Genomic DNA, 72,089 nt, shown 5'->3' with positions numbered 1-72,089 from the left:
TATCACACCCCAAATTACTTGCTTGCATTTTGAACCAGAGCATTACAGAGCAAATGCGTGACTTATGCTGTACCTTCATGTTGTCTCTAGGAAACCTTTCATAAAGTTAATGCATACAGCTGTCACCCTTTAAGATGAAATGATTCTCTGAGGAAGGAAGGTAGTGGCTGTTGAGTTCACTTTGGTTTTGGATTTTTAGAACAATTCAAACATCTTTTTACCAAATCTGTTTTACTGGACAGAAACAGAATCATAAAATGAGAAATTGCTTCTAGAGCTGATATCCAGATATGTACTATAATATTGTTAAAATCATGAAGAAATATAGGTGCCAAATCCTAATACATCAGGGATGAGCCAGGAGAGATCTGTGGTATGCATAAGTGTTTTTTGCTTATGGAACAAGAACTATAAATTCATGCTCTGAATGCAGATATATTTATCACAAATAATAACACAACCCCTTGAATAAATCCTGGTCATTATGAATTCCATTTCCTCTAGTGAGTTATCAACTCTCACTTTCTCTAGCAACAAAAATCCACTTGCAGAAAATGTAGTTAATCATGAAACAGGATTTGTGTGAATAGATATTTTATCTCATCAGATATTCACAGCTGTAGTAAGATTACTAATAGTTTCTAATTTCGATGGTGCTTTTAATAGAGAGGAGAAACTTCAGTCACCTGGACCTGATATGTTTAGAGGTACAACTGGGAATGGAGAAAAAGAGAAAGACTTACTCTATGGCCATCCCCATCCCCAGCATACATAGATATATAAGTCCTGAATGGAGCAGTAAAACTCATTGTCAGTAATGATGCAGTGGAATACACACATCACCTTGTCTTACAAATCAATATAAGACATGTATTTTTCTGACTGATTAAACCCCAAAGGTCTTCATTTAAAGCCAACTAATTCGTGCTTCATTTATTAGTTATTACTTAATGTTAAAGCTAATTTAATATTATTCACCTGAAGTATATCAGAGAAGAATGAAGAAACAGGGGGAAAATGGTTACCATTCCCTGGACTGATCCTGTATAGTGAAAGGAGTAGGATGAAAAGTGCAGTAGCTGAAGTGACAGCTAAATGATACTGATGTACAATTTAACCTGAAAATCCTCTCTCTGACACCTTTCAGTACTGTGCTGTGTTTTACAAATAAAACAGGATTGCACAGTTAGAGACTCCCTATCTGATCTAATACATCCATCAACAAAGTAACACCAAACCAAGCAAACTGACAGCTGTCATTTTGGTTGCTGAAACTTACGAGTTATTTCCTTTCGTGAGGTAAGGTATTTTCATAGTACATAATGTGAGATTACACACAAAAATTAAAACTGATATTTAGAGTTCTGAGGAAATATGAGAGTATAATTTGGTTTTAAATATGTATTTGTGGTCGGTTAATCAGCATTATCACTACAGTTCTACCTGTACAAATTTAGAATATTTTCTCAAATAGCATAAGCATTTAAAATCCATCTCTGACAGTGGTGGATTGTAACACAACAGCTGAATTCAAGATCACTCTGCTGAAATGAATGCAATTCCATACAGTGTGTCCCACCACAAACTTAAAAAGCATCACTGACTTCTCCTCTTCTAAAACTTTGAATCTGCATTCTTATCATAGATTTCATGTCCTCTCATTTTTTTATTCTTTTTTTTTTAAAAATTATTTCTGTATTTTTTTCGCTTTTGGTCCTTTCGCTTTTGGTTTCTTATCCTTTCGAATTCTGTCCCTCCTTCAGCATGTGAAATCTAAAGACACTGGGTATTCCTCCCTAAAGCCAGCAACAGATGAAGGCAGCTGTAGATAGAATGAACTGTTGAAACTTCAGCTGTAGCCAGCAGTTCCAGCTTGTTGGAACGCCACCATCTATACACTTGGGAGAATTTTCGAAGCCATATAGCACAATAGATAACTGTTAGGAGAATCATAACATAAGACATGCAGATGTTTCTGATTGCTCCATCTAGTCCCGGTTTACTTAATACACTGAATTTTCTTAGCTTCTTAAGGAAGCGAGAAATGATAATAAGCACTAAAATGTCATGCACCACGGGTTCTTGGCATGTACTTCTTTGGACCAAAGAACACGTATGGCAGGAGAGCAAAAGAACCACTCAGGTCCTGCTTCAATGTAACATCACAGAGCAGGAATGAACCCGGGACTTTCTGCCCCTCGGAAACCTTTTATAATACAGGAGAGTTAAAAAGAAAAATGAAAACAACAATGAATCAGAAGTAAAAAAAAATGTTGACTGATGTAATGCCCATGGAAAGTTTCAATTACAGAAGCCCTTTTTTTCTGGTCTATTACTGAAGCTTAACTGGAACTTACTGGGGTAAAATCTTTTAAGGCAGATGCATAGTGATGCAACATTTTAAATATTAAATATTAAAAGAGGAATGCTGGAGCCCTCTGTCCTGCACTCTAAACACTTATGTTCTCAGAGCTGCAGCCTGGGAAGAACAGATAGAAGCCAAACAAGAAAAATATGGAAAAAATTATCTCCTGTGGGCTTTTTATAAAGGACATAGTGTTTGAATGGACAGGAAATCCCATATTATAATAAGGGAAGTCTGGAAAGCTTGCATCTGTGTGAAGTTTGTCTTTTTGCAGTTCCCCAAATTGGATGATAAACAAAGCTTTAGACCAGCAATTCCCAACTTCACCAAAGTGGGTGGAATGTAAAGCTGCCAGGCTCCTTGACCTGACATTATACATTGGTTATAGGGAGGGGTAAAAATCTAGTCTAATCTATTGCTGCCTATCTAATCTAGTGTTACCTCATCTACCTTAACTCCATGGACGTCATACTGTGACCTTAAGTGCCTGAGGAGCCCGGAGTGAGGCACCAGTACAGCATCCCAAGAGCTCTCAGCGGCAGGAACACCTTCTCTGCAGTACCTCGGTCTCCTAAAAGCTGCTCAGGAGACACCCAGGGCCTCTGTAGACGTGGCTGCCTTTCTATAGGAGTCCATGGGGATTTATTCTCCTCCTCCCTTTCTCACAAAATAGATGAGTGGCAATTAGGAAGCTGAAGTGCAATATGCTCCTGTCTTTCAGGCAAACAAAACCACATCTCTCAGGAAACACTTTAACCACAAGACTATAAACAATCAGCTATAAACAATGCAGAGGATGGTGTGGGAGGGGAACCATTGCCACTTTGAAGATTAGCCATTGTTCAGGCGTCAGTTCTGCATTCATCATGCTGAAGAGGAAAGGTGGCAGGCAGCAGAGCCGGGTGCCCATGTTCAGCATCGGCTTCTGTTTGCTGAGGGACATACCTGCGAGCAGCCCGCATCTCATGCCTCATGGAGAGAACTGTGAACACCAAACTAGAGCCAGGTTAGAGTTTTACATGACAAAAAAGAGAAGGACAGTCCATATATACTATAGAATAGCTCTGCTTGATCTTTTCAGAAAGTGGTTACACATACATTGAGGACAAGGGTTCAGTGAAAGATATAGTGTGCCTACAAAGTACTGCTTTACAGAAAAGGTAAACGTGTGAAACACCTCCCCTTCGAGGACAGGCTGAAAGAGGTGGGGTTCAGCCTCTAGAAGAGAAGGCTCCAAGGGAGACCTGAGAGCAGCATTTCAGTATCCGAAGAGGGGCTGTAAGAAAGAAGGGGACAGACTCTTTAGCAAGGTCTGTGGTAATAGGACAAGGGGGAGGGGTTTCAAACTAAAAGAGGGGACATTTAGATTGGATATTAGAAAAAAAAGTTTTTACAGTATGGGTGGTGAGGCGCTGGAACAAGTTGCCCAGAGAGGTGGTGGATGCCTCATCCCTGTAGACATTCAAGGTCAGGCTGGACAGGGCTCTGAGCAACCTGATCTGGGTGTAAGTGTCCCTGTTCATTGCAGGGGAGTTGGACTAGAAACCCCTTAAGGGTCCCTTCCAACTCAAACGATTTTATGATTCTATGAAATATAGACCTGGCCCAAGCACAACACCTTATCCAGCAAAACATGTCTAGCATTACACAGTTAATTTATGCAATAATAGCATGCAGGATTCCTCTCCTTTCTGCCGTACTTACCTCCTACATTAAATCTGCTTTGTTGTTTACTGTGTTCATAAGTTCAAGTACCCATAAGCAGACCTATTATAAAATGCTGAATACAGTGCAGATAACAAATTAGCTGTCTAACCTACTGTCCTTCATATTGCAACAATATTGAAATTCACCCAGATACTTCTTAGCTGTCCTGTAATTAGAACATTATCTGGTATGAAGAATGTGGGAACATTAGCAACCAAGACTTCTGGTCTGAATTGTCTGCATTCTTCTGTATGAAGTAAGCTTTCTTATGACTGCTCCCACAAAAAGAAGAAAAAAAAGAGAGAGAGGGTTATGCCATTGACTTCCAAGTGAGGAGATCCAGGCTTAGATGTTTAGTGTAGCAACTGAATCAATTGCTTGACTTGCCAAAAGATCACAGAGGACAAAAGTATTTGTCAGACGTACTTGGTTAAAAAAAGACTAGTCTTAATCAAAATGTTCACACTGACAGGGCCAAAGTCTACCCACAAAATCACCTGTTCAACCTCACTAAATTCAGAAAAGCTAAAGACATGAAAATTAAAATAGCAACAAAGCTTACCCTGCTATGATTATCATTTTAGATAAATAAAAAGAGTCAAAGCTGAAAAAAAAAACCACTAAAAAAGTCTATCTACAAGTTCAGTTGTATGTATTAGCCAAGTGAAATAATATACATCAAAAGCATGCTTCCAGGGTGGTTTATAGTAATTAGAACAAATGATGTTTTTGATTGCTGACACACATATTGTCCTTACACAACACAGGCAGTAAATAAATAGTTCAGACATGCGCAGTGTGCAAGATTGATCCCAGTACAAGAGCATGGATATAATATATATCCATGCTAATATTATACATATAGATATGTATATAATACATATGTATATATGTATAGATCCTTAGACACATCAGTGTGTGTCTAAGGACTTATACCAGATGTGTAATGGTTGTCTCATGATAACCTTGCATCTCTGCCTCTCAATTTGTTATTAGCAATAAGTTAATTATATAATTAATAATAAGAGGTACAAGAAACAGACTGATTTCTCTTTCAGGAACAGCTAACTGCATACAGGTGTGTGTGTCTTCCTTTCACAAAAAAATATGTCTTATCCATTCCTAGCATGGGAAAATTTTCACCATTTCTAGTCTTGAATTTTTTTTCCATTTTCCATTTCTTTTTTTTTTTTTTTTTTTTTTGTTATTTTTCACCTACTGCCATCCACAGTAGTATTCATGCCTCTCTGACCCTTTCAATCAATACCCTGACTATGTCCATTCCAGCTCAAGGGGGTTTAAAAATAGTAATTCTTAGGCAAATTGACTTTTATCATAGATCTCTTCAAGCAGTAAGAAAGTGTTTCTCAGATTCTGGCTTAGCTTTCAGTTCAGCCAACAATTTGACAGTCTTGAATCTAAGTACAAATTTCACTTACTGCTCTATTCAGGTTTTGGTAACAGCGTATCAAAACCTGAAAGTCTTGGGTTTCTTTACTTGGCTTAACTGCTATAAAGTTCAGAGCAAAAGTGACCTCAGTCATTAATAGGAACCAGATGACATTCCCCTTTCACTGATCTCTTATTGGCTTACTCTTTTTCAGCATGGTCTCCATAAAACCTATATAAATATGTAATGTGTAGTCCGTAGATGCAGGCTACCACAGCACTGGGTGGCTTTGCAGGCTCTGATCTGGCAAAATTCACATCATTTTGCAAGACTCATTCATCTTGAATAAACTTTCCTTGGGAGGTGGATTTTTTTTCTTGTGGTTTGGAAGGAATAAATATTCAGCTCCACTTGGCTATGGTTGTTTTTTTTCATCTTCTCATCTGGATTTTTTTTACAGTCCAGGACATTGTGGTAGTTACTTCTTACAATTTTGCAATGTAATGCACAAGCACGTGAATTTCTTGGTCTTGCAACTATTTTCCCTTCCACTAGCTCACATTTACCTGCATACTCAGTAATGAGACTGTGTTTCCACAGTCAGAATATGAACACATTCTCAAAAGTGTAGCTGAATACATCGGAAAACTCTCTTCTGAGCAAAGCTGTAATTTCTGTATATGAAATTTCAAACATAATATTCCTTTTCCCTGTTGTTTTTCTCCTGATGCCTTGTAACTTTGGGTCTTATATTCTGGTGTCAAACACTTGGGCTCCAAAAACAACTGAATGGTTTCAGAGCTTCAGTCAGAAAGAAAGAAAGAAAAAGAAAGAAAGAAAGAAAGAAAGAAAGAAAGAAAGAAAGAAAGAAAGAAAGAAAGAAAGAAAGAAAGAAAGAAAGAAAGAAAGAAAGAAAGAAAGAAATGTCAAATGTCAACCCAGTGTTTGTTAGAACAACAAATGCAATGATGATGTAGAAATACAGTGTTTACACATTGTTTGCTGTATTGTGTCACTAGTCTTAAACATAGCCTTTAATGCAGAAATGTCATTTTAATGCGGAATCAGGAACCACTGAGGGATCAAAATGATGCACACAGTCTTAACATGGTTGAACCCTCCTTTTGAAAAGCAGCCAGATTTTCCCAGGAGCTTAAATCTTTTAACCTTTCTCTTCAGTAGCCATCACCATTTCAATAAGGAGTCTATGGAACTAGCCATACAGCCACTGCACTGGAAAGACTGAAAACTGAAAGAAGAATTCAGTCCATGTGATGGGTTAGGGAGATGTCATGGGTTTCTATGCCATATTTTTATTTGCATAAAAAATAACGTAAAAGGAGAAGATATTCTTGAGTTCATCCTCAGGTATATGTAATTGCTAAAATACTCTGGAAACTTTATTAATGGAAAATAATTAGGAGCAACCAAGAAGTATAGAGACATATTTCAGTAGAAGCTTTAAATAAACATATTCTATCAATTCAAATGACCTTGGAAGAAACAATATCACAACATTGTGGTTAAAAATCAGAGTGAAGAAGGCTACCGCAAGAGCCATCCTGTAGAAATGGAACTCATGTCCAATTAAAATAAAAAGAAATTGGCCTAAGAGGTGGCAAGTTAGGTCTAAAACCATAACAATGAAGAAGAATTTAAAAGGAGAAAAGCATGGGCACTGGTTAAAAAAATTTCTGTCTTCATTCTCCTTTGATCTTACATCCTTTACAGTGAGTTTTTACTTTCTAGCACATTTTAAGGTAAAACATAAGTTATATATTATATATATAAGTATAACATGAAACTAAAGTATATAATTTCTTTTGTATTTCACTCTAATGAAGCTTTCTGATGATACAGAACTATTCAGAGCAGCTCAAAACTATACTGACTGAAAGTACTGTAGGAGAAGGATATTGGATAGATGAGAAACGGAGTTAATATACACAAAGAAATACACACAGGCAAATCTAAATTTAATCATAATTACCAAATGAGGGGGTCTAAATTTACTGAAACTATTGGACAAGTCTTCACCCACATACAGCTTTTGTATTATTGTATATATCCTTTGAAAATATCAAATCCAAAGTGAAGTGCCATCTATAAGGCAAACAGACTGGGAAGAAATTACTGTTGAAGGACTAAGGAACAAAGCATTAAATATCACTAAGCACAGCATTAATTTGCAGTGCATGCTCTCTTAGAAACCTTGTGCAACCTATTGCCCTGTATCAGAAAGGGCACAATAAAACATGGAAGTGCAACTAAAATGATCAAAGGTATGCAACCCTTTCTGTGTAGGGAAGGACTTATCTCTCTGGAAAAGAGAAAACTAACACGGGATATAGTATGGTATAGTAGGTGATCATAAGAAAATTCAGTTCAGAAGAGACCTCATGAACTCCAATGTTCTATTCTAATTAGGTGAACTCTGGGGTTTATAATCCAGATGGCTTTTGAAAAACTTTCAAAGATGGAAACCTTACATCCTCACTGGGCAGCCTCTTCCTCTGTTCCACTGTCCTTATGATGAAAAAGCTTTTCTTCACATCTCATTTGACAATTTATTGTTTCAGTACATACATTGTGTTCAGCACAAAGTGCAACAAACAAAATTTTTTTAGCAAAAAGCAAAAAAAAACCCCAATTTTTCAGGAAATATATCATTATAGATTATGTATAATTGCAGACATCTTCAGACTTTCAGAATACAATGCCATATTTTTCTCCTAGGATTATTTCTCCCAGGAATAAGCTTTTGAACACACGGTTTGTGAAGAAAGCCTATAGGAGTTTTAAACATGGCAAAGTCTATACAACATACGCTTTCCTGAAGTAGCTGCTATTTATCATTGTTAAAAACACTGAACAACAGAACTCATGATATTATGACATTATGCCTAGCAGACAAAGCTGACAGACTTAAGAAAAATTGGCTGCATACTTGCTCTGCTGCACACTGAATCCCTGTCAATGCTTGTGGGCTGCCCACTCTTCTTTCTACTACAACAATTTCTGCCTACTGCTGGATTTTTCCTCAAATGTACACCCTTGACCAGTTTAATAGGAAAAAATGGTCAACAAAAACATCTTGTCTGAATAAATAGAAACACAAATGTTTAAAAAACACATCATTGCTTCAGATCACCCACACTGAAACTACAGGGGTAAGTAAGAAATGCACTCATTTTATGAGCTTTTTTTGTTGTTATGGATGCAGGGAAATACTCAAGTGTTCAGAGACAGAGTTCTTCTCTGAAGAGTGCTGTATTCCCATATATAGTTGTATTTATTCGTTTGTCCTTAAGCCACCCACAGTAGCTTTCCAAAGCAGAGATCTGTTTCCATTCATGTTTCAGAGTTGTCTGCTGACAGCAGTGAAGTTAGACTTTGTGAGAGACAAACTTCAAAAGGTTTAGAGGTTCAAAGCTTGTATGGGCTTATCTGAATTTTTTAGGTCTGCAAATCTCTTGCTATCAGCCTACAGCTTGGTAGTTCAAGCACTTCCTGGTTAAATCCCAGATGCAAACAGAGACACGGTTTGACTTCAGAAGGCCCAGGCCAAGATACGCATTCAAGCTCCAGATAGACTTAAAAGGGGGCTGGAAAAAGAGAATATGTTAGCAAAAGTCAAAACCAGACAAGCACAGAGCTTTTTGATTCTTCATGAGGATCCCACAGTAGAAAAATACCAAAACTCTTATTTACCCACATCAAAAACAAGACTTTTTATGTTTTATATGATTTTACTCCACTCCAAAATACAACAGTTTCCACACATAGCATCTGTTGTAGTTATATTGGTTTGGTTGCTTAGTTGTTTTTTTGTTTGTTTGCTTGTTTTAACAAAAAGAGTAACAGAAATGTCACAAACCTGAGTGCACTGTGTCTCCCTCATCCCTTGTGACTAGTTCTTCTGATCTTTCCATATGTCATGAGCTGTTTTGGAGAAAATATTTTTGCTTTCTAATGGTCTGCTTATATAATGTTCATTGATACCGTGGTTGTTCTCCTATCCACAATATGCACATACCTGTAATCTCCTAAACAACATATCATTACAGCAGTGACCTGTTGAAATGCCACTACTTTGACTCCTTAGTACCTCTCTACAGCAGTAGGAAATTTGCTGAATAATAAAACCAATAACAGTGATTATTTTGTTATATGTAATCATTTCCATACTGAGAGCTCAGTGATGGAATACGAATATCTTCACCTCTTCTTTGCTGAATAGCAGCATAGAGTTAAAAGTTAGTGGCTTTTCTGTTTTAAAATTTTAGCTTGCAATAATAATTTCACATTACAACCAAGAATCTAGTTTATGTCTGTACTGAAATGTCACATAACATTAATGGCAAGGTATCATCTAACATACCAGCTATGATAAGTGGGTCTGATATTGTAAATGACACATGGCATTTTGATGAAGATAATGTCAAACTTCATTATTCTCTCTTTTACTTCAGATTTTTACAGTGGTGGTGCCATGGTATGGCTTGGCCAGTTAGCAATTTCAGAAAGTGTATGTGCATGTCATTGTAACTCCCACAACACTGTTGTTTTGTATCACTTTCGTACCACTTTGACTATGTTGGAGATCATGTTGAAGATTTTGTTAGCAATTAAAATAATTTTGTGGTGATGCAGATGTAACAGATAATTTTCTAGTTATTAATAATTTCTCCTAGTGTTTTTCTGTAGGTGCAATTTTGTTACCACTAATCATTGTTCTCATTAAAGCTGTATTTTCTATCATAGAGTAAGTATAACATGAATTTCTTCCTGATATAACATTTATACCAACTCACTGGACATTTGGTGGCAAAAGATGAATTAAGCATACTACAAGAATATTTTTCTGACGGCAATGTGAAGAGGCACTTTTTCTGAAACAAGTTTAGTATTTAGGTACATGGAGAAATGCAGACATTTGGAATACTTAGCTACAGCAATATAATAAAAAACCTTTGGTAAGACATTCTTGAATGAAAATGAATGAGTACACTGGCAATAAAAACAATGTTAGCTCTTCTGTTATCAATACAAATTGAATTACCAATAAATGGAACAATCAGAATTGTGGAAAAGAGTAAGAAGGTGTCACTGATATCATAGACATCAAGAACTTTAAGGAGGCCTACAAGAAAACTGGAGTGGGATTCTTTACAAGGCTGTGCAGTGATAGAAGAGTAATGGCTTTAAACTAAAGGAGTGTTGATTTATATTGGACATTAGGAAGAAATTCACTATAATGGCGGTGAGGCACTGGAACGGGTTGCCCAGATAAGCTGTGGATGCCCTCTCCCTGGAGGTATTCAAGGCCAGGCTGGATGGGGCTTTGGGAAACCTTGTTTGGTGGAAGGTGTGCCTATCCTTGGCATAGGGATTGGAACTAGATGACCTGTAAAGTCCCTCCCAATCAAAACAATTCTATGATTCTCTGAATGAGCCAGCCTGTGTTAACAATCCGAGCATGCCCAGGTGACTCAGTGTGTTCTACATTCTTCCAGGAGTCCAGCTTTTAGTTTTCAACTTTCTTTGGAGTCGTCTAAGCTATGACTGCTTACCAGCAAATACAAAAAAATCACAGCAGATCCAGTACGTATTTCCTCTCAAATTCAATGACTCCAGCAGAGAATGAATTAACCTAGCTCATTTTCCAAAATAGTACATAATATACAGTTCATTGGAACCTCAATAAAGCATGATTTTGAGAGATCATCAGCTTCACAATGTTCCTGGGAATAGTTAATCACTGGTGTTCTCCATTTCCTTTCTTGATTCTCTACTTGAGAGTCAGCCAAGCAATTGTTGGATAAATATATCTGATAGTTTTTAAAATGTCTCAGCAAATAATCAGAAATTACTAGACCAGCTCTTGAAGAAATAAATCCCAGTGTCTGGCTCTTAATGTGTGGCTCTTAAACCCAGAATTTTATGCTTAATAAATAGGCCAGGTGAGTGTCAATTAGAATACTTCCATTGTTTTTATAAATGCATATGCAATTGAGATACACTACATTAGAAGGCCTTATTTTTTTAATCTCCTGTGTTAAATACCAATCTCCTTATTCCACATAGGAAGAACAGACTCTAACTTGTAATTTTCCAAGTTTTGGACAGCCTTAGGATGCCTTTTCTTTCAAATAATAATAGCAGTAGTAGGAAGAATAATAAACAAAAAGAAAAGAACTAGTACATATTTAATGTCTTAATAAATCCCAGATTTTGATGATTAAGATGATGAGGCAGAATTATTTCTTTTTATTAAAAATCACCTTAAAATCCAAATCCAACTTTTTTTTTTTAAAGTATTATCATTGTTACTAATGTAAGCAGCATTCCATAAACTGTCAGGACCCTGCACATGCAAATGAACTATTGTGAGCTGCAGTGGCTATCCTGACAAGTTAAGTGTGCTATTTCTCCTATAAACCATTAACAATAGCATTGCGGACATCTACATTCTGTCACAGACAGTGTTCTACTCTCAAGACAATCAAGAACAGAGGAAGAAATAAAAGGTGCTTTCTAAAGTTATAATTCATCTATTAAGCTGTTACAGAGGACTGAAATTTCTGACTCCTTCCAGAGTTAACATCCTGCACTAAAGACTTATTTGTTTAAAATCAGTGACAAGATATTAAAACATTACTTCTTCAGATCCCAACTCTGTTTTGGAAATTATGTAATTAACAGTCCCTGATGTCTTTCCTCCCCAGATAAAGCAGCATACTCCCTACTTTTCCTTCAGGGATGTTCTCCTTCTGGCACTTGACTTCTAGAGAAAAGAGGAACAAACAGTCCTTTATGGTATTCTTTAAAAAAAAGCTCGTCTGACTGAATTCCATTTTCCCTCTCTATTTACATGTTAATAACATGAAAGTGTAGCAGATTAATTATCCTTTATTCTTTGTCTCTCTAGAAGTCAACTCACAGAAAAACTGACAAGTCTGTTACCAATTTAACTATCTTCTTCCTTTTTTGGTACTGGTAATTTCATGTACTACTTGAAACATCTTAAAGTAAAACAATCCTATAGAAACTGGACAAGTTTGCATTTCTATTGCTTCCAGCTAGATTCTGCCTGGCAGTCACTCCCTGAGTAGCTAAGAGGTTGTGAGGTATGCAGTCACTGATTCTTCAAGATCTCAAGGTCAGTGCTGGTGGCTAACACAGTTGGTGGCAAAAACATGCAGTGTTCTTGGACTTTCTTTGTTCTGCTCCATTGTTAAAAGCTCTTCTTCCCACCCCATTCCCTAACCTCTGTGTTATGCTATTGTTAAATAACCAGATATCTAAATTTTTTATTCTTGCACTGAAATTTGTTTACTAAAGCATAAAATGAACTCAACCTGCTTTTCAAATACATTTAGAAAAAAAAAAACAACCCAAAACCATAAACAGCAACAAACCAACATGCTCACATATGCACACTAAAAATAACCATACAAAACAGCCCAAAACCTCACTGCATGCCTCTGTGGGTTTCATTGTGGTTACAATGTACTCAGAGCCCTAGTAGAATTGTGGGTACTGTAGTAAAATGGAAATTTACTGAAAATGACAAATAAAGTGGGTAAACGCCACTCTTTCAGCAACTACTGGAATGTGATTTCTAAATATTTCATTACCCCGTGTCATTTACAGAAGATTTCATGGATCTATCATAGGCCAGTGCAGAAGGGCTTGTAAAATCGGTAATATTAACATTGACTGTCTAGTTTTTCTTTCAGTGGGCATTTTCTGTATATAAGTCAGTTAGACTGAGTTTCCTCTATTTGGGCTTGACTAGAAAAAGTGACATAAAAAAAGTGAAGTTGCAATGGTTTAATTTGAACAGACAGTAAGTTAAAAGAAAAACTGAGCTAATCTCAAGCACAACAGTATATCATATTACATACTTCTTTGACCATCCAGTGAAGCCACAAATCATGGACAATATTTCACAGATTTCCATTGCCCAGATTAATTTTATCCTCAGATGTATTCAGAGGGTATTCTTCTTTTCTATATAGCACGTCCATGCTCGCAGGGCCTATACTACCAGCCCTAAACATGGGATTAACATCCTTAAGAAAGCTTAATGTATGTATGGAAAACAGTATCTCTCACAAATGCTGTTGCAAGCTTTTAAGATTCTACAGCAAGTTTCAGAATACTCTTTTGTTTACCTGAAGTCCTTGCTCTGAGATTCTTAGGATTGTAGAATAATCTTGACCTTTTTTTCAAATGAAGTTTTTAGTCTCTAGTAATTACACAGAAAAGCTTCAAAATGTGACCTGCTCCTAATAAAGACAAAAAAATAAAACAATTATATATATATTTAAATATAGCACACATTTCTTAAAGATATCATGATAAAGTCAAATTTAAATCACTTATTCTGAGCACTTGACTATGGCAATGCTGCAAATATTTCAGGAGTAAAGGCAATATTTTAAACCAAACTTGATCTTTTATTGTATCATTCCATTGGCTTTATGATTCATAATATGCTGGTCTCATGAAATATCAGTAGGTTTATCTCAGTTAATATATGTTTATTATAAACTCACTGCAATGACATTCTGAATACCAATGCACCCTGTTCAAGCTTGCCATACTTCAGACATCCTTGCTTAGTTTTTCTGGCCCCATGCATTCCACTTCATGAAAACATTTCAGTAACCACATTAAGCTCTGGTATAAGCTAAACCAAAATTATTCTGGTATCAACAAAGCAGAGGAGTAGTATCCTATTCCACCAAGAGTTAACATGTTCTAATCTGATCATTCTACAGTGAAAGCAATATTAATGATGCTAAGAAAGAATATCAAAACCTTTGTCTTTCAAACTGCTGTAGTAGCACTAGCTAATGAAATTAAAATTTGGTTTTTCATTAAAAAAATGCAATTTGGGATACATTACCTGCAACTGAAAATACTATTACATCCGTTCTAAATATATTCCACCACGTAATATCTCCGAGCATTTGAAACCTCTTAGAATTTGAAACTCACTTGTCCTTTACCACCGTGCCATATATAACTTTTTATTTCCACTAGAGTATCTAACCTACTCCAAGTTTACTTTTCTCATAAATTTATCTTCCCACCTTATTATTGCCTCTAGTCAATATATTTCAGTCATTATATTCCAATAATTAATTCCCTGAGACGATTAGAAAAATCTTAATTTCCAATTGTGTGACCCTGTTGTGATCCATCAGAAAGAAGGCAAGGTTATTGCTTCTGCCTTCCATGATCATGAATGTGAATAATAATTCCTAGTTCTAATAATTGTACCCACTACTTTAAATATCTGCAATGCCCACTAATTTCTTGCAAAATGATGAAAGTAAATGATCATTTTTATACTAGATTTAATCTGTCCACGTCTAATAAAACTACAACAACACAAAACTCTTTTGTTGAATGATTTGCTAAGATTTTGAGAGAAAATACTGCCATACTACATTTGAAAGACAAAAATGTTATATTAATATAGAGAATGTTGAACAGATGTGAACAGTATCTCAGCACAGCTTTTAATTTCTCACATAGGAATCGACTGTTGCTAATATTTGGCAGTATTATCTTGCCTCATAGTGTTCTGTCATGATGCAACATAAGCCAGAATTTGGCACTATGTTCCAGTGGTTTGCAGCTCTACATTTATCAAAAGAGTTGTGTTTTGCTGTTACTTCAGGTTTGCCTGTCTCCTCTGTGTGGAGCATTCAGACATGAATAGGTTTGTATATTGAAAACATTTTTTAATGACATACCACCATGCTCTAACTTGGCTTTGTCAGAAAATGTTTGAGATATCCAGATGCACGTTAAAATGACACATGGGATATCATTTCAGTTACTAACAAACAGCAAAATACAAGAGAGGTTATCTGTTTTTAAGGAAACAATAATTTGTTGATGGTGAATATTTGTTACGGATCTACACAAACTTAAGTACCATGGTCCTATTTTGTAGACATGGACAAACTATAGGTGTCCAATAAGTTCACAGCTGTAGAAGTCATTACTTTTTCTAATCAGTACCATTCTTCAGAAATATTTTGGGGTCATAATTAAGCAAGGGAAATAAAAGAATCAGTCATGACATACATTTCATTGCAGGAGCTGTCTGTCTTCAGTCAAGAAAAAAGCAATGCAAAATGGACACAAAGAAGATAGTGCTTAAACTGCAAAAAAACTGCTAGGATGCAACAAATGTATAACTCACCATTGCATGATGGGATTCAAGTATATTGTTAAAACTCCTTCCATTTGGTTAAACATGTGTAGCCATGCCAGCTGATTTATTGGATCCCTTTCTTACTGAAGTAGACGTTGCTTCAAATAGCTCTCATCTTTGTAAATAAAATACGAGAACCATATCTTTGAGAGACTTACCAGCCAAAGATCCACTTTATTGAACTAGAGGAATTTGAACTGACTGCTGAAAGACAAGCCTAGAATCCATAAAAATAACATTGCCTATCACTTCTGAAAGTTACTCTTGCTCCTTAGAACTAATGGAGTCAGGAAAAGAATATCTAAATGATTGACATTTAACATTGTGTCCTTCAAAATCAGAGAACTTCCAGCCTGTCAGAAACATTCCACAGTGACATCTATCCACCTTCATAGCTATCACGTAGTTTTTTGCCTTCCTTTGCTATTGAAGGAGAAATGCTAAAAGATTCTTTTTCAGCTTGAAGAGTTTGGATCACTGAAGATCAGTTTCCAGACAAGATACAGTCCTGATGGAGAATATAGGCATCTTTTTTCTTGGTTTTGATCAAAAATCGGTTTGTAGTCTGATACTGTAAGATATTTTTTCAGGCTTTTTTCCAGTGAGTTTTCCATGCTGTTGTCACACATGTTAAATCTTATCAGCAAAATGGATTTTCACTCATCTGGATCAACTCACTTAGTAGCAAAGTCTGTATTCTATCAACCCATCCAGCATTTCTTGCTCCCCATACTGTCTGTCAGCCCAGCTGATTCCCTGTGATCACAGACTCAAACACGCCTACTTTCCATAGCGCATTTTAACTTTCAGAGTGAACTTTGATAGCCTGCTCTGCTTACAACCTCCCCTCTACCATCAACTGCTGAATTTTGCTAGCATGTTTTTAATAATGGTGCAATATTCTATGTTTTGGAACAGAAATACCACAAGAGTATGATACAAGTCAAAATCAAATGGTTTGTCAAAAGGCAATTTTGAGTTAAGAGGAGAGTCTTGGCCTTTTCCTCTCAGCCTACTTGGGTGGCATCATGCAAAGCCAACGAGGCAGCCTGATTTCCATTCAGGTAAAGTAATTCTCCTGCCTGCTTAAAAATTAAGAGATTCTTTGCAGCCTGGGCACCCAAGTGCATGACAGGATTACAACATACCCAGCCACCCACAGTGCCACAGAGTGGTTTCATTTTTTAGAAAACAAAACCTCTAGGATCAGTTTTAAGGTGGAGAATGCCCTTAAAGCTCTATGCTTAAGTGGAAATTCATAACGGGTATATCATACCCAGCACCATACCCCCTGAAAAAGGCAACAGTATTACAGCAGAGGTGGTTCTTTTTGGTCTTTGATAGTGCAAAACAAAACAAGTAATCCATAATTTGTGCTCTACACTTCGCATCTGAAGTATACTCTCCAGTATAGATAAGAGTATAGTTAGAATATCTCAGTAAGAATTTACTTAGAGGTTGGGCATGGGACCTTAATCTGGCAAGATTTCATGTTTTCTTCTTTTGGTTATTTTGCAAACTGACCTCTCAGGGCTCCTCACCCTCTCTTAAACACTAGTCAGAAATTGTGATGAAGTTACACTCACATTTCAATTTAAAGATTTCTCAGTTGCTGAAGTGTTTAAAGGTTTGTCCTTATTGGGACCCGGCCCTTCACAACAGTTGGGAGGAGTGTAGAAACTTGCTTGGAAACCTTGGTAGTTGCTCTAAGACCTAAGCCTTTTACTTTTCCCAAGAGCCTGGTGTTGCCCCATGGGCTTGTTGATGCTATTTCTCAACTGTTTGTATTTTTAAATGAAAATATAATTAAATCATAGCCTGGGAAAAGCCTGAGGTATGTCCCATTGTGTCATGCAGTCAGGGCAGAAGGGAAGATGCTAGAGCAGGCAAAACTCTCCCTTCTCTTCCCTCTGTCATCTTTGCTTCTTCTCAGAGGATGCTGGAGCTTGCTGAAGATAGGAAAACTGAAAAAACTACCTTCAGTATGGTAAAGAAACAGAAGAGATGTTCTGGTCCTCAAGCACGACACCTAACAGGTTAAACAAACTCCAGGAGCAGGTACTATGCAGGCACCATTTCAATTTGCCTTCAAAATTAATGGAACAATTTTCTTATTTAAATAATTAAAGTGCAACCAAATATATCCCCATTCTGTAAATTCTGTAAAGTTAGCTATTTCTTTGTACATGTTATTTACTCTGACAGCTTTAAAATCAAGTTAAAAATAAAGGGATCAGTAATGTTTAAATCATTACATTTTATAATGGAAAATACATATACTTGTGAAGTTTTATTACTTTATGTTAACCAAAGCATTAACACAGTTTCTTGAAAAATCAAAGACAGATTTTAAGAAGCAATTAATGTTGAATCTCATTACTTAGAGAACAATTAATAATTTCCTTGCATCAAATTAAATATTTAAATAAATAATTATTGGAAATCTCTTGGCTTAATTGAAATTTTACCATATGGCTTTCATTCTCTCTGTACCATTTCTCAGTGAATATATATATATTTTTACAACAGAACATTACAATGATAAGCTGCTGGTGTTTATGCTTATCTGCTCTCATGCAGGAATGTACTAACTCAAAACATGGCATCTTCTCATCAGTCTTCAACCATCTATTGTAATCTTGGCACTTAAAAAACAATTTAAGGTAACAGAGCTGAAAGAAAGTATTCCACATCCTGCACTATCACTGGCTCTATAAAACAAATAGAGACATTTTAACCATTGAATATCACCACATCTTGGAACATGTATACACAGAGAAAGGAGGGATTTTGTACAGGAAGATGTTTTTGATAAGTTGTCAGAAATCTCATGATTTGTGCAAAGAGAAGGCAGTTCTGCCATTCTGAGGATCAAATGCACACAATATAAACACGCACTCCCTCAATAAAGAACACTGGTAAATATATCCAGAACTACCACATTGTTTATATTTAAAAATCTGGTTTTGTATTGTCTTAAAGACAGAGGGCAAAGCATAAAGCTATATTTTACTTCAACTATTTCCTTGTTTCATAGAACTCTGTTTTAAATCTAAAGAAGCTGAACTTGGGTGGTAGTCCTACTCTATTAGTTATGGTCACCAAGTGAGATTGGCAGCTCATTTCAGTGAGATAACTGCAATGCAAGCGAGGTGGACAAGACCACAACTAATTGCATACAAAGGATGATAGCTGAGTTTTGAAACTCTGTCTAAAATGCACTAAGGAAGAAGAGTTGCATAGAAAATTATTCTTGATTAAGGACATCAAAAAGTCATGTGAGTCTTCACAAGGTACTACTGGACCTGTGTCTTCTCTGAGGAAAGTGCACTGTGTTTGTTTCAATTAATTTTCCATAAGCTTTTATCTAAAAGCAAGCTTTTCTCCATGGGCTCTGACTTTCCACCTGTCATTTTACACAGTCCTTTCAGACTTCTCTCTTCTTCCCCCTTCATCTTCCTTTCACATCCACACCCCTGGAAGATACTGTTGATTCATCTCAGAATACTGAGCTATGTGGCCATAAAGCTCTTTGCTGTTTTTCTGTGTCCCAGCGGTCTCTCACAGCTACCAGCAAAAAAGATGCAGTATGCTATGGCCGTAGTCCGGTCTTACACCATACAGTTATATGTCCTCATTCAATCTCCAAGGCAAAGATCCACTGGCTCCAAATACCTGATTCAGAGCCGAAGTTGGGGTACAGCATTGTGCAACATCAAAGGACAGTGCACATATCTCTTGTACCATGGCTCCTCCCCAGCTTGCAGTTCCACTCTGTGTTCCACCTGAGATGAGATAAAGGAACATTTCAATCACTGATGTTATAGGTAGGCAGCATCACTTTATCACATAAATCAGTGCAGGGCACCTCATATATTCAGTAAAAAAAAAAAAAAAAAAAAAAAAAATGTATTACAGACTGTCAGGTCAGCCACTGCACTGGAAAGAAACACTGAAATGTAATATAGTCTGTTTTCCTGACCATACATTCAGGGAGATATTGACTTCTCCAGGAACAGAGAATCTTGTCTTTGGAAGTGACATCAAACCTGCTGCCAAACCTGTAATCATTTCTGGGTTCCATAGAGGCAAATGAAGAAAAAAAAAATGGAGAGTAGAATATTGGGTCCCAATGAGATGCATCCCAGAGTCCGAAGGGAATTGTCTGATGTAATCACCAAGCCACTCTCTATGATATTTGAGAAGTCGTGGAAATTAGGTGAAGTTCCTGGTGACTGGAAAAAAGGTAATATCACACCAATTTTTAAAAAGGGTAAAAAGGATGACCCCAGGAACTACCAGCCTCTCAGTCTCAGCTCTGTGCCAGTGAAGATCATGGAATAGATCCTCCTGGAAGCTAAGCTAAGGCACATGGAAGGCCGGGAGGTAATACAGGAGAACCAGCATGACTTCACCAAGGGCAAATCCTGCTTGACCAACCTAGTGGCCTTCTATGATGGTGTCACTGCATCAATGGACAAGGGAAGAGCCACTCATGTCATCTATCTCTACTTCATTAAGGCCTTAGACAGAGTACCCCACAACTTCCTTCCAAAGTGGAAAGACATGGATTTGATACTTGGACTTCTTGGTGGATGAAGAACTGGCTGCAGGATCGAGTCCAGAGAGCGGTGGCCAGTGGCTCAATGTCTGGATGGAGATCGGTGACGAGTGGTGTCCGCCAGGGGTTGGTGCTCGGGCTGATACTCTTTCATATCTTCGTCAATTACATTGATGGTGGGGTTGAGCGCACCTTCAGCAAGTTTGCCGAAGTTTGTCAAAGCTGTGAGGTGTGGTCGACACACCAGAGGGACTGGGTGCTATGCAGAGAGACCTAGACAGGCTTGAGCAGTGAGCCCAGGGGAACCTCATGAGGTTCAACAAATCCAAATGCGAGATCTTACACTCGGGTTGAGGCAACTCCCATTACCAATACAAGCTGGGGGATGAAAGGAATGGCCCTATCAAAAAACACCTGGGGGTACTGGTGGATGGCAAGCTGGACATGAGCCAGAAATGTGCCCTCACAGCCCAGAAGGCTAACTGTATCCTGGTCTGCATCAAAACAAGCATGGCGAACAGGTCAAGGGAGGTGATCCTGCCCCTCTACTCTGTGCTGGTGAGGCCTCACCTGGAGTACTGCATTCAGATGTGGAGTCCTCAGTACAGGAGGGACATAGACCTGTTGGAGCGCATACAGAGAAGGGCCAAAAAAGGATCCATGGAATGGAACACCTCCCCTGTGAGGACAGGCTGAACGAGCTGGGGCTATTCAGCCTGGAGAAGAGAAGGCTCAAATATGACCTGGTAGTGGTCTTTCAGTATCTAAAGGGGAGCTACAAGAAAAGAAGGGGACCGACCCTTTTGCAGGGTCTGTGTTGATAGAAGGGGAAATGGTTTCAAGCTCAAAGAGGGTAGATTTAGGTTAGATGGAAGGAAAGAATCCTTTACAGTGAGGATGGTGAGGCACTGGAACAGGTTGCCCAGTGATGTGGTTGATGCCCTGTCCCTGGAGACTTTCAAGGTGAGGCTGGATAAGGCCCTGGGCAACCTGATCTAGCTGTGGTTATCTCTGGTCATTGCAGGGGAGTTGGACTAGATGGCCTTCAGAAGTCACTTCCAGCTCTAAGGATTCTATGATTCTATGATTCTATATTAGCTGGTATAGCTTGAGGTAAATGACAAAGAATCTGCAATCAAGACCTATAATGACTAAAATCTTCTGATGAAAATAGGAAAACTTACCACATACACAGTCCCTACTCCAAGCATTAAATCTAACTGGAAAAGTTTCTTTCCACAAAGAAGGAAATGAGCTCCTGTGTGTGAATTGAAGGTAACTCCAGGTTCATCAGTCATCTGTCACGTAAGAACAAAGGGCAATTGTAATATAGTGAAATGCATCAGATGTCATCTTTAGACTCACTGTTCTGTCTCGTGACTCACTGTTCTGTCTTGTGAATTTTCTGTCTTCCTTGTTTTACTACATATAAAATGACCATATGCATCTTTGTGTGTGTTTGTAGACTAAATGTGCTTCATTAAATTTATAGGTAGAGTGTACTTTTCAGTTTCTGTTCTTTATGTAGTCTGGTCATTAAAGGTAATAACAGTAAAACACTGCCTCCAAAATTGTGTTATAGGGCATTATTGCAAAGTCTGTAACTGTTCTGTTATTTATAGGTTCTAATTTACTGCTTTTTGTCTAAGCAGTCATGAACTAACTGTACTCCAAAGTCTTGCTCTTTTGATGAGATGTTTAGACTACCATTTTATTGTTACATGCTTTTATTCTTCAGTTCATACTATACTGATTTGTTTCCTGCCTATGTGCACCAACAGTTCAGACACTGAGAACAGGATTAGTTGGAAATAATTTGTGAGTTGGCCTTATGACTTAGAGTCTCATAAATAAGATAGCACATATAATTAATGCTTCCACACAGAGGAGTAGCTTTACCTGTGATCTGAGACCCAGGACTAAATGCTCATAATGTCTAACTAAATTGTCACAATACTTTTTTATTTCCAGCTTCTTACATTTTGTTGTGACAAGAATGCTGAATTTGGGAAACCTTCTCTAGAAGGGATGAATTTCCAAAAGAAAATGAGCAAATACAACTGGAAGGCATAAAACCGAGCCACAAATTCTCCTGTCATCCTCAAATATGCATGCAAATGGATGGAGTAATTCTGAGGCTACAGAAAAAAAAGAGTAAATCACAGCTACCATATAATTCTCTGAGTGACTCTTTGAAATTTTCAAATGGTTATGTTTTTTCAAAATGATGCAAACAGTTTGCACCTCCAGAGAAGTGGCACCATTAATAATTTTTCTTGCCAATACTGGTTGATTAAAAACAGGCGCAAATTATTTCTCTCTTAGTCTGCAATAAAAGAAAAACAAACTTAGTAATTAAATATGAGGAAATCCTGCTATTTCACCTTAAATGTCAGCCAAAATTTGCTTTGTTCCCCTGTCATGATTTTAAAGGTCAATTATGGAAAAAATGTTCAGGGGAAATTGTAAGCACTGAGGTTTTCCTAACAAGAATATGATATCTGGAACTTGTGGCATTCCTATTTACAAATTTCTGCTGAATTGCTCATTCACTAGTTAACTTCCAGAGTTAGCAGTGGAAACCTCATTTAAGTGTAACCTAAAACCCATTTGTGGACTGCAAAATGTCAATACAAAGGTTAATTCCTTGCAGAAGCTCCTTTTAGAAGTGGAAATAAAAGTATTATAGCCTATAATCTGAAATGAAGCCTTTCTCTTATTTATTATTTCTGTGCACCATTTTCTCACTAATTAATCCTTCAGATCACTTAGGAATGTCAATAAATAGTTTTTTGTTCAGACTCAATTCACCAAGATTCTCAATATAATTTCTTCCTTTTTGCACAGAATGAATCAAACTGTGTCATTGTTCTCGCTTATTGGTGTGGGAATAAACTCAGCAAGCAGCTGTTCCATAAAAGGCATATTAGTAGAGTTGGTGAATGACATACTTCAGGGCAGTTTTTCAAAAACACTTCAGAAGAACATGAACAGTCATGAGACAGATTGTCAACACTAGAAATGGTAACTTGGGTGGAGTGCCACTGAACACCTAACAAAAGTGATGCTTGCAAGAAGGGACTTCCCTTCTTTATAGTTTCTTGTTTCTGATTCTTTTCTTAATTATCTCCATGTGAGTCAGAAAGGATATCTAACCAAAACTGGTTGGTATTTGCTTGGTTATGAAAGTCATCATTCAAGAACAGTCAAGAAAAATACAAGGTAGGTTGACATGGTATTTATGTCATTTAATTTTCCAAAACAGCATTGAATGCAAAAAAAAAAAAAAAAAAAAAAAAAGATATGATAAACAATTTCATGACACTGCAAATGAAATTAAGGATGACTTTCTTAAGAAGCAGAGACAAGAGTCCAAGGAGCAAAATCATTTAGATGATTAACTGCCTTACACAAAAATTCAACTCAACTTTAGAGAAGTTGATTAGAGACAGGAACAAAGGACAACAATGGACCAGAGAGAGGAAATAAATATGGAAACACTGGCCTATCCTAGAATATGCTTCCTTGTACGTCTTACATGTATTTTTATTTCCTATATATCGTAAGTACAAAATAGAAGCACACAATAGATTTGTCTATTTCAGTGGACATCCACATTGATGTTACTGATGATAAAATCAAACAAAGAATAGATGTAGTTATATAAGAAAAAAAACCAAACCTGATGTAACATTCCACTAATCAGAATAATTATATATTCATTTTTGGATAATTACAAACTATATTATGATTATAATATGAGGATATTATGAATATTATATGAGGATTGCCTGAAGGAAAAATGTGGAACTTAACACTGAAAGTGGTTAGATTTCATAAACAGGGCATTGGCCTGTTCATGATTAATGATTAATATAGGTCTTAATATAGATTACTATAGGTCTACGTGGAAATCCACTCAGTTTATTAGATAGTTATGAAATAACCTGCCTATAAGATTTTTTTTTTCCTGAATGCTACTAACTAGAGGTTGGGTAATTCCTTGAAACATAAGGTTTCATATCCCTTCCAACAATCTTAGCATTAAAACCGTTAATTATTTTACATGACTTAATTGTATCTCCTCATATTTTTCAGTTGTATACCCCCAGTCAGAGTCTAAAGCTAGGACACACCTTTAATAGTGTACATTGCCTTAGAATATATTTTCTTTTAAAGCTAAACAAATGAAAAGCAGATTCATGATAATGACTGAGTGTTAAAAAAATTGTTTCTCATTATAATTAATAAAGAACATTTAAACCCCACCCTTAAGGACACTCATCTAGCACTAAACAAAAAAAAAATCTGGAGTCTAAAATAACATTGTCAGAAACTTCTACTCAGCATCTAAACTGTTCTGCTGGCTCTCTGCAATTCACTTATTTTAGAAGCAAAACTTAAATGATTTAATTTTGGATGGATATATAATTTACTTCAAAAAGAATCATACTTAGAGGACATATTTTCCATGTATTTAATTTCTTATCATTTAGATGTTCTTTTTGATAAGTATTGTTTTTTCTGATTATGAATTAAATAGATGTAATTTTCTTGTTCTCTAATGTAAAATAATATCATCTCATCACAAAGAACAGCAAACTAAGTGGGTGGAGTTGTCACAAGATTTCTGCTGTACTGAATGAAATAGATAAAAAAAACAACTGCTTTGTACATGAAGAATTCCACATATACCTCTGTTCAGTATTCTGTGACTAATGCAGTTAACAGGAAACTCTCAGAAAACAAGAAGAGTCTTGCAAGGGAAGCTCCTATGGGAAAAAGAAACCTCATTTCTTTACAGAGAAAGAGTATAAGAAATGAAAAGATAAGAGGTATAGGTTGATTCACTATATCATACTTCTTCAAGTGAGTATGATCTAAATTATATATAGTGAGCATACATTTTTCCTGAAATAAGGAATTCTTTCAAAGGTTAATCTTCCTTTTTCAGTCACAGACAGTAGAACAATGAAATATTACTTAATATCAAGCTAAGAAAAGTATTTCAAACAAAAATTGATTTGTAGTTGTACATAGATTCCACCATGACCAACTAGCTTATCTAAGTGAGTAATTGCAAAATCATTTGGAATACTTAATGGTGCGTAGGAACTCTAATGTACTCTGGTGAACTCATTCTTTTCCGTATTTATGTTCTATGGTAAGCCTGGTACATTTTCCAGGAGAATGTTTCTTGTCATCTGATGAAGAACATACAATTTCAAGGCTAAAGCCAGACACTGCTTGCAGGAGCATGCTGGTTGTTTCACAGGTTAAGCCATCCTTCCTTGGAAAGAGCCTTACTGTGAGGACCATGGACAGATCTTACTCTTCTCATATACTACCACAAGCTCTGCATTAGAAAGCTGTTTTCAGCTCAGATGTCATGTGAAGTTCTTCTGTATTGTGAGGATGTATTTAGGAACAAGACTGAGAGAATGAAGCAATCTACTAAAGTTCAGCGTATAACATCATTATACAAATGTACAAGAGTTCTCACCAGTCTGTGATTCCCTTGTCTCAGCTGATAGTGAAAGCTTAATTAATAAAACTGTTTCTTCAGTTAACAGTACCTTACCTCAGACTCTACCTGTGCAAGAGCAAAGTTGGTTGTAGTGAATTTTGCCAATGATTCCCCTCACTGTATACCCCCCCAAATCTTCAACAGTGCTTTTCAAATGTTCTAGAAAACCTCATGTAGCACTGGAACAAGTGAGAGTAGTGCCTCCAAGCTGGCATCCACGTTAGGAAAAAGAACAAGTAAATTTTTCCAAGAAAGAAAACTCTAAGAGTTCTTGAGGAAATTGAACAAGGTTGTTTTTTTAAACAAAAAAAAAAAAACAAAAACAAAACATGGCTACTAATTTCTTTCAGAATTTCCTACAGCTTTCCAAAGAATACCTAAATTACCTCAGAATAAACTCAGGAAAATCTCTTCAAAGGCACTGATGAAGAAGACTGCAGTATGAGCTGTGGCAGAGATATTTAAAAGCCAGACATCACAATATGGAAAGGCACAAGAAGGGTAAACCAGCTGCAAGCTACAGTGAACAAAGTGCATTCATTCCTGGTCCTTACTGGAGCACAGGAGTTTCACTAAAGGAACTCCTGTGCCTCAGTAAAAGCAGACCTTTATGCTAGAAAAAAAAAAATAATTGTAACATAAACAAATGACTGCAGTCCCCTGTTTGGCTGGCATCATAAGACACACATTCTTCTTGTTTCTTCTTTAAGCAGATTGAAATACACCTTTGGCATGGCTACATGTCTAATGCACCACATTCCCTTATGGTCCTAACTATTCTGAACTACACTGCTCTATTTATTATGGAGGACGCCTTTTACATGCAAATCCTGCACAAGAATGGCTGTAAAGAGAACTGGCAGAACTATCCTACTACAGTCTCTCTTTCTACAAAATGACATCATCCAACCTGACTGGTTTGGCTCCCACATTAGTTACAGTTTTCACAGCTCAAGCCAGGAGAGCAAGGTGATGGCATTTTTAATGCTTGCATTTTGCTGGTTTATGAGTTAAGGTAGGTGGCCAGGTGCTATTTCGTAGGCTCATCTGTCAGTCTAGTGCTGTATTTGCAGTACTGTGAGACTAAATGAAAATGTTGTGAGCAGTTCTTTATGCTGGAAATATAAATGTTTTCTTTTCTGGAAAAGGCTGCTGCCTAGTGTAACAGGAAGTGATCTAATATTTCATGTAATAGCCTTATTATCGCTAAAAGATCTGAATTTAACTTAGGTAGTCAGCATCTCATGACATTCACTCTTTCATAGGTAATATTTGACAATGTGGTAAAAAAAAAAAAAGAAGAGGAAGGGAATAATAATTCATTTCAATCACATTTCATTATGTTAAAGGACAAGTTGGCAACAGAGCAGCAAAGATCTTTGAATGATGGGGTAAGGACTAAGGAGATATTTGGCATGAAGTTCTTCCATTTTGAATAACTAGGATCAAATGCCATTTTATTGCTGTATAATCCTCCATCATATGATGATAGACAGCAAAATGGAGAGCTAGACCACAAGCACCATGCAGTGAAGATATTAGAATCCTATTCTTGACACTTGAAAATTCAAAAAAAATGCAAAACAGAAACAAAAATCCATATTCTTTGCTACTTAGAAGAGTCATACTTTCCAATTGTTTGCAAGGGCTAAGTGCTAGCCTCAGAAGTTAAGTGGTTGCTTATATAGGATGAAGTTTGCCAGTTTTACTAAAACTGTGTGGAAAAAGTAACCCCAATAAGAAAAAAAATGTAGTAAACAATTCTTTGTCCTTAAAATTGTCCTATTTAAAGTGTTTTAATTCAGGCTTCCACAAAAGCAGTGCTGGTTTTATTTCTTTAGTTGTTTGGCAGTTTTTATATTTCACAGCACTTTGGATATCATGGAGATATGATCAGATAGGAACAAAATGTCACCTCTTAGCTTTTGTTGTCAACCTATTGTAATTTGAGTTTTCACACACTAAGCTTTACATTATGGGCAGTTCACAGAGTGCCTAGTTGTTTAAGAATTTCACAACTTTTCTCCAAACTAGATATCAGCAAAAATAACCATTCATAGTTTGTTCAGTTTCATAAATCAGTCTGAAACAGAGGTGTTGTCGTCACATGCAAGAATGTGATTAACTCTTAAAACAGATTAATTACAAGATTTGAACCTTAATGTGTTTTTTCCCCTTGTTCAGGAGAGCATTTTGAATATATTATTTTGCTCAATACATGCCTTCTTCTCTATCCTGATGAAAGAGATCAGCCCAGGAAAGTGCATTAAGATAGTAATGCAGAATTCCAAATCTTTCCAGTGATGTTGCAGTACCTAGTCATAACCAAATTGAAACTGCAGCATTTGTTGAATTCGTATACGGGCAAACTGGAGTTCTGCTTGATATAATGACTGGGCTTTTGCAAATCAAGATAGATGTTTAAAAGTGAAATACAGAAAGAAACACCTAAATGACCAGTCAGTCAAAATTCTCTGAGGTGGCCTTACAGTATCAAGCAAGTTGTGCAAAGATATTATCAGCCTTGGTTCATCATACTGGTAGGCACATTAGAATCTGCTGAGCTGCTTTAGACATTGTAGGACTTCACTGCCATATGATCACAATATTTTTACTGCAGACCCGATGGTCTGCTTATCAACAACAAAACATATGACAGAATGCTGGTATAACTTTCTGGCAGACTCTAACCCCTGTAACCAGCAATAAATGGATCCTATATGGTCCTCCTCTGCAACGAATATCATATTTACTTCACTTGACTGTATTTAGGTGGAGAGGTAAGAGTGAGCTAGATAGGCTGACAAGAACCTCATGAAATTCAAAAGTAGTATTAGCGCTGCCAGCAGAGGGTTTCCTCCCTCTGTTCAGACCTTGAGAGACTGCTTTTGGGGCACTATGTCCAGTTTTGAGTTCCTTGATACAAAACTGGAGCGAGTCCAGTGGAGGGCCTCCAGACGGAAAAGAATCTGCAGAGTATAGCATATAGGAAAAGTTTTGTTTGTTTATTTGTTTAAAAAAAGAGCTCAGGAAAGATCTTATTATCAAAAGTCTTCAAAAACCCAATGGGAAGTTCTGTAAAAAAACAGAGAGCCTCTCTTTCTATCAATACAAGCTGGTGAATGTAAGGATGGAGCATGGCCCTGCTAGAAAGGACCTAGGGGTACTGGTGCATGGCAAGCTGGACATGAGCCATCAATATACCCTCACAGCCCAGAAAGCCAACCATATCCTGGGCTGTATCCAAAGAAGCATCACCTCAAGGGAGGTGATCCTGCTCCTCTGCTCCGCACTGGTGAGACCTCACCTGTAGTACTGCATCCAGATGTGGAATCCTCAGTACAGGAGAGACATGGACCTATTGAAGCATATCCAGAAGGGGGTCACAAAAATGATCCAAGAGGTGGAACACCTTCTCTGTGAGGCCAGGCTGAGAGAGCTGGAGCTGTTCAGCCCAGAGAAGGGAAGGCTGCAAGGTGACTTGATAGTGGCTGAATAAAGGTGGCTAGAAGGATGGGGACAGATTCTTTATCAGAGTCTGTTGTGACAGGGCAAGGGAAAATGGTTGCCAACTAAAAGAGGCAAGGTTTAAATGGGATATAAGAAATAGGTTTTTTGTGATAAGGGTGGTGAGGCACTGAAACAGGTTGCCCAGATAAGTGGTGGATGCCCAGTCCTTGGAGACATTCAAGGTCAGGCTGGGTAGGGCTCTGAGCAACCTCATCTAGCTTTAGATGTCTCTGTTCATTGCACAGGAGACCTTTAATGGTCCCTTCCAACTCAAACAATTCTATGATTTCATGGTGTGGCAGCTGTGCATGGCTATTCAAAACATGTCTTGTCATTCACATTACTGCTGCCACTGCTGAAATGCACCACCCACCGCCTCGCTTTGCTCATGTCCACTGTTTGTTCTCCATAAACCTTCAGCAAGCGTTGATGAATGTCCATGGATGTGATTTTTTTCCTCATGGAGGAATTTGATGACATACGTTTGCTTCATCAACACTTCCATTTCAGATACCATTTTGTCAGACTGCCCCTCTTCTGCCATCTGTCACACAGAAACAAAATGAAACAGAACACTGGTGGGAAGGTTCAACCTCTACTGCCATACCACCAGCATCCACCTCTGAGGTCATGGGCCAATGTCATAAAATAGGTGGCATTACTTTTAGAGCAGGTTATGCATCAGAGAGGTCAGAATAGCTTAATCAAACAGGAACATGTTCTGTGTCACCTGACAGATTCTCCCAGAGTTTTAGACAACAGCTATCAAGTAGTTCTCTACTGCACCTTTTTTTATATCAAAGCGAGCTTACTAATGCACAGCAACTGTTTTCAGAGAATTTCCCTCCCCTTCCCATGCACAAATTGCCCATGAGCAGCTTGCAATTTTGAGGATTTTTTTTTTCATTATTCAAGATTATTCATTCCAAAATTTCAGCAAACAAGCAGTGGTCTGTAGTTTGTGAATGAGCTGTTTGTTGCCAGCATGCCACATGGACATCATCCAAAGCCTATTCAAGTGGGTGGAAAATCTCCCACTGACTTAAAATAGGCTTTGGACTGGTCCTGATTGAGTGGTGTATTCGTTTTGATTGGAATTATAGGTCACGTGGCATTTTTATCCAATATTCGGTGTTTCTGCCAACTTGCTGGACAATATGAGCATTTGTCTGAATTTTGACACTAAGAAAACACAGAACAGCCATTAATACAACCAGAATGAGTTTGTTAAAAAACTTCAACTATTCATGGAAAAGAAAATGGTAGTATGTGCCCAGACATACTTCTTTTGGATTCACATCAAGGACAGTTTCATGTGATTAGGGCATTTATGTTTACAGAAAAGTATATCCACAGTATTTTTGTGATGAATACTTGAGTATACTTCCACCTTTACTGCTTAAAAACAGTTTATGAACTAGCATTTTGAATTAACATGGATAGAACTTATTTTCATAAGTGTCAAGAAAAACGAAGGATTTTTACTTCTATTTTTTTCAGTAAACAGGATAGATCATGTTCTTTTCTCTGCTTCTTGATTACTGAACACACAACTTAAGCCCATCTGCATGGCATCAGATAATTATACAAAATGAACGAATAAGTATATAAAAAGGCAAAAAAATCTCACATTAACTAAAGTATTGAATGCTTTTTTTATACTGAGAAGTAATGTTTAACCATCTTGCTAGACAGCATAACATATAATTTTCAACAGATTTTCAGGGAAGATCTCACTTCCTTGAAAATGGCTCCAGAAAAAAATCAGGAATGGAAAGTGCTTTGGAATTGGGCTATCTTATTTTGAAGAATTCAGGCCCAAATTCACAAATGACAGAAACCTAATGTTGGTGGTAGACAGCAGGTACATGCCTGTCTCCTAAAGCATCATACTGAAATCTATCAATAATCTTTGGTGCGCTTAAATGTTGCAGACAAGTGGGGGTTTGACATATGGATTCTTAAGTCCCTCAGCTTTTGCTTCAGAATATGCTTCAGCAGTTTGCATCCTGGAGGGCAGCGCAGCTGTGTTTCTATCTTCCATGAAATCCTGATTTGGTGTTCTTCCTCCTGTCTACTTACTGCAAAAGGTGCAGTTCCTCTTGGAGCTTATGTCTGTGTAACTGAGAACTACCTATGAGCATTTATTCCTACCTCTTCTTTCACATAAACCCTTGCAGCAAGCCAGTTCTGGGAACTGATCTGTCTGAAAACTTAATCAGAAACTTTATGTTTTAGCTAGATTTACTCTCAGAACCAGCTCTCACAGTCACTCACATAGGGGTCGGTTCAAGAAGGAAAGAAGAGATAGCATGCATCTCCCAGTGGGAGTTAGAGTGGAATGTGGAGAAGGGTAAGACTATAGGATAACCAGATAAAAGCAGTTTACTTGGCTAAGGAAGTGCAGGTAAGAATAGAGAATTAGGTTTCATACAAATTCATAACTTGTATGATTATCAAGACAAGATATATTTCTATTAAAAAGAAAGAAACAAAACCAAAAAGAAAACCAAATAAAAACACCCATAAAGCCAATCAGAAGAGAAAGAAGACAGTTCTGTAGTGAAGGAGTGGCTTCCTCAGCTGAAAGGGGTTCAGATCTACAGATGTCACTCAAGAGAGGCTGCCATGGGGTGTGTGCTGGAGAGCCATTTTCTTTTTGTGTGCTGAAAAAAATCAAAAAGGAGCATAACTTTCTTACCCCATTAAACCCATCTGTGAGGGAGAAGGTTTCATTTCTGTCTGTGCCTGTAGGATAATCCATTCCCAAGCACCTGTACTGGAATGTCCACATTGTTTCAGAGCACACTTTGGGATGATTTGGGCATCAGCCAGTCTGCCCTCATCTAAGTAGGTCCTGGGCATGGTTTGGGTGTTAATGTGTGCCAGTAACAATTCCCACAAGGCAATTTGGATTTGGCTACCCTGTTTTGGAGTGTAAGAGTATTTAGTAGCATGAATGTGGGCCATTCTGTGCCATTTGGCCTCTGTGGCAGTGAACAGTTCCAGTCACATCTAATTTCCTAGAATAGTCTCTGCCTGTGGTTCTTATTTCTCTTCCATGAAATGTTTGTGCATTTTATTCAATGGCTGTTTATTGCAAAATAAACATTAAGAAACCCAGAAGTGGGGATCGGAACTAAATTCTTCTTGCTGTTAGACAAGTGCCAAACAAAAATCCACATTTTCTCTTTCTGGGTCCTGTGAGTCTGTATATAAGGGCAGATACAGAAAGTAATCCTCAGCCTAAGAGATATTTTCTAGGGAAATCTGGATTTGAGCTTGAGTCATCAGTCCATAAGTGGTTTCCAGAAATCAGTCTTGCAAACTGTAATCAGGTTAAATAATTTGCTAGTTCAATAATTGATTGATCTTTCTTCAAACAGGCTTGGAAAAAATCTTGGAAGCTGAGCAAATGCCCTCCTTCAGCCTACCCCTGTGTGCTTCCAGCTGGACACTAGATGTGGAAGAGCCAAAGCATGGAGGCCAGAAACCAAATGTAGCCAGGTGAGAAGAGAAGGGCCCAACACTCTCTTGGAAAATCTCTTTGGCTTCAACTACTTGTATCCCCACAATCAAACCATCTCCTGAGATGAGATTCCCAGAAAAGGATTCCAGTTCTCAGTGTTGATGCCATGCGCCAAAAATTTAGATATGTGCCACGGAGCTGCACTGCACTAATATTTCTCTGCAGAGCTGACCTTCAATTTCTGGAGTGACTTCATCCCAGTTAGCTATTCTGTCAGCTCCATGAATCTCCCAGCACGATCAAACAAATACACAATATATTCTGTTCTTCCTAAATTAATACAATAATATACATTTCTCAGATTTTCAGAGTACATTTTCATGCTTTACTGATATTCGTTAAAACCGGAGTCCTTTCAGGTATTTATTTATACAGTATCTCACCTACCAGATGTTCTCTGTTGAGTCACTGGGGACCCATTCATTTTCATGTGCTTCTAAACTTCTCTTATGATTCATGCTGTATTTCAATCCAGTCCAAATTTTTTTCTGAAACATAAACATTCCCTTAGGTGCCCCAGTTCATGTAATTTCAATATAACCGTATAAAATGCAATAAACTGTGTGCTGTAGAAGTATAGCATAAATAGCTCATTTAAAAAGTGAACTGCCAAAAATTGGAAATGATATTTTTAAAAGATCTTCATAAAAGTAAATATTTTCCAGTTTTAATAATTGGTCAATTTTTCATTAGCATTTTTCAAGCTAAGAACAATCTACAGGAAAGGAAAGGGGAGAAAGTCATGGAGAATAAAGAAAGAGAGAAGAAAAGGAAAAGGGAGAGGGAGAAAGAAAAGAAGAAAAAGAATGAAAGAAAGGAAGGATGAAAAAGAAAGTAAAGAAGGGAGGGAGGGAGGGAGGAAGGAAGGAAGGAAGGAAGGAAGGGAGGGAGGAAGGGAGGAAGGGAGGAAGGGAGGAAGGGAGGAAGGGAGGAAGGGAGGAAGGAAGGAAGGGAGGAAGGGAGGAAGGGAGGAAGGGAGGAAGGGAGGAAGGGAGGAAGGGAGGAAGGGAGGAAGGGAGGAAGGAAGGGAGGAAGGAAGGGAGGAAGGAAGGGAGGAAGGAAGGGAGGAAGGAAGGGAGGAAGGAAGGGAGGAAGGAAGGGAGGAAGGAAAGGAAGGAAGGAAAGGAAGGAAGGAAAGGAAGGAAGGAAGGAAAGAAGAACCACGGCATACCCTAAGTCCTGAAGAACTAAATTATTCTAAAGACCTTTTTAACATTAGTATAGCACAGTTTATCTTTTTAGCTAAATGTACTGTATTTTCTTTTCACACCCATAATAGATGTCATACACTCAAGAAGAAGCTAAAATCTTTATATGCTAGTGGTAATATAAAAACAATTTTCATACATTCATTTTCACCTAAACTTGCTCTGTAGATATGTACAAAAATATAAAATCAGTTTCATTTCACAAGTGACATAGAATGATGGGAGATTTTACAGAGGACCGGCACTGGAGAAGGATTACCATCTGAAATAACTCATAACTGTTACAAGGAGACAGTATGTAAGCTTGTTACTTTTTTTTTTTTTTTTAATCTGGGTTTTTCGCCAAGCATGCTGGTTTTCTGGTTGGTTTTCTGACCAGTGTGAAAACACAGGAGAGCAGTTATATATCAGACTCTCTCAGATGTATATATTTGCCTCTCTCTCTCCACTCTGTCCCCAGCTCCTCCACCAGAATGGCTGTTCTGAGAAGATTATGCAGTTAGAGGGGCTACCCTTCTTGTTCAAGGTAGAACTCAGGTGCACTTTCCAGGAGATCCTGTCACAATTAAGTAGTAAGCCAATAGTATCCCAAGCCATTCAGGTGGAGGCTGTTCCTCTTGCTGCTTGATAAGATGATCTGCCTGTCCCTGGCTTTGCATTGAGCAGGAGATGGCAGCAGAGGCAGCTTGAAGGAGCTGAGATGGGAGAGGAACTGAGGGGTGTTGCAGAGTACCCAAATATAGTAACTTGATGAAGTGTTATTTAAATGTGTAATATGGTTACATGAGATACGGCACATACATTTGCCACTTTGTGAATAGGCAACACATGAAAATTCATCCCGGTCAAATTCTAGAAACGGAGGAAAGCAAGGTCTCCCCCTAGAGAAATCAGTAAATTGTAACAGTTGAGAGTGAAGGGGAAAAACTTTGGGGGCTCTATCACTCACGGCTCTTAAGCATCTGTATGCTGCATTCTCATATCCTTGAAAGATAACCTAGAAGTAAAATTTTCATTTCAACTACATTTTCTTCATAGATATTGCAAAATAAATTAAGTGATAAATCTTACAATACCAATTTATGTTCTGTTTAGACCTCCTAATTAAATGTTTTCTAAATTAATGCTAATGTAAAACAGTTTACTGATGGACAAGTCCTGATAGTGAACTAGTACTAAAAAACTTCTTTCTGGTGTCTAAAGTCAGGTTGTTCATTCTCTTAAAGTTTCATTAAGGCCATGTAGAGACTATGAATAATACGAAGTAAAATGCCGTAAGTCTTAAAAGTCATCCAATTTAAAATACTTTTGAGTTGGGCATAACTATTTAATTGTTATAGTCTCTGAGCAGAAGGTCATATACAATAAAATAGAGAAAATCAATGCCACAGCAATGAGTAAAATTGTTGACAGAAGAAAGGTGCTCATGATTACAACTAGCAAGATGACCTGACCACTCATGTAAACAGTTCTGGTGCAGATTTTTTTGCCAGCCACACTTATCTTTAATAACCTCCTATTGCTCATATAGTGTGCAGAAATAATCTAATTAGTGTGAGCTATCAATGTAACAGCATGCCATTCTCCAGCTCTTCAGAATCATTGCTACCTGTCATCAAGAAAGGCAACTTTGAAAACACATTGCAAATCAACAGACTTAACAACTAACAGTTCCTCAATTTATTTGTTGCTTTCATGTCATCACACTAATTGGGCTTAACATGACACCCTCTTAAAGCAGATCTAGACTGGGAGGACAGGTCTCTTAGACAACACTCTACTGGAAAGCTTTGAATCATTAAAAACTGAAGAACATAGCTGAGAAGAATTGAATCATCTTAATTTGTAGGAATTAGATGAAGACAGAGGAATTCAGGAATGAGATATGGCAGGGTCACCATGAAAGTTTAGTGCCTCAATCTAGGCCGTTTCATAAAGGATGCCTTAGCACTAAGTGTAATGTAGTTTCAGGGGCTTTAGGGGATTATTATCTTAAAAAATAAGTCTTTCCCCCAGTAAACTACTAGAGCTTTAAGTAACTGTCTGAAATTATAGTTTATTTCTGTAAGATAAGAAGGAATTGCTATAAATTTGTGACATCGGTGGAAAAGCATTGATTTTATTTGAGGTGACTTGTTTACATGTATTTTACTGTTAAGTGTGCTTATGGATTGTGAAACTTAGCAAGACTCAGGAATATTTATTTTATCAACTTTCAGTGGTGCTAATGGTCATCATAAACACATACATTTTTTAAGGCAGTGCTAACTCCTGAGTAGAACGTTTACAAGTGAAAGACAGAAATATTGACATTTTTACATCTATCTGTTAGTGTCTGAGTATCTCAGACATCAGTAACATCTGGTAAGTGCAGCCTCAGGGGTTAATGCAATAAACAAGCAACAAAAATGGACTATGTCATTCTTTGAAACTCTTACATCACATTTGACTTATAGCCAAAGGATTTTAGTGCTTGCCAATATTATTTTATTGATAGATCAAATCATTTCGATTTATAGTTGCACAACCCTGTATATTCAAAATCAGACTTTTAATACACAGTGGAATTTTTCTGACTGACAGTTTTTAAAGTGCATAAGAATGGATAAATACATGTAGCTAACAAGCAAAATGGGAAAAGTACTGATGCCTACATTTTCTTTGAAAAACACAGAAACAATAAACATCTCGTGTTTATTCTCAGGTAATGTTTCTTCTTTATTTACACAGTCCTTTCTGATTTGCTGGCCATTATCCACTTTGAGGTGTGCTATTTTGTGGCTGAGACATTATTTGTTAAGCAAAAAATAACAGAGATGAATACCGTCTTATGCTGAGTTAGGGGGATATGGAGGGGAGAAATGCAATGATTGTTTTTACTACACTAGTTATATGAAATGAAAAATTTCAAATTATGCCAACTTCTCCTCCCAGCAACATACCAATGCAAACTGATACTCCTAAAGATTAAGACTAAAGATTTTCACAATTTAATATTTTGATTAGATCAGATTTAGTATTTTGTGAAAGTAGCTTGCTCTGGATTCAAATGCTATTCTCAAACTTCCATTTCATAGAGGATGTGTGACATTAGAAATAAGACAATATCTATCATTTTCCCAAACTTCCTGTTAATTTAAATGTTGCTGTTCAGATGACAGAAGAAGTCCTTCATTACTCAACTTTGAGTGCAAAGCCTTGGAGTCTAGCAACAAACCTGTGGCTTTAAATAGATGGGATTAAAATAGGGAATTTTTTTCATCATTAATTATCTCTTTTTTTTTTTCTTTTTTAAATGGGACTTACCATTCAAATCTTGGAAAGACATCATTTAGTTTTAGAAAGTTACAACATGGTATATGAAACAGCAAAATCCTCCTTAAATTTAGAGAAGGAAACAACTCTTCTGTGCAGCTCTAGTTTCCATTTATACTCTCCAAAGTATTATCTCTGTCCTAGAATCGTTGCCTGTTAGCATTAACTCTGTCCTAAGAACAAGGTTTCAAAAATTTGAAATACTTGCTGAAGCCTCCACCGCAGAACTGCAGAAGTGTTTATTATGCTTGGGCTAGGAAGGGGATGTAATATTGCAAGGAATCTCAACAACAGAATGGAAAATGTATATGAACCACCACCTCAAACAAAAGAAAAAGCCACAGAAAAAAAAATGAAAGAGCTGGATCAAAACAGAGTGTTCTAGGTCAAATCAACCAAACACAGTACTTTTTTTTCAAGAACAAGTCAGTACACACCATCTGACCAAAAACATTCAATTTAAATATTGTCTAAGAAAAATTAAATAGCTGGGGCAAACACAAAATATATGTTCCTTGTCACTAGGAAGTAAAATAGTCAAGCTATGATCTCTGCATTTTCTATGCAGTTTTTCTAAAATTCACCTACTCAGTGTGATGCATGGGGAGATGTTTGTTTCTTTCATATCAGTCCAGCCGTAAATCAGTGATATACCAAAATATTCTATTAAGATGTGAGATGAAGTAGCTCAGGAAAACAGTTACGCATTGTAGAGAAGTACTCCCAGGAGAAAAGACAAAAATAAGGGGACAAAGTTCCTGACTAGTTCAACCGCTTACAGAAAGTAGGGTCAACACTGAATTCAGATGAAGTTGCTCTAGCTGGGGCTAGAAAAATTCCACAGATAGAGATGCCATGATCTTCCCAGGCAGCAGGTTTCAATGTTTTTTTTATCCTCTTAGTGACTTATTTTTTTTTCTGTATATCCAGCTGGAACCTCATCTATTTCAACTTATGATCATTGTCCCTCCTTTTTCTGCCTTGTATCACTGTTAAGAGCCTGGGTTTATTTTTTTGATGGTGTCTTTGTAGGACTCAAAGCTGTATCTTCTGCAGGCTGGACAGGTCCCTCAGCCTCTTCTAACACTGTATGAGATCCAGCCTCTTGAGGGCCTTCTGCTGAATACACTGTAGATTTTTGGTATCTTTCCTGTTATCAAGGGACCTAAAATTGTACCCTTATACAACATGCAGTCTTACAATTGCTAAGTAATGCACAATAGCTTCAGTTTAGGCTATGCTCCTGGTTAATACAGCACAATGTGCCCTCATTACTCCCAGGACATATTGATGCCTCATGTTTAACTTGATGATCTATGCTCGCCAGGATCCCAGGTCCTTTTCAGCTGCTACCCTGTCTGTCTCCAATCACAATGCAATGCAAGAGCAGAGCTCTGGATTTGTCCTTCCTGAGACACACAGTGTTCCCTGTGTTCACAAAGTGATCAATGATATGGAGTTTTCAGTTTTTCAGTTGATTTAAAGTGCCCCCAAGGAACTTTAATTTCAGAAAACACAAAAGGGACACCCTCGTCCATTTGAATCATGCGTGTATATCAAGAGTTCCATTGACTCAACCTCAACAACAGGCAGAAAAATGACAAAAGCCTACTCATATTTGTCCAGGGGGAGGGTTACTGAACCACTGCTACACTTTACGTTAGATTTTCTTATCTTTGCTTTTCTTTAGCATCCTTGGCCCACAAAGTTCATCATTCAATTGATTATATGCTTTATTTGGGGGACTACATCATTTACTTTTATTATCAAAAGGTGTTAAGATACATTTTCTTTCCTTTGTTTATGTATTGCAAAATTTTCCATTAGTCTCCCTCACAGTCAATCTTCCTTTATTGAGTGATGGCAATGAGACCTCAGTTAAGCAGAATCTGATGAGATTCATGCCCTGGTCCACATGGTGTAAGAAGAGCCCCACCATTTGTGGAGTCAACACCAACATCTAATTTATTCTCAATCCTTTTTTCATCTGGTAAACCATGTAAGTCTAGCATCACCCTGACTTCCTTATTCCATAACCAGTTCTAGTCTCATTCTGATGAAGCACTTTGCAGACACGTCTCTGCTCACACTCCAAATCCTGCTTCCTTGAAAGTATATCTAATTGTTGTTCAGCACCAAAAATTCTACAAAAACCTGATTTCTACTCAGGCCAGCTGGTGCAAACTAATTACATGGCAATCATTAATGGGCTTACTTCCAATTTCATTGTGTTAAAAAAAACCAACAAATTTTACATGCATCTATACACTAGTTCAGTGGGTTCGATTTTGATATTTGTTAGAGCTAAAACAGACTTCTGGAAAAAGAGGTTGGATAAAGTCCAATAACATACTATTCTGTCTTATTTTGTTTGTTATGACAGATCTCCCTATGGACATTTAACTATAAGTAAAGGTGTTCTTGTCTACACTTCTGGCAATCAGGGTCAGAAATTCGCCCAAACTTAAAACTGATCTGCATCCTGAAATATCACATTTTGAGACAAAATCAATTCTCCTTGATGGAATCTTTGGTCATAGATACATTAGGTGTACATAGCTGTACTGATGTGCTATTTAGAAGACTGTAGCAATGCAGTGAAACTTTGAATTTTAGAATATTTGAATTTTGGTCACTCTTCTTGCTGCAATGATCAGACACATCAGTTCAATCATAAATATAAACTTGGATTAAAGTATTCCACTTTTTTTTTTTGAAATAAGCATAAAATTGCCTGTTTTCAAAGGAGATGTGTGTGTAAAATGCTTTAAGTGTGTAACAAAATGAAAAACCACTTGAAACTCAAGAATTTTGTGAAGGTGGAATGAAGAGACAAATTTCAGATCCATATCAAATCAACTCAAAGATTTATGTGCTCTTAACACTAACTTACCCCTCCAGATGGAACATTAGATATATGAAAAATAAAAAAATCCCTTTGCTTTTCTATTTAAAAGTGCTCATGAACTATAACTCATGGCACTGTCCCATGCTGCAGTCCATTTGCCTCGCTGTCTACATGCCAAATTAGCCTGGGTACTACACCACAAAGGGTGCATATATGTATGTGGAGAGGTAGAAATGTTCTGCTGAAAAGCAGGAAAGCAAAAAACATTGCTTGGAATTGGAAAAGAACATGTCAACATACAAGTGGGGAAGCTGGCCACGCCTAATGAGCTGATCCTAAAGTTTCTCAACATTAAAACACTGAAAAATAGTTATAAATCTTCTTGGTTATAAAACAGCAATTCTCCTTCTTAACTTCTACTGTACTGCAACCACAGTTCCCAGTGAGGTCCAGCATCATTTTGCTATGTGCTATTACTATTGCCACAGCAGTGATAGTGCCTGCTACTGATATGATACAACGTAATCTCAAAGCAAGTGTAATGTATAAATTTAATAAAAGTAGAAAAAGGATAGAGGCTGAGTTAACAAGCAATTCTATCTGCCAGATTTATTTATTCCAAAGCACTTGAAGATAGTCATCTGTACTCAAGTGACATATTTACAATCCATGAACACTTCTTTCTGGAAGGTATCAGATCACAGGTGAGAGAAGTGATCTACTCAGAGAAAAAAAAAAGGCAAAGATATGGTGATATTTGTACAGAAAAAAAAGAACTGATGAAATAAGTGTTGAAGGATGTGATTCGTTCAGGTCATTAGGAAGGGGAAAGTTGTGAAAAAAGACAATTAAAATTAATTGGATGCAGGGACAACTGAAGACAAGGGTTGAAAAGACTGAAATAGATAGCAAAATTGTATAAAATGAAGATCATAGAATCATAGAATCATAGAATCATAGGATCATAGAATCATAGGATCATAGAATCATAGAATGGCTTGGGTTGAAAAGGACTCGAAGATCATCGAGTCTCAACCCCCCTGCCAAGTGCAGGGTCGCCAACCACTAGACCAGGCTGCCCAGAGCCACATCCAGTCTGGCCTTGAATGCCTCCAGGGATGGGGCATCCACAACCTCCCTGGGCAACCTGTTCCAGTGCGTCACCACCCTCTGTGTGAAAAACTTCCTCCTAATATCTAACCTAAATCTCCCCTGTCTCAGTTTAAAACCATTCCCCCTTGTCCTATTGCTATCCACCCTCACAAACAATCGATCCCCCTCCTGTTTATACGCTCCCTTCAAGTATTGGAAGGCCACAATGAGGTCTCCCCGGAGCCTTCTCTTCTTCAAACTAAACAAGCCCAGTTCCCTCAACCTTTCCTCATAGGAGAGGTGCTCCAGCCCTCTGATCATCTTGGTCGCCCTCCTCTGCACTTGTTCCAAGAGCTCCATGTCCTTCTTGTGCTGGGGGCCCCAGGCCTGGACACAGTACTCCAGATGGGGCCTCACAAGAGCCGAGTAGAGGAGGACCACCACCTCCCTCTCCCTGCTGACCACTCCTCTTTTAATGCAGATGACTTATGAGTGAACAGATAAAAGAAGAGGGAGCTTCTATGAACATGAAAAGTAAAATAAGGACTCAGCTAGGATAGTTAAGAGTGCAGACAACAGAAGGAATGTTGGCTTTAGAGCATTCTGGGATTCTGCTTAGAAATGTGCATGAAGAGGTAGTAGCAATTAACTGGTCTGAGTGGCAAAGCAAGATGGAAAAGTTGCCAATACCTATAGCATCAACAGAGAGATGGGTCTCTGCTGCTCTTAAGATCAAATTAAGATCCCAGATACAAGCTGGTAAATGCAGATAACTTGGCTGTTTAAAAGTAATACAAAACAAGCGACTTGAGCCAGCTCAAGTTTTAGGCTTCAGGTTTCTTTTCCTTTGCATTTATTACCCTCTTTCAGCTTTGCTGAGAAAAATCAGCCATGATTAGTATTTCCCAGTAGGAGAGATTTATAGGCCTCCAACTGTAAATCTATAGGGTGAATTCAATACCTAAATTTTATAGCTTTACCCATAACTGTTTTATTGTTGAAATATAACCACCATTTTTAGTTAACTGGCAGCTCACTCATCGCTTACTTCTTAGCTTCCTTTCCTCCTAGAGAATGAAGCACTGCTGACAATACATACTCTGCTTAATGTTAGTGATAGGAGATCTTATTTTTGTATCCATCTTCACAGAACATAGTTAAGGATAAGTATAAAGAAAAACTGGATGTAAATTAACAACAATTCAAAATATCACCAAAGGATATGTTTTGGTTGGGTCAGTTATAAAATTACATTAGTAAATTTGGACAAAATGGGTGACAGACAGCTAGAAAGAGTCAAGCTGCCTTTGGGTGCTTCTGCTTTATATTCCTGAGCAGAGGTGCAGTACTTCCCCAGATGAGCACTGGCACTGTCTGAGAAAGCCTGTGCTCTGCAAATAGTGATTCTCCATTTGTCACCAATTCAAGCAGTGCTTTAAATGTGTCGTAGGCAGTTAACTGATCATCTCCTTAAATGTGTTGAAACAGGCCTGTGTTCTAGGTTATTTTAAATGCTTATTACTATTGCAAGGATAGTGGGAGTTATTTGCATTCTCAGCATCTGGCCCTTGTGAATTCAATAAGGAAATGCAGACTTCTGTCCGTGTTCAAGTGAAAGGAGTAATCAATACTAATCAGCAGAGGGACCAGCAGCAAGGTTACCCGGACATGTTTGTTGGCAGGAACAGCACTGGGCACAGGCCTCATGGATTCAGGCTGGGAAGGGGTGAGGAAGGTGGTGAGAGCAGAAAAGGATATTTTTCCAGGTCTACAGGTAACTCCATTTCTTCTGTATTAGGAAGTGCACTTAACTCAGTGATATTGTGTTCTGATTTGAGCATTGTGCATGGTATTTTGCATAAACAACAACAACAACAAAGATATTGATTTAGCAAATGAAATTTCAGCAATGGAAACACTCCCAAAGGATCTATTGGATTTTCTAATAAATCAGTGCCTGATCAGTGACATCAGTGATGGAATTGAGTGCACCCTCAGCAAGTTTGCTGATGACACCAAGCTGAGTGGTGCGGTTGACACAATGGAAGGAAGAGATGCCATTCAGAGGGACCTCAACAGACTTGAAAGGTGGGCCCAGGTGAATCTAACAAGGTTCAACACAGCAAAGTGCAAGGTTTTGCACATGGGCTGGAGGAACCCCAGGCATATATACAGACTGTGAGGAGCAATCCTTGAGAGTAGCCCTGCTGAGAAAGACCTGGGGGTCCTGGTGGATGAAAAACTTAACATGAGCCAGCAGTATGCTCTTGCAGCTCAGAAAGCAAATGGTACCCTGGGCTCCATCTGAAGAGGGGTGGCCAGCAGGGACAGGGAGGTGATTGTCCCTCTCTACTTTGCCCTCGTAAGGCCCCATCTGGAGTACTGCATCCAGGTCTGGGGCCCTTGTCTCGCTCCAATTTATAGGAGGGAGAGGAGGTTCTTTCAATATATGTATACCCAACGGCGAGATTAAGACACAATGGGTCAAATGTTAGCACGACCATTTTATTGCAAGTCCTAGTTGCTTAGGGAGAAGGGGAAGGGAAGGCGGGCAATAGAAAAGGGGTAGGAAAAAAGCAAGGAGTCCTTGTAGAAAGCAAGAGGGAAATAGTCACCACCGTGTGTCCAGCGTTGTTCATAATGCCTCGGTTGATCTCAGGAACTCATGCAATTACTGCAGGGGATGGGAGAAAGCCAGGAAGCTTCACAGCAAGCAGGCCCTGAGGGGGTTCTTTCCACCATCAAAGGTTTCTTCTCCTCCAAAGGTTTCATTTCTTTGGGAGTTCTCCTCCTCCTCCAAAGGTTTCATTTCTCTGAGAGTTCTCCTCCTCCTCCAAAGGTTTTGTTTCTTTGGGAGTTCTTCTCCGAAGTTCTTAGTTTAGTGGGGACCTTTTATCCCCTGTTTCACAGGTTTTTTTTCTTCTTCTTTTCTCTCTGTTAGTGTGACACATCTGGCCCAACAGATAAGCCAGCAGGGAGTGGTGCCTTGTTGCCATTCACAAGCATTATCACTTTTTGCAGTGGTCAGCTCCTTCAAGCCGCACCCCCAAAAAAGACTGCTTGTCCTGCTTCTGTTTGTCAATTGTAAGCAGAAGCACCCTGGCATGGTGACACCCATCACTCACTCTCCTAGATAACTGGCAGTTGTCAGTTAGAGCCTTATCACCCAAAAGGCCTCAGAAAGCAAGCTTTGAGGCAGAAGAAAAAAATAGTTCTTGTCTTCCACAGCCCTCAGTACAAGAAAGACAGGGAGCTGTTAGAGAGGGTCCAGAGGAGAGCCACAAAGATAATCAGAGGGCTGGAGCACTCCCTCTACAAAGATAGGCTGAGGGAGCTGGGCTTGTTCAGTCTGGAGAAAAGAAGGCTGTGGGGTGACCTCACTGCAACCTTCCAGTACCTAAAGGGAGCCTACAAACAGGAGGAGAGTCAACTCTTTAAAAGGGTAGATAATGGCAGGACAAGGGGAAATGGTTTTAAGTTAAAGGAAGGAAGGTTTAGATTGGATGCGAGGGGGAAGTTCTTCACAGAGAGAGTGGTGAGGTGCTAGAACAGGTTGCCCAGAAAGGCTGTGGATGCCCTGTCCCTGGAGGTGTTCTAGGCCAGGTTGGATGGGGCCCTGGGCAGCCTGGTCTAGTACTAGACGTGGACGTTGGCAACCCTGCCTGCGGCAGGGGGGTTGGAGCTTGATCCTTCAGGTCCCTTCCAACCCAAGCCATTCTATGATTCTATGATCTAGGGGACTTCCTTAGGTTTAAAAATCCAGGGACCTTTAAAAGAAATATTAAGTTAGTGAAGAATTGCCATTCATATCATAACAAAGCATTCTTATGGAGTGAGTCTCTTTTCCAACTAAAGGTATCAGAGTTTCTGAGAAGGACAGTAGATATTCTGTTTTGCAGGATGGGTGCTGAGGCAAAGTCTGAAAATAACTCAGGGCCACACAGCAAGATGGGGACATGGGCTGTGCAGAGCATCAGAGGCTCAGACCTCATCTTTTCTGCTCCACATCTTAAGTGAATCGGTGTAAACTGTTTTTTAGCTGAAAAATAAATCCTCCAGACTTCAAGCATCTTCACTTCCCCTCAGACAGTCTGTGTATTCAGTCAGTGTAAATTTCCTGTGTTATTTGGAGGTGTTTCACATCCCACGCAGTTGAGAACCTTTCCACTGACTGAAGTTAGAACTGGGAAAAATGACATATATTTCTGCACATGACCAGTTCAAATGAAATTGTTCACAGCAGAAGAAAGGTTGTTTATGCTGCTACCACTCTAACATTCTATCAGAAGCATCAGTCATTTCAGTTAGCTTTCCTGCTGCATTTTCAACGTAACAGCAGTAAATGCAGCCAGTCGCTTCCACAGGTTTTGCCCACAGTCAGGGTAACAGCCCTGAACAGGATTTGGCCAAGCCAAAATGGACTGAGCTACTTCATGAAGTGGTTCCTTAGCAGGCTTTATAACTTGAGGTAACATTAAAGTGCTGTAAGAAAGGCTTATAGAAACTTTGCGACGAACTTAGCATAGAGAAAACCATTCTACTCTCTCTCTGTTCCCAGTAATTTAGTAGAACTTTTTTGAAGGTGACAGCTGTTGTACTTGAGTTAATGTCTCCTCGCTGCCCATTATATGAATTTTCTGTGAACTGCTTTTTGACTTCTTCTGTTCTACACAATCTTTGCTTATCTCCTGCTTTTTTTCATCTTCTTTCTCATCTGGTGAATATCAATTTGTAACTTTTTGAGGGCCATTTCTAACCAAACAGTGTTAGTGAGTGGCACTCAGCGAGCCCACTGGCATGAAACACAATGCAAATAGCTGCAAAGGGAATTTTCACTTACTCATGCCTTCTCCCAAAGAGCTTTCAAGATGTGTGTTATGTATGAAAAATGATTTAACAGCCTCAGTGATGTATTGAAGTCTGAACACAGACTACTTATTTTTTGACATATATCAAAATAAAATGATATACTTGGGTTGCTATAAAAACCTTCATCAGTACTCTATAACAGTAAAATAAATGCCTGCATACCACCCACGACACAATGTTATTTAAGAAAATAATTTTCCTTAATCTCTTACAATCTTTCAAAATATTTGTATCTTGATTTCTTGCTATATATTAAATTCAAATGATGTTAGTTTCATTTGCATTCCTTCAGTTTTGGCCTTCAGATTAAAACATCACTAGACAGAAAATCAAATGAATGGTGTGGCAGTTTCTCTGAACATTTGGTTATGATCAAAAGTAGTTTCATCTGATCACATCTGATTCACCCCCCACTAAAAGGGCTCAATCCTACACTGGCACCATACTTGCCTTGGTGATATAACAGGCTGCTCTATTTTTAGTCTTGTGATCGCAGGTATTGTAGAAGCAACTTGAAGAGAGGTTAAAGATGTCATGGGCTTGCATATTTAATTCAGTTCTGTTAAACTTGATAAAGTGCTGCACTGTGACTGAGTAAACAATACAGATATATATTTTCCTCAATATACCGTGGACCCACGTGTGAATAATGAAGGCACTTACACTGTCCAGAGTGTGAATAATGAGGGCACTTATCTCATCTGTGGAGTGCTGCGCCACTGCCATACTCTCATCTGAGTATCCCATGCCTTGAATCTCTGCAAACATCACGGACCTGCACTTGGCACAGGGCCAGCCTCTAATCACGGAGGCACTTACACATTGTTATCCCACCACATCACACCATGTCAGCCAGCTCAGGGATACGATGCAGCAGTACTTGAGTAGCTATGGGATGGCTCAGAACTGGGCAAGCCAAGACAGTCCCGGAGAGAGAAGGGGGGAAGGTGCTTGAAATGCACAGACATATTTCCTAATTTTTATCCCCCATGGTTTAATTTTCTTGTGAGTTTTTGACTCCAGAAACATAAAATATGAAAAGTAATCACTTTCTCTTATATCTGTACTGAATAAAACAGTTACATTTACCTGATTGCTTCATTTATTAGTTAATACGTACATCTAATTCTGCCAAAGCTTTGTGACTCTAGCAGGCCAGGGATCTGAGCTACAAATGTGATAAATGGTCATATCTTGCACAGCCTTATGTAGGTCACCAGGGCTATTGCACAGCCATTTTAAAGCTTTCCAGAGTAAATCAACTGGAGGTCTCCAGTGCCTAGAGAAGTTTACTTTGATTCAGAATAAACAGCCCATTTCATCATTTTTAACTTCGATTTTTCTGATCCATTAACACTCACCATAGTTGCACTAAGAGATCAAAACTAGCCATCAAAGCAGAGTACAAACCTGCAACCTGCCCAGTTACCAGGACTTTTAGGTTTTTGATTCTCTGTGAAGTGTATTTTAAGCTGGTGATCAAGTTGATACAGGAGTTATGCAGCCCGCAACCCTGGGTTCACTTTAAAGAAAAAAAAAAAAAAGAAAATTACTATTATCATCACTATTACTGTTAAGAAATTCTAGCACAATTCATTTTTAAAAGTTCTGGGTGAATGTTTGGGATCTGATTCTTGATTGTACTTGCCTTGGATCTCTATTATTAAAAGACTTATTATGGATCTACACAAGAAAAATAGAGTGAGTAATACAAGGACTTTCCAGTGCAACAGCAAAGCATTTCATATAATAAAATAAGAGTGCAAATAGCTTCAAATGCAGAAAGTATTTGGCTTTTTACCATTCAATTTGTGGATGCAAAGCTGATGATATTCCAACTTTTTCAGACCAACCTTTTCTATTGTTAACAGTTTTGTGAGCCCAATATTAATCCATTTTCACTAGGGAATAAAGCAACTTCATCAGATTCAGAGTAAGATGAAATCCAAGGAAAATTCTAACACTCTGCACTCTGATCCACTCATTTATTAGTCCTTTTCCTGGCCTTTGTCATGGACTGAAACTGAGCAATGAGATTAAGGAGTGACACAGAGTAGATTCAGAAATTCATTTGCCTCTCTATGGAACAACTATAATTTCATAGAAGAGATAAAAACCACATTTCAAATCTTTAAAAATGTTACCCCATATAAAACAAGTAGTACATTAGTATACACGTGTATATTATAAGATTGAAATCTATAGAAGTATGTTAAACATGAATCAAGCACTTTTAGAAGCCTATGTGAAGCTGTAGAATTTGCATTAAAAGTGGAAAACCTAAATCAGCAGTGTAGGATTGCAAAGAAGGTGTGTGACCTTCTGGAATAACTTGCACTTTCGGTACCTCTGTTCTCACCATCAAGAACATGAGTGTCCAGATGGCTATCTTGGAGAAGACAATTCAGTTTTAAATGCAAGAAAATAAAAAACAAAATAGGAATTAGTTAAAGGCTTTAAGTGCTGCAGCCTTTGGGTCCCACCCACATGATGCACTGAAGGTGTAGCAGAAAGGCTACCCTTTCTATTTTCCCTTAAATTTGCTGCAATCAAGTTTGTAGAGATACATTTTCAAAGAATGGCATGTTGGATGCACCTGTCAACACTCACAGAGGATTACTGAGAATGTGGTTTTATATAAATGGAGTTGCACAATTTCCCATCTGTGCATTGTAATAACAAAATGCTTTTCCTTCTCTCATCTGGCAAAAATTCCCTCTTCATTCCCTTTCTCTGAATGCTGAGTTCACAAGGGATTTCAAGCCCAGAAGCTGCTGACCATGTCTTGGAAGCCTTCTCTAAGATCCAGTGCCTGAATATGTGGCAGGAATTCCAGGAGTGCTTACCCAGGCAAATGAAAAGTTCTGTATCTCATTCAAGCGTAGCTACGTGTATAGATATCCAAATATATGAACAGTAATATTTGCTATAAATGTGGATAGGAATTTAATATTTATAGCTTTTGGGTGCTAAAATGAAAATCCCACTAAAATAATATTACTCTAAGGCAATATTCTATCCTACATGCACAACATTCATTTCACAAAGCTCAATTATTATATCCAGAGATTGCTTTTTTCTTTTTCCCTTGTCATACATTTTGGCCAAAACTAGTTACAGGTGTTAGTGCTTAGAGAATATGATAGCATTTGGATTACATTACTCAAATATCAAATCAGTCACTACTAAGTGTGTGTTAAAGTGTGATGGAGAGGAACATCCTTATGTTGGTATGTGTAATACCATTTTCCAAGTCAGGGATACCTCCAAAGTCCTGCATCTGGGATGGAATAAGAGCATGTAGCAGCAAAAACTTGGCATTGATGAACTTGAACATGTACAAGTCTGTCAGGCCTGATGACATGCATTCCAGGGTCCTGAAGGATGTAGCTGCAAAGACACTTTTCATCATATTTGAGAAGTCGTGACTGTCAGATGAAGTTTCCCACTGGAAACGGGAAAAAAATGTGGATTTATTTCAGTAGCTCCAGGCTATTCTGTAGCTCTAGGCTTTGAGCATCCCAGCAGCCAGTTATGAGTGAGAAGGATGTAAATAACATTTTACATTAATGCATATTGGTATCTTTCAGCACTTTTACTTGAGAAATTTTCTTTCTGATGGTTTTGTAGGAAAACTAAATGACACAATAATCATCATGATTAGTTTACACTGTTTGGCAGTTACCAGGAAGGGTAAGAGGGAAAAAAAAGAATATTAACATCAGCTTTAACATTTCCAGGATTCAAGGCAGCAAGTGTATTGGGATCAAAGGCAAGTATCTTTACTTAGGATCTAGGATGAAACTCGACATTTCTTCAGTCCATTTAACCTTACTTGTCAATAGCATTGCTTTCGCATTAAGTATCTCTGTTATTGGAATACTACTTTTCAGACAGAGTACATCCAGAAGTAAATGAAAAATGGTTCCATTTTCTTTGTGAAATCATTCCCTTGTCTTCATGGATCATAGCCAAGGACTGTTTGCGATAGAGGTTAATAATGCAGAAATCAGCTCTGATGTGAAAAGCTCTGGCAACAGTTATTCCCTCTTTCAACTTTTACTTTCCATTATATCATGAAAGAAATACACGTTTTTTCTTTCTTGGAAACCAAAGTCCATGAATTATTACAGTCAAGCCCCTACTGCTGAGATGGACAACCTCACATAGTATCATCTGGTTCATTGCTCAGAGCTTTTACTAATTGTGATTACAATTCCTCAGATAAGCTCATCTATAGTTTTTTTTTCTTTCCGTGATTATTATTCAACTTAAAACGGATGACCACCAATGTGGCGAGAATTTCTGTTTCACTATACCAGAAGAGTGTTTTTACTCTCCCTTATACATCCCAGGGAACACTTGATTATCTTGGTTTTGCAGCTTCTTATGCTGAAAGCAGTAACCGTTGTAGTCATTTATTAATGATGATAAAAGCTTCATTCTCCTCATGACAGGTAAAATAATAGTTGTACATGTTTATGAATTCATGTTACTTTAGTTTTATGGTTCCAAGGAGAAGGGGTCTTTGGAATCTTGATCTTTAAGTCAAAGAACAGTTTGTGGGTCTGCTAAAACAAATAGAAATTAGAAAATCATTCTTCTGCAGCCTATCACTCTTGACTACAAAAAGCTGCTGGAAACAGACTGGAAGAACCTAGTACTAGAAATCAGTAAGTCCAATTTCCTTTTTCTGATCCCATACTAAAGTTCAAGTCTTTAACAATCTTCAACTTTTGAGCTAAGCAGAATATCCTTTTTTTTTTTTTCCCCTGCAAAGGATATTCACTAATTCTGCTTTAAGAAAACCTACAATTCCCAGAGCTAACAAATCTTTCTAATTGCCCAATTCATCGCATTTTATACTATTTACAAGCATGACATTGTCTTCTATTTGAATAGAGTTAGTCTTTTAAGAGTAGACTGCTGAGTCTGAATTTCTGAAATATAATTACTGCTAGGTTATTCTTAGGTAACTCTTCAGATTTGTACTCCTCCATCTTACTGCAAAGATGCCACTTGAGTCTATTTTTGACTTATCCATTGGGAGAAAACTGATGCTTGTTGCGTATATTAGGTGATAATAGTGAATGATTCAACATGCTTTATTAGGACACTCAGAATATGATTTTCAGTATTATTTGAAGATCTGGTAAATTGAGTAGGATTTCATGGAGAAATTATTCTGTTATGTAACAATTGTGTTAAAAAAAAACAAACCAAAATACAAAATTAGACACACATTCATAGCTTGGTTTCCATTGTATTTTTGCATACAAGCCGTACATGCCATTAAGTTGAAAGGCTAAGGCTCATCCACAGTTTTAAACTTATGCTACTGTAGTATTCCTAATCACAGGTTTAAGAAATGGAATTTATATCTGCCTGGCTATTGAGCCTGTTACCTCCATCAATTATAGGAGCTGCAGTATTCGTGCATCTTCAAGAACTAATGGGTAAGAAAGGAAGTGAAAGGAAGCTGAAGGAAGTCAGTAAACTGTCTCTTTCAAAGGATACCACTAACTGTGAATAACCACATCTCTTACTCTTAATTGCCATTAAAGAAATCAAAATATTAATTTTGTCTCATTCATGTCTTTGCCACTATGGAAGGGAAAGAACTGGTTAAATCTGAACTTTCTCAAAGCCTTACAGGGCATGTTTTAGATATATCTGCAGACTTCCTCTTATTGCTACTTTTCTGCAAAATACTGTGCTATCTTAATGCTCCAGAACATATTGGATTTATGTGACACTGACTAGATGAGTTCTTTCACTTTGTTTCCTAAACATTAATTAATTCCCTGTTGGAAGCTGCTGAAAACAGTCAGATATTACCTACCAGAAAGCAGTTTACATGAAACAATTTGCTTTGATATGATGTTGATGGAACATCCTAAGGGGACAAAAAAAAAAAAAAAAAAAAAAAAAAAAAAAAAGAATAACTCACAGCTAATAATTTTTCAAGCACACTTTAAAACCTCAGTTTCCACTTGAGTCATGTTTGTAACATGCCTCTTCAAATGTTTGGTTTGCACAAATGTTTCAGTAAACCAGTTTACTGGGAGGAATGCTTCATTGAGACAGCTTTCAAGAAACTTTTAAAAATTATAGAAGGAACCAAGTGAAATGGGAGACATGATCTGTTACATTACAGTCTCAATTAAAACCATTTGTTATCTACCATTTCTCAATCAGAACAAAATATTCTGCAATGTGAAGTAAGTTTGGATCCTCAACTTTCAACTGAGTTCTGAGATAAGCAAGCTACACAGCAGATGAATCTCTATTTGTAAGAATTTGTTCCCAGATGAAAAAGTCGAGAACACTTTGTTCTGTTCAAGAGTAAAATGCAAACAGGAAGGGACAAAATTGAACAAGAAGAAATGGAGAAATTGAACAAATTCTGCATTTCTAGTGACCCTCTTCCTAGTGATAAACATGTTGCAATTTTAAATGCTATTGTCATAGAATGAAAAACTTTCTGATGAGAATTATTTTCTCTGCATAGTCACAGTTTTAGTATCTGATGCAAGGTTAGAACTGTTGTATTAGAAACCTGTGCCAAACTAATATGCTGATTTTACACATTAAGAAGCATTAAAAACAGTTGATGCTTTAGTTCAAAAGTTAGATCTCTGTTTGTAAAATCAACACTAAGTTAATGCTAAATTAACTTCAATGAGCAGACGTCTGATATTCATGGTCTTGATTAGCTTCTACTGTACCTGGGCACCCTAATGCCAGTAAAGTTACGAAAATGAATTAACTTTGTATTTTCATGGTACATTATCCCATTGATGACTCTAGATCATAGTTTGATCTAATGCTCCCGATGATCAGAGAGACTCAAAGTTAAAGCACACCATATGTGATCGGAGTTGAGGAAGACTTTAGGAGGGACTTTTGTTTACAAAATAAAAGCTTTTTAATTTCAATACACCTCAAAAAATAATCCAAAGATACCTCTTCCATTGTACTTTGACAAGGTACCAGAGTACTAATATTTACTTTATGATTATTAATTTTACAGTAAAAACCTCACTCTTATTTCTGTTTGCTTCCATACGTCCAATGGAATTGTTTCAAGAAGAAAATAAAAATAAACAAAAAAGAAAAGAAATAAAAAATCAGGACATGGAGACAAAACACAAGTGAATCTTTTGCCAGAAAATATTGCCTCTCACCTATGAAAATTTCCAGTCACTACTGAGGAAAGTTACAGTAGGGGAGTCTCCACATTCTTAGTCATTTATCTTTGGCCAATTCGTGGCTTTGTTTCTGGTTTTGATTTTAGTTTCTTTTTGGTTTAGTTTTAAACTGGGCTCATTAAATGAATATTTTTACTCCCCTTCTACCGCAACCAAAATTTACTTACGGCCTTGTGATCTAAGAGAGGGAATCAAAAGCCTGAAATTCTTCCCCCTTGCAACAATTTTCTTTTTAAGAAAAGGCAACCAAAATTAACTGTAATAACTTTTAATGTGATTTAGCAAGTGGTAGAGCCTTTTATACTTCCAGAAATGTATGATTTCTAACTCTTTTCTCTGAAATACAAGACAAAGCCTTTTTTTCCAACTCTTTGAAGTCAGGTTTGAGGGGAGAAAATACACAACATATGGTCAAGAGGAGATAATTCACACTGAAGAATTTTGAAAAACAGAAAATTCGTTTAAATGTGTAATGACAGAAAAAATTTTTAGGCATCCGTTCCTGAAAGAGCGTGTATTTATGCACCCAAACTTTTTTTTTTTTCAAATAAATACATGATGGATAGAAGGATATATTAAGCTTGTACCATCAGACAACTGAATTTGTAAAAAATATGTAGTGTTAGATAGAATACATAAGCTACGTTTTACTGATCCAATGGAAAGGTGATGTCTATTGATTATGTGTGTTTTTTGACTCTATAAAGCTTTAAAGACTTACTTTAAAGAGTTGGTTTAAACATTTTTGACTTTTCCTTTCTTATGTGATAGAAGACTCACAGAGGCTACTTCTGTATTTAAGAAGTTTTAGATTAAATATTTAACTATGTACCAGTTACTGAGCAGTAAGAAGCATATTAAAAACTTTGCAGATTTTAATGTGCACCAAATGTGGCATATGGTATGCAATTAAATAAAATCCTTGCTTAACATTTACAGTTTTAAGGACACTTAAAATTTTATTACTCCACAGGTTTTTCCTTGAGAGGAGGGGTTGTTCCTTAAAATTCAGCTTTCAGCTAATAAGCAGTTTTGCTAGAAAGCCTCTTGTTTTGTTTGAAATCAGCCAGCATCTATGTTTTTAATTTAATCTTCAAGCTACTGAAATTATTGGTGGAACAAAGAAACTAGGGACATGTACACTTCAGTTCAAATCAACTGGAGTAGACCAGAAGGTGAAATTTTTAGCCTTTCTGGCCTGGCCATGGAAACACTGGTTTGTTCTACCAATTGCCAGAAGAGTCCTTGGCATGACTTTGGCCCCAGACAATAGTTTTCTCCCACAGAACTCCTGCATAGGGCTCAGGAGGCTGCACGGAGCTAGTCCCAGTAGCCAGCTTGAATTCAGTAGTGCAGAGAAGAGCCCCAACCATTTATTGATTTATAAGTACAGTCAAAGCTATTGAAAGTCAGCGATTAAACACCCTCTAAGTTCAGGGTAGCCAGGATTTTACCTAGAACTTTTTGTTTCTAAGGAGAAAATCTACATGAAAGAGCCTGTTAGTCTTCATAATTTGATGCTTATTTATGGTTTGTCTGCATAAACTGGTGTTCATTGTATCTACTTCCTTAAAGGCTACCAAAAGGAGTTATAAATTGTTGCTTTATTTACTGTCTTAGAGCTCCTGAAACTTTGGGGAAAAAAGTATTTTGAGTAAGTCCACAAGACCATGATGAACTGCTGTTCTTTTTGTTTGTGGTGGGTTATTGCTCTTGTAGTTTTGAGGAAGTACTGTACCTTAAAATATAGTTTTTAATGATACGTCAAGAATCATTTTTTTGAACTGTTTCTCTACTTTTTTAAATGTGCTATTGAATCTTATTGAGCTGTCAAAAGTATAAATAATATGTTAACATGTAACATGATCCTGCTGTAAATCAGTATTTCAAAGCAACAGATCTGAGAGCCATGTGATTATCTGTAAACTTCTTGCTCTGACATTTTGTCCTCTCTGTCTGCACAGTGCACTCCATCTAACTGCTCTAAGAGGCAGTTAAATACTTTACAGACGATGTAATCTGACCTAGGAAGCTGGACACAGAAGCACAGGAATAATGGAGAAAGCACTTCCAAGGTAGTACTTTTGGTTTTCCTGTAATTTCAACCAAGAGTCAACATTCTCTACAGGAAGCAGTCTGATTCACAAAAGAGTCATTCAATCAAAAAACAATGTTTTCTTAATAGTTTTGACTAAAGACTTTCAGTAAACCTTGATGTTAAGTTAAATAATGTCAGGAAGGATGAATCTGTACCAAGATTAAGCCTTTTGCAGTCAAATGTCCAGAGGTGTTTGCTGGAAGGATTGTATTCTTTGACTACAGACAGAACCACAATTGAATTTTTATCTACAACAGGAAAATATCTCTCAGATTTACTTTCATTAGGAGTGAAATTTCTTGTCAGATATATTAAGATAGAATACCAAGGTCATATTTATGTATGTTATTTTTATTGATCAAATGACCTATCTTCCATTTGCTCATGCATTCCCAATGTGAAAGAACAACAAACATCTGGAACAGTTTTCAAACTATTTGATGTAACTATTTTCAAAAGAAAACTGGATGGATAAAATAATTGTTCAATCAATTGAAATTGGATTTTATTAGTAACAGCTGACTGTTGTATTTCTGGCTTAGCTGGAAGCACTTCTGTGATCCCTGCTAGCTAATGGTTTTCAATGGATGTTGTAAACATGAAGCATATTATTTGTAAACAAGGTGCCCTTTGCAAATACCTTTACTACTAGGAGGTCTTGTAAAGATTAGCCTACTCTCTAACTTATTCTATTTCCTTATATCCTTCCAGGATGTTTAAAAGATAGAAAGTGAAGATTGCAATTACAGTTGCACCTAAGACTGAGTGTGTCATGGCATGGATTTGCCATAGCTTAGTGGGACATGGGTGTTAGTCACTGCAGAGTCCTTCTAGCCAAGCCACTGAGTTTCCCTACTCTGGAAATCCAGGAGATAATTGGTGCCCAGCAGGCTCTCACCAAGGGAGAGTCTGGAGTCTGGAAGAGCCTCTCATTTAGACACCACTGTTTCCTGAACTTACATCACTGCTATTAAACAGAGGCACTAAAGACTACGTTGTACAGATGCTACAGGGAGAAGAGCCAGGTAAGAGTCAAAAAGAAAACAATGGACTGTTTTGAAGGAATTTTCATCATTTACAACTGTCCAAAGCACTTTATGCAATTTATTTCAAAATAAGAAAAATAATAATCCTGAACTACTTCATGTGAAGTGTCTTCAAAGTATTACTTGAAATTTCTTCACATGGAAGAAAATGGACCTCCCAGAGGTCCATGGAAATTGCAGACAGTACCAGTTCCTTCCTCTAGCCAACTTATTCATCACACATTCGGCCAAGCGCATCAGGGTAATTTGGGGTCTTGGCTATATAAAGGAAAACGAAGCTGGATGCTTCCTATAAATGAGTCAGTTTTTCCCTAATTGACTATGTGACTGTCTGAGAAAGCCCTGATTGTGGTCAGTTAACTCTGCAAAGTATCTTGCGTGCTTGAATGCCTATTTACCTTTCAAACACTGGGCCAATATCATGAAACCAGATGTAAATTCTTTGAAAATTGAGTACAGGATGGAGTTACTCCAAAGCCAGTAACCAATGAGCTAGGAGCTCAGAAAAAAGATTACCAACTGAATAATATTTTTCCAAATTTGGTATGCCTAACAAAGTTAACTCACTATTTCATCTGATCATCATATGCACATACTTTGTACTTTCTAACTTCCATTAATTAAAAGCAAACAACTAACATGTTGACTCACTAGTAAAGAAAAACACATTTTATACCTCCTACTACTTTTTATCATGAAGTTAGTTCTTCACATTTAGTTAATTATCAAAACGCAAGAGCATACATTATTTTACTTTGAAAACACATGTAACAATGCATGAAAATAATAGTATCTCTTTTCTTTTTACAAGTTTCTCCAGTATATTATATTTTCTGATCAATCTGCAGTTATCAGAACTGATGAGATGTTTAACTGTTATAATTTACCAGTTAAACAGATCACTAATGTTATATACATTTGTACATACATTCATTCTTTCTTCTGATTGTCCTCACAGCATTTTGCAGTATTAAGGTCTGAACAAAAGTATGAATTGTGGCATTAGGTAAGCCTCTTTTCTGGTTCTCGTTTAGGCTGTTGTGTTCATAGCTATGTTTCTAGTATAAACCAAAGACAGCACAAATATGAGACAGGTGTTTTTGATGTCTGTATATAAACTTCTCTTATACTAAGTCACTAGATGAATAGATATTCTCACAGATCCATTATCAGGCAAAAGAGGTAGCTTAATGCTATCAGGCAAGTCTGCCTCTGTACATAAAGCATAAGCCAGGGCTTGTTTTAGTGCACTGAAGAAAACAAAACAAGGAGCAAGCCTAAAATAAACCCATGGCAGTACTGTGATCCTTCTACCTGAAAAAGCTTTAAATGTCAACTTCAGGAACGTGCAATAGGCATTATGGATGATAGATGGAGATGGAGATCATCTTCCTATATATTGGTATGTGTTTCACATTATTCATGTACGTAGGAAAGAGGCACAATGACCAGCTGTGCCAAGAAAACTTGAGGAACAGAAAAACCAAATAACTGAAAAATATATTAAGTCAGTGCTGCCACTCTGTAGGACAATTCAGAGTGGAAGTCTAGCTATAGATATTCTAAACTGGTTTTCACAGAAGCTAATACAGACCTATAGCCTTATCTAGTCTGCAGCTGGTTTAGACGAATTCATTCCTCCTTGTTCATTAAAATAATACATTTCCCAGATCATCTTGCAACTTTATCACCATCATTACTTCTAGCCACTGAAATGCATTTGAGACCATCTCCAATGGACTTCTCTTTGCTTCTGAAGTAGATACATGATATGTACTGATGATGTGAGCCTGAAGCCTGCAACTTTCTTGTGACTGTTGGCAACAATACTAGTGTTCAAATGTTATAAATCTGTGTGCTAGACTTTACAGAACAGAACATTCAAAAATGATCACAGTAAAGCAGGCCAATTTTCAGCTATGGTTTTGATTAAAAGTTTGATAGAAACCTCAAAAAAATGACAACATGCTTCCATAGATAAGCTTCTCAACATTTATATTCCACTGCACTGAGTTGATACAGAATATATTTGCTTTTCCTGGCAATTGAGTTTAAGTACTCAATAAAGTTACATTCAGTTATCAAGAGTTGAGTCTTTTTATCTAGATTAATGCGTTTTGGTTGTCCAGAGAGATGAAGTCTTTTGATGAGGATGAAATAAACTGAACTGAGTAACATCGCAGATACTGGACTTTTGCATTCTAATGGTATAAAGAACACCAAAACAGAATGCATTTTCCAGATCAGTGGCCTAAGATTATTTCATTGTATGCAATGCACTATGAGCCTTCAGGAAGAATCAGAGCATCTTTCCTAAAAAAAAAATTCTTAAATGTGCCTTTCAGAAACTGCCAGGTAGTAGACATGTCACCACAGCTTGGCCCAATAATGAAAATGAAAGGCTAGGTTGAAGTATTCTGAGATGACAAAGAGTTGAATAAATCCAGTTTTCCTTACCTTACCATTTAGGGAGCTTTGTGATTTTTAAATGATGAAATAATTTTATGTATTCATTTTCTACTGTTTATCTGATAACTATTTATTAACAAACTATTAATCAAACATGCAGGACATACTTATCTACATAGCCATTATAGCAGAGTTCTGAACAGCACACAGCATATTAAATACCCTGAGAACTGACTGCTTAAATGCCAGTTTTTCAGTTCACAACAATTACATGAATACCTTGTTGCCACATGAACATATTAGAAATGATAGGATAGTAACATTATATACTGTGCTTCACCACTGCATACTCTGCATATTTAGTTATCCTTTACCCATCTGAAATAATGGTAGTCAATACCTGCATTGTACATTTAAGCCAGACATTGGCCATTAGACTATTCTTTCTTTCTTCAACAAGAGGAACTGCACATAAATATAAAACAGACACTGCTGCAAGAATACTGGCAGAACAGCAAATGTGACTCCATATTTGGAGAAACTCTCCATAAGAAAAAATATGTGTTGGCAATATTGTTTGATCTACATTTTAAGTGCGTGGTTGAGAATACACACTCACTATAAACATAACTTCCGTGCAGGAATGTTCTCAGAAATAAATCTGTAGGTCATGTCGTGTTCTGTCTCTCAATATTCTGGCCAAGTATCAGAGATTTCAGGAAGACAGCGTGCATGCGTAGTGCCTTCCAGAAGACTAAAAGAGCTAAGAATAAATACTTCAACTACAAATACCTACAAAATGAATTTTGGAAAGAAAATACGTGCCACTGTTGCATGTGATACACCATGAGGAAGACTTCAGGGCTCACCTACTGCATAGAGGTCTGAGTAAATTGATGGTAAAGAGGAATATGAGGACATCCTAATCCCAGATAAAGCAGGATGTACTACATCATGTATCATTACCGTAGCAGTTCACTTACAGCAGGAAGGGCAAGGTTGCAAACCACTGTATCAAGCGCTGGATAAGACTGCCCAGGGCCTCATCCAACCTGGCCTTGAATGTGCTCAAGGATGGGACATCCACAATATCTCTGAGCAGCCTGTATCAGTGCCTCACTCCCATCTCAGTGAAAATTTCCCCTCTTTCAGTTTAAAACCATTCCCTCTTCTCCTATCACTATAGGAATCTGTCTCCCTCATGATTATAAGCCCCATTTAAGCACTGGAAGGCTGCAATGAGGTCTCTCCAGGCTCAAATCTAGCATTCATCATCAAGTTTACTCACTTGTAGAGTGCGATCTTCTCCACTCTCTTTTGGCTTCTCTACCTGAGGCACTGAAGCAGATAGTTTGGGTACACTGAAGGAGTTCACATCTCAGCGTGGGCAAAAGGGGAAACACCTTACTCGTTTACAGAAAAGTGGAGGGCAGTGCTGCTGAGCTAAGACCAAAAGGTGCTAACCCTATCACCAGTTGTAAGATCAGGCTGTCATGTCAGAGTCCACAGATGGGTAGTAGCAGCACTGGTGGGCATTCTAAATTGAATTTCCAGGTTGCAAGGCCCCTGCAGTCTGTACAATGGGGTGAACGTGAGAGGCCCCATAGGCTGGAGATCCCAAATCAAACATCTGCAGTTATATACATACAACAACATTGCTTCAATGTTGGGACATGTTATATGGCAATGACCTTCCTTCAGAGTGGGAGGAGGATCTCACCAACAGAAATCTACAGCGAATGCTAGTAACATATCTTTTTCTCTTTGTTCTGTTTTCATTGCCTGAGAGCCAGGCTGAAGGCATGAAGAACTGAAAGCTGCTTTCTCTGGGATGAAAGACACAGAACAAGAAAGGATACCATTTGTCCACACTCCTTTGTTAATCCTGATGCTTGTTTTAACTTTTTTTTCTTCTTCATGCTTGGTTTACCACTGCAGAATGAAAGAGGGAGCCTTGCGAGATTCTTTTACTGGAAAATTTCTTCAGGTTCAGATCTTCCCACTTTATGCATTTATGCTGCTTAGGGACCACTGAATTTGATTCTCAACAATTGTTGCTTCTGACAGGTTGCCTACCCACCTGGTGTTTGGCACCACTGAAGACAGGCCTGCTGAAGTGTACTCTACCCCTACAAAAGGAGTCAGTATTTCTTGTGCATGTCAAAGCTAACACCATTTCCATCAGCTCTAGCTCCTGTTTCTCACTAGCATACCCTCTCTCCCAGAAGTTGCAGGCAGGATGTTCATGGTCCATGTTCTCGTGGAAGTTTCCAGGTGGAGTAAATCCCACAATAGTATTTACATGGTTGCTGCTTTATCATTCCGTAGGGATATATCCATTCCAGAAATAAGATATTCACATAGACCATGATCCAAAATATATGCATTTGAGGTGGGGGGGGGCTTCAGAAAGAGAAGTTTGATACCCTAGGGTAGCTGAATTTTCTCCTCTAAGCAGCATGGGGTAATCTTACAAAGAGCCCTTGCAAAGCTCAGGCACAATGATGTGCATTTCAGTGATGGTAAATATTTTGGCTCAAGTTCCCTATGGTCTCATATGTCATATTTCCATCTGAATGACATGAGACTTGCGCTCATGTTTCTAATCCCCTAATCAAATTCATTCTGTTTGTCTGGATTGTATCATAATATTTTAGTCTACTACAAACACACTCTTCAGTAACAGTGAACTTACTTCAGACACTTTTGTGGGGCCCCAGACAGGCTGAAGAATTGCTCTACAGTTACAGCAAATGGGACTGTACCTGTGTTTGCTCCTGTGAAAAGGTTTAACAAGGTGGATTGAAAACATTATTGGAGAATGTGGGTTCTAATGATTTTTTACCTGGTGGGGAGTTATTCATCTAAATGTTGTTTTATCATTTCCAATGTTACTTGTGGGAAGGGAATGTCACAGCTCGCCAAGAGCTACATTATGTCAGCTGCCGTGCTCTATAAACAGATTACACACACCTTATATAAACAAACTGTGGTTAGCTAATTATCCTGAACAAAAATACACACATAGAGAAGAAAATTCATTTCAATATGATGAATTATATAAATTTTAGTCTCATTTCAGCAACATATTTCTAATATCCTCACGTGTAGCTGCAGCTTATTAAAACTCTAAGATGATTACCACCATCGCACTGGTTTCTCAAGTTCAGATTGTTGCACAGAATCATACCATGTTGTGAATTCAGTACTAACCACATTGTAAGCTATGACCTAACTTGGCAGAAAGGAGGTATATATTGTAAATAGATATTATGACAGGTGTATCAGCTAGTGCCAACAATCAGCTTTTAAAAAATATATCAAATGATTCTAGCCATAAATAAGCTGGAAAAATTGTAAATGGATTATTGAAATATTCAGCAAAAATGTTTTATTCAGATGATTATTTCTTATTATCCATATCATGAAGTAAAAAACTGGAAGTAAAATGCTAAGTTAGGCCTTTTTTTCCAGAGTTATGTGTAATATATGACAATAGATTGTTGTCATAAAGGCTTAAGAATGCTATCACTACTGTTTGTCAAGTAAGAGCGTTCAGTCAAAACCAACACACATACACCTTGTTTATGCCTTCCTATTATGAAAATCTTAAACTTTCTGGACCTGTTTTAATGGCATAAAGGTTAACACAAATCTCAAAATAAAATAAACATATAAATAAAAAATAATACAAATAAGACGGTAGAATTTTCTCAAAAAGCAAGTTTAAATCTTGATTGACTGGACAGCAAAATAGTTCCAGATTTAGAAGGACCACAATGCTCAAAGAGATTAACAAGCAAGTTAATGATTTTAAATACATACTTCCCAATGCTAATATATAGCATTAAATACAGCAAACAACTTAACTCATGTTGATATAGCCTGCAAATGGTCCCCATATGTGGTTCCCAAATATGTGTATACTGGGTAGTATATTTATTCCAGTGGTAAATAAAATCTTAATTCAGCAACCCAGTGGTTTACCGATAGGGCATGTGTGGATATCCAGCTTTTAAGAAAAACATACTTGGTGGTATTCATAGCCACTTTACAAAACTCCACAGACAGAAAGTCCCTCATGAATTTCCACTGGAATTTCAAACTAATATGGAACTTATGGGACATAATAAGAATTTGATTTTGTGACATCTAAGGCAAAGCACTGGTTATGAACTGCTAGAAGTTTTGCAGGTATGGAATCAGCATTTTCTGCATGTTCTCCAATATACTAGCAGTATTTACTAGTTAGGTATTCCACAAACATAATGAGCTGTCATGTGTTAAAGTTAACTTTATCAAGAAAAATTCCAACGTAGCACATTAAGTGCTTGTTTTATTCCAGTTATAGTTACTTGCCAATACTCTGTATTTACTTTTGCTTTAACTCTCATGAAAGCATTATACGAGAGATTTGAAGCACTAAACATAATTATGAAATACTGGAAATATTCTCAGTTCTGAGTTTGTTTCACAGTGTTACACAGAAGTTACTAACATGTAAGAAGACATAGGAGAATGAAGGAAACAAAATATTTTCTTTGACTTCCAAAGTTATGCTTAATTTAGCAAACCTCTTGAAAAAGAAGAAAACTCATAAAAGAGTTTCATAATTTACAAAAATGTTAAGGTTGCAACAGTTAAGGAAAAGCAATAAGACTGCCCGCATAGCTGTAAGCTAGTATCCTTCTGCAATCACATTCGAAAGACTGTGAAATTAAAGACAGTAATGTACTATTATTTCTGAAGTGCTTCTGTCTAATTGACTGGGCAAAGACTATTGCCCAGCACTAATTTCACTACAGAAAGTAGTGCTTGCAAGACTTCTGCTTGAGAAGTTGAAAGAAACTCTTAATTTTCAAAGGGCATAGTGTAGTAAATTATTGGAAAAGAAAGATGGTTCTCACAGTAAATTACATTTGTGCCCTCTGAACAACTATCCCAGATGTCCTAGATTTTCCTCAGCAAGGCATGTTATTCACCTTCATCACAGCTGATCTCTTGGTGGGAGCTGCTTATCCCAGTGTTCAAGTTATGAGCCCAGAAATGGGTATCCAGAACGAATAGATTACCTCCAAAACAAACAAAAACAAATGCACCTTAGTATTTTAATTTTAGAGTAATATTTTCTGGAAAATCTTGATGAAGTTAATCCTTTAGCTCCCAGTAATGGAAAAATATATTAGGAGAGGGGGAAAAAGTGAGAGAGAGTAAAAAAAAGTCTTTAAAAAGAAAGCCTTTGAGTGACATGGCTTACAAAAAAACTCCATGAATGGACTAGTGTGTTTTTTATTGCAAAAAAACAAAACAAAACAAAACAACAAAAAAAGAAAACAAAACAAAACAGCCACAGCAAGACTAGGAGAAAAAGAAAGAGAAGAAAAGACTAAATAGCTGCTTATTAAATTAGTATTATCTGCACTGAGTGAGGAAGGGATCTAACAGGAAAGAAGTACATGGTCACAAAAATTACACAATCTAAAAACAAATCACTGAAGTATTAAATTAATTTTGGAAAACAAAAAATATAGAAGCAAACACATTTAGTTCTGGTATTGTTTCAGTTACAGCTGCATGAGTTTGCCCCCAAATATAATGTTTTGTATGTGATTTACTTGCTGGGAGGTAGGAGTGGAGGGGTAGCGAGAAATCAACAGACAACTCTTGCCTGGGAATTCTTGAAAAGCACAATTTTCAACATAAAAATTTATCCATCCACAGCACAATCTTATGTCTCATCTGCAACAGATAATAGTAGTAGGTTTTCAGTTGTTAATCATACTAGAGTGAACAAAGCCTGAAGTTTGGTCAATACATGGTTTACATGTCTGCTATCAGCAAAGGAGTAGGGAGGGCTGGGATTCCCAGGTATTTTCCAGAACCAGCCAAGTTCCCTTGCTGTGACACGACTTTTTATGCTGCTGTTTCCAAACCTGCCCCAGCTTTTACTACATGTTCCATACTTTCCATATGGAGAATTAAAATGGAAGTATCACATCTTATAATTTACTCTATAGTAGTTTATAAATTAGAGTGAATTCGGAGATCCAACAAGAGACATGGAGATCCAACGAGAGACATCCCCATTTCTCCTTTCCCTTCCCGATTTGTTGTCCTTCTCTGTGAAGAGGATCAGAGAAGTGGAATATGGTAAGTGCAGGAAAAAAAACAACAACATTTGTTAGAAATTTGGGAGACAGACAAAAAAAGATGGATAAAGAGTTGAAATTATCTAGAGAATAAGTCTGGGACTTCAGCAGAGCAGTAGAGGCCGGTGGTCGGTTTGTGGTTCAAGAGTGACAGAAGGGTGGAAAGGCGCAATGATGATAGAGTAGTGGACTAGTTGCATAGCAAGCTATCTGTTAACTTTACTTGAAGTATTGCCTGTACCTAAAGAAACAAATGCCTCCGTGTTAATACAGAGATAGAGTGTGTTATGCCTTGCTTCTCTGCAAGATAAGAAAAGGAGAGCTTTGCTATGGCAGGATTTCAACCCAGGCGTGCCTAACTCCCAAATGTATTTCTTCTCACTCCACTGTGCGTATGCTTTTCATTCAGCGTATTTTATTTACTGGGAGATTTCCAACTACACCATTTTGTGAGGCTCTGATTATGCATTATCAAGCCGAGACAATCTGCCAGCTGCACCATGTAGCATGTCACTTTTCTGTGCAAAGGAGAAAGGAAAGGAAGGGAAGGGAAGGGAAGGGAAGGGAAGGGAAGGGAAGGGAAGGGAAGGGAAGGCTTGAAATGACTTTCTGTGAAAGACAGATATTTCCTTGTGCTGTGTCAGTGTGCTATATGTTGGTCTTGTCCTACATCCTAGCTACTGTGTATATATATATATATATATACACACAGTAATAATATTTGTCTGTTTATTCATTCGTAGTTTGCAAGTAAAGGGCAGACCAATTAGATAAATGAACATGACCTCCTACAAAAGACACCACACTAAATTCTACATCTAAACATGTGTTCACATATCTAGCTACTGTGCCCTCCTAAAGCATCCACCCCTTCTCCAGCTATTAAACTAAAAACTGTAGACATATGGTGTGACTTTTAATGTTATCCAGTAAAAGTTAAAGGGTTAAACTACAACCTTCTACATAAAAACAGGGAAATCTCTAAGCAACTGACAAAAATCTTCTTAGGAATTGTTATGTTCAGCAGCAACAGCTGAAAACATTTAGCTTATGAGCCAGTATTCGTCTTCAAAGACTTCATTCTGCCCAGAAAAGAAAGAACAAGAGATCAATTAAGATCTCGTCCAGCATGCAAGTAACAGTGGGAAACATACCTCCCACAAGTAACATGATCTTGGAAGACATCCTAAGAAAACCACGTTCTGATTTCCACTTTCTTACCTTTCATAGACTGAAAAGGTGCTGCCTCAGGCTGAGATGACCAATTTGGGGAAATGTGAACAAAAAGAAGCTTTGGGGGAGTGGTTGTGAAAAAGGAAATTATATACAGTGTACTGGGTTCATCATTATTTAGCACACATTGTCCAGATGACAGATGACCTGTCCTTTTATTTAGTGTGATGTCATTCCCATGTAAATCCTGTAGCATACAGAGTAGGAAAACTGCATGTGGTATATTTCCCTATATAGCCCTCAAAGCAACTCCATCAAACTGTCACTTTTATATTAAACATGGAATTAATTATGAGATTATAAGATTTCATAGGAAGGGCTGTAAAACTACTGTTTATTCATTTGAAAATGGTTAATTAGGTTTACATAGAACAGGTTTTCACATTTTGTTTAGAATATTCCATTATGCTCCATGAAGAAATGCAGCTCACTTAGACATGGGTCTAAGCATAAGTATGGGAGCTGTGCTTGAATACTCCTGAAGATGAAAGTTTCTGTGATCTCAAGCCAGCTTGGCTCACTATTAAAGTACAGACGAAGACTCTTACAGTGGTGAGAATTTCCTCTGACTTCCAAAAAGAGAGATGGTGTAAACTCCTCTCTAATTTTAATCGTAGGCAGGAGCTGGTTTTGTGCACAGAGAGTAATGGTAAAAGCCTTTCATTCCACTAGTTTTCTGTGTCAAACTCAGAACGTTTGCAAAGGTGGGTTGTATTTTTGGGGAGGAGGGGGGGCTTATATTTTATGGTCACTGTAAATTCTGTGTTCCAAGGTCTTGAGACTAAAAAGTCTGATGTAAGAAAATGTATAACGTGTGACAACAGTCCTTATAAATCTTAGCTGCATACAAAAGAGCAAAGAAAATAAAGAGACAGTGAACAGACTTTAAGACCAGGGAAATAAAAGAAAGTTTGTTTAAAGAAGACTCACTACCAGACTGGTTTGACTTGAATTATGTTTGTAATCAGGAAAGAAGCCATGTTATGTGACGTGAATATAGAGAAATATTCCTCTAGAGGGAGAGAATGCTTTGTAGAACTTCTTGTGGCTCTAAAAGTGCTACTTACTGTGGAGCAAGACCTGCAGCACCCAATTACAGTTCAGAACAGCTTACAAAGACTGACAGTAAATGATCCAGTAGAGCTGAGTTCACTACTACACATATCAGGTAAATTATATTTTTTTGCAATTTTTTTATTTCTTTAAGTAGCAAATAAATGAATTTTTGCTCTGTCTGGTTCATTCTGCAAACGTATCTGTCCACACAAGCCTGGACAAAAAGAGGGTAAAAGCAGCTGGACAAGACTCTTTCTCAGTCCCAGTGTGTTCAGTGGGTTCTAGCAGCTCAAAATATAGGTCCAGTTACCACAGTAACATAGTTTTGAAACCAGCCTTTGATTCTTCTTCAGTGGCAAAAATTCATGCTTAGCATTGTTAATAAGCAGCATACATGTCTCCATATCACTTTCATTTATGTCCTTCTACAGATATTAGGGGAGAGATACCTAAAGATTGAAAATATTGAAAGATTTTGATGAACATCCATTACAGTTTGTACACTTACTGCAAGCCAGAGCCTCCGCAGTAACTCAGTTCTGACCAACTGCAAAGCAGCACCTCAGAGTATCCTCTTATGAGGAGTAAAGTTATGAACTCCATTTTGGAGAGAAAAAATAGAACAGTTGTACAAAGAACTGGTTTGAATGACATTAGCTAACTGAAAGTCAATTCCAGAGCCTCTGATTTTGCAGGCATACTTAGAGCTCAGTTTGGTCTTAGAAATCAGGAAAGTCATTACATTTCCAGCTGATCCTATAAAACGAGGTCACTTTCAAAAGAACTTTTTAGTATAGATCTTTTGAAAGAAGTGGTAACAACAGTTCTCCCTTTAGCAATTCTTCTGAAAGAGTCCATCGTTGTGTCTTATTTCTGTGTGTACATACATAAAAACCTGCATTTCTTCTTTATTACGAACATGTTTACACAGTCACGAAAGTTTTGGGGAGTTACAGATGTGGAAGTCCCACTCAGTGCAGGTGCATTTTGGTCAAGCTTTTTCCTTATAATAGCATGATTCATCTCATTAGGACACAGAAATGAAGACAAAAACCACAGGCACTGATGTGCTACATTGCAGCATCCTGTGTATAATCCCTACAGGAAGGATGCCTCCACAGTTTACAAAACCTTCGTCTTTTTTATCCGCTTTAAATTTCCTGAGTGTAATTTTATTAAATATGAGCAACTCTTGAAGACATCTTTTCCTGACCCTATACAACTTCATTTTCTTCCAAAAAAAAAAAAAAAAAAGACATTGATAATAATCCCTATTTACACATTAAGCTTCAAAACCACTTGACCATTGGGCATTTTAGAATGTGGGATGAGTTGATGCTGTTGGTGGGATATGTTTCATTCTCACTTTAAATTTGGAGAAAAGAAACAGCACCTTGAAATGGACCAGCTGTTAATATTTGTGGCAGCTATTTGTACGATATTTCACTAGTACATGCTGGGGACAGACTCAAATTACTGACTTGAACAATCTGGTATGTAGATAATAGGAAACGGTGGTTGGATAATGTAATACGGGAGTGCCAACAGTAAGCATTATAATATGTCAGCAGCTTTTTATTGAATTAGAACATGAATTTCTAGGTACCAAGTACAGTGCAGTTTCAGTGCTACTACTTTGCACTTTCTCTGAGCACTTTTCATCTCAAAAGTTCTAAAAAAACAAAATGTAAGTGAGGTACAGAATATTCTTACCTCTGGGGTGAAACTGAGCAGCTGTTTAACATCACAAACAAAAGCTGTTTAGGACAGCAGTTGCTAATGTGGGAAAACACACCCAGATGTTGACTCCTTGTCATTTTAAGATCACATCTTGCTTAGATTTTAATGCTCAGAAGACTGAACTCTTTTACGCCTTTGAAAATTCTGTTTTCCACTTGAATCCAAATATGAGAGGAAATCATTATTTTGTCCACATGAAAAAGCAAGATATATATATGGCCCTGGTCTCAAGGTTTTGCTTTCTTGGACTTCAGTAGTTTGGTGACTTATACATGCACACTTCCATCTCAAAAGGCATTGGTTAGGGGAAGGAGAGAGGACTTACTGCTTTTACTTCCAGACAGGGGTCATGGAAAATCAGAAGGCGTCCTCTGAGGCGTCACATAGATATCGTTAAGGACTTGGCAGCTAGTATTGACAGTTACATTGAAAGAAATCTCAGGATGAGAAACTGATTTTCCAGGCTAAAGTAATTTAAATTCCTAGAGTTTTATCTGACTTAAGTCTTTTAAAATTGTATTTTTCTGTTCTTTTACCCATAAAGCTATTTTAAATCATCCACCCCCATTTATGTATGGAAAGTAGTTGAACATGCCTGCTCAGAAATAACACATCCTAACAGATGCCACAAGCAAGAAAATGCTCCTGGGTGCTCTGCCTACATTGGAAGCCCACAAACTGACTTGTTATATGCAAATATGAAACACATCGAGATTATGCATTATACTCTGATCGAAATGTAACTCAGCCACCATGCACATAGCTAGCAACAAGGTCACAAGAGCACACAGAGTGCTGTGCAGCAGCTGACTTGGTCTTTATCAATAAGCAGTTCAATCAGAATTTCTAGCTCATGCAAGTACTAAGTGTTATTTAAGTGAGGGGGAAAAAATTATATTATTGCAATGTCTAATTTAGGCATCCATTTTTGACACATTCTTTGATATTTTGCCAGACCTCCCAAAGCCCGAACGCTAACTATTCTGCTTTACATTTGTCTGTTCCAGCTAATCTCTTGTCCACGGATTGCATTAGCAACACAACAATATTGTACACGTCAACTGATAATGACTTACCAGCACCATCCCAGAACAGATGTTACATGGAGATCAACCTTCAGGCGTGGCTTTGGGAGTTTCCAGTCAAAGCACTTAACAGAAGACTGGGCCCATTAGCCTGAGAAACAGATGATTACTAATGGGTCTATTTGACAAAGTTCTTGGCTCAGTCCTGGACAGGGACTGAACTAAACCAGGAAAAAGTTCACCACAATGACTCACAGGAGGACAGCTGCTTAAGGAAAAAGAAAAAAGCAGTGACCTATACTTCATTGTGGAAATGGGTGGAGTTCAGTCAATATACAAAGCACAGATGCAAAATGAAAAGAAAACTCTGCTGCTAAGTAACTGTGTGAAGTTTTCACGTAATGGTGATTCTGAAGCTCTGAACAAGGCAAAATATCTTAGAAAAAAACCTGTCAGCATGAACTAAAGGAGTATGGTATCCTTAATGGCATGCATACACTAAAAATAATGTTTTTGTTTATGGTACTGGCTTAAATCAGAGTCTTGGTGATATTTTAACCAGAGTTAACTAATACACTTAACTACAGATGCAGACCATATGGAAATGTGGGTAACCAATGCTTCCAGTGCAACGGAGCAGATCTAACCTGTCCTACTGAGGCAAATAGAAATGTGTTTAGTAAGGTAGAAGTGATAAAATATTTCTGAAGAACAATTTATTAAGGTCATGCCAATAATTTTAACTTCAATTAACATTTAAAAAATAGTAGTAAAAGGATAGAGCCATCTAGGTAAAAGTAAATTTAGTCAACAGTAACAGAGCCACCAGACAGTCAAGAGAGAATGTGAGGACCCGAACGGTCTTATCTTTTTTCTCGTTTCTAAACTATCAGGAAGCTTGAAAGGAGGATAACAGGGTTAGAAGGAGGGTACCAAATCTTTTTGCTTCATCACCTTTCCAGAAAAGAGCAAAGAAAATGGCTAGAGATTAGAAAACACAAAGAGAAAAACAGCTTGCTGGCAAAGAGGGGAAAGATCATAGCATTCTTCAATTACGTGAAAAACTCTTGTCAAGAAGAAGAAAATCATCTGTTCTACTTGTTCATGGTCGAAAGAACAAGCAGTGACAGCATCAAAGGTTAAACATTAAGAAAGAGCTTTGGAATAGATTTTCCGGGAAGGTCAGATAATTTCTGTCACTAGAAAAGGTTAAACAAACATGGTTCAGGAAAAAATATGGGCATAACTGATCTTGGTTTATGGACTTGGTGACTTCTTGAGGGCTTTTCCAGGGCCAGTTTCTATTGCTTGACAACTTAAGCAGTGATGACAAACTTCACAGGTTTTACTTTGAATTCTTTAGATGTCACTGAAATTATCCAGACCACGTTCTAACAATTCTCGTCATTGTAACAGTTTCTCATCATATAGATAATCAGCGCAAAATTTTCAGGAAGAGATAACAGTATTTACTTTTCCAGCTATATCAATTTAGAGATAGTATTTGCGGTACGTCAGTATAGCAGGCAGAAAAGAAATGCATTTCCATTTCCCAGAAAGCAAAGACTGGAAAGGTTTGTTCATTAAACTATGTTTGGCCTTCTCTGGGAGAAGATCACTACAGGAGAGTGCTATGCAGAAGGACACTGTAGGCCATTTTTTACAAATAAATGAACAGTAAATGAACTTAATGCTTACAAGAAGTATAAACATTTCAGTTACACATCTTTACACATCTACTGAGGCTGAATATCCCTTATGTTGAATTTCCATTATTGCTTCACAGATTTTATTTTTTCCAGGAAAACAGGCATTGTATTGTATTGTATTGTATTGTATTGTGTTCTATGCTATTCCATGCTATGCTATTTCAAAGTCTTTTGCCTCACTGTGAAAAGTTTCTCTCTCTTCCTCTTGTGCTCTTGCACTTTATAGGCCTCGGTTTGCACACACAAGATAAC

This window comes from Numida meleagris, chromosome 2, assembly GCF_002078875.1.
Source record: "Numida meleagris isolate 19003 breed g44 Domestic line chromosome 2, NumMel1.0, whole genome shotgun sequence".
NCBI lineage: Eukaryota > Metazoa > Chordata > Aves > Galliformes > Numididae > Numida > Numida meleagris.
The sequence above is the reverse complement of the archived record's forward strand: the minus strand, read 5'-3'. Positions refer to the sequence as shown.